Below are 72,089 nucleotides of genomic sequence, written 5' to 3'. Positions count from 1 at the left end.
CGTTGGGCTGCAGGCTGGAGATTGCGGTCACCCTTCCTATCTCTGTATTTTCTGTAAGTGTGTGGGTTTGGCTCATATATGACTGCTTTATTATTTATCTCCTATTACTAGTGTTATGCATGGTATGTTAAGATTAGTGGTGAGATTCTGTATTATATATCGTTGTTATTGTATTGTCAGTGTTTGACTCATGAATTTTTGCTGGGGTATTTATGCAGTGAGGGTCATTCTGTGCTGTATTAATATTCATCAATTACTTATTTATTTACTATAAAAGTGCCATCTAACAATTAATGCCACTATTTGGGATATGTCTGGTGCACAAGGGTTTTTTGTTCTCTGCAATGCTCCATCCCCTCTATGACTTCTTGTTCTGTATTTCATTATTGTTAGAATAAATCATTATTTTGCTAAATTTTTGTTTGGTGATTTCTTATTTTATTGTATTCTTGGGGGAGATTTTTTGATTACTGTATACATATTTTGAGTATTCCCTGATTTATCGGGGTTTGTATTGGAAATGTTTAGGATAAATCATATGCATATAAAAAAAGTTATCCTTTTTGTATCAATTCCTCACAGTTTTCTAGATCTCTGCTCGCTGTGATCCATGGCTTACTTCCAGAGAATGAAAATCAGTCCACGGTCATGTGATATATAGTCCACGGTCATGTGATATACAGCCACGGTCATGTGATATACAGTCCAGTCATGTGATCTACGGTCCACGTCAAGTGATATATAATCCACAGTCATGTGATATACAATCCACAGTCACGTGATATACAATCCACATTCATGTGATATATAGTCCATGGTCATGTGATATACGGTCATTTGATCTATAATCCACAGTCATGTGATATACAATCCAGTCATGTGAAATACGGTCCACGTCATGTGATATACAATCCACAGTCATGTGATGGACACACAGGTGCACGGCTTGTTACCAGGCAGATGCCCGATTACTGAGCTGTGACTGTAACAAGCCGTGCACCTGTGTGTCCACCACATGACCATGGACCACCACTAGCAGTAAAGCAGAATGAATGGCGGCAAGCAAAGATCTAGAAAACTAGAAGCCACTTTTCATCCATCGCCACTTCTGGCATGTTGCTGCTGGGCCACCGGTTACCTATCCATGCAATGGACAGAGACTCGCACCTAGGTGAATACCTTTGCAAAGCAAGATCAATCCCAGTGTGTCCCCCATAAGGTTCGTAATAACAGGGAAAAAAATACAGCCTCTTCAGAAGACGATGTGGTCAATACAATAAGGCTGAGGCCCCACTTTGCAAAAACACTTCTCTTTTTGTTGCAGATTTTGCTGCTGTTTTTTTGAGGAGTGGATTGAGCAGAAGGGAGAAGTATAAGAACATCTTATATATATCCCATTCCTTCTGTGGCCACTACGACTAGGATTGACTAAAAAAAAAACGCAGCAAAATTGCAACAACAATAAAAAAAAGCAGTGTTACTACAACGCAGGGTCTTAACTTAAAGGGGTACTCTATGGTGAAACCGCTTTGAGTACTGTGGTACTAGGCTAACCATTGTTGTATTGAGGTACATTCACATTGGCACACAATATTCGATAGGTATGGACGTGACCTGGACATCTTAGACCACTACAATAAACAGACACAATGCTGTCCTACGGCAGATGATTGGCGCCATACTGACACGGTGAGTGAACATCAACCTTTAGGCCAATGCAACACTACGATTGCACGTCAATCTCAACTAATGATAGTAAATGTGGCGACGTGAATATCCAGCAGGTACAGATTTTCACTGACTGTCCTGTCGCCATTGCGTTCATTTACATGGGACTCAATTCACTCTATCAGTAATTGTCGCTGCGGCACGTGGTGAAAGTTACAGAGTAGTCCTTGGCATACTGTGATCGGTCGGGGTCCCAGGTCAAGGACCTCTAGCAAAGAAAACTTATCTGGGGTCACCGCTGGTTTGGGCGCAATTTGCCCAAAAGCATTATATTACGTAAAATATGTGACATGTTGCAAAACCGTCTGTGGTGAAAAAAATGGCGTCTCATCTAGATAAACAAATGGCAGAACATATGACTAACGTATAAGTGAAATATCCATAAAGAATATGGCGAAAATCCTTCATAAATGGGTATAAGCCATGTACAGCACAGTATACAGCTGGCTCCAGGTATATAATAGAGCACCATGTCCTGTCACTATGGAGGACCTGCTGGGACTTGTAGTTCCCCACAGCTCGCAGTCTAGTGATGTCATCTCCTCACCTTTCTGCCGGACTGGTCAGGTTCCCTCCACCTTGATGCATGTGCGCGGTGCCCGGCTCCTGAGGTAGCGGCAGCCTCGGAGGGGCCAGACACGGGGGTACCCGCTGGTCACTGCCCATGGAGAGGAGCCCTGAGGGGGAGAGAAAGCTCCGAATACAGCCGGCGGTAGATGGAGCGGCGCCCAGGAACGGACCGAGCTCTCCTGTAACTCTGCCCACAGTTTGAACAGCAAACCCCGCCTGCTCCCTCCTACTGTCCGGTCCTGTCACTGGAGCTCCCGCCCAGAGTGAACGTATAAGAGTAGACGGGAGATAGGATAGATTAGATTAGATTAGATTAGATTAGATTAGATTAGATTAGATTAGATAGATAGATAGATAGATAGATAGATAGATAGATAGATAGATAGATAGATAGATAGATAGATAGATAGATAGATAGATAGATAGATAGATGATAGATAGATAGAAGAGACAGATAGGAGATTAGATAGATAGATAGATAGATAGATAGATAGATAGATAGATAGATAGATAGATAGATAGATAGATAGATAGATAGAAGATAGATGATAGATAGATAGAAGAGACAGATAGGAGATTAGATAGATAGATAGATAGATAGATAGATAGATAGAAGAGACAGATAGGAGATTAGATAGATAGATAGATAGATAGATAGATAGATAGATAGATAGATAGATAGATAGATAGATAGATAGATAGATAGATAGATAGAAGAGATAGATAGATAGATAGATAGATAGATAGATAGATAGATAGAAGAGATAGATAGATAGATAGATGAGATAGATAGAAGAGATAGATAGATAGATAGATAGATAGATAGATAGATAGATAGATAGATAGATAGGAGATAGATAGATAGATAGATAGATAGATAGATAGATAGATAGATAGAAGAGATAGATAGATAGATAGATAGATAGATAGATAGATGAGATAGATAGAAGAGATAGATAGATAGATAGATAGATAGATAGATAGATAGATAGATAGATAGATAGATAGATAGATAGAAGAGATAGATAGATAGATAGATAGATAGATAGATAGATAGATAGATAGATAGGAGATAGATAGAAGAGATAGATAGGAGATAGATAGAAGAGATAGATAGGAGATAGATAGATAGATAGATAGATAGATAGATAGATAGATAGATAGATAGGAGATAGATGATAGATAGATAGATAGATAGATAGATAGATAGATAGAAGAGATAGATAGGAGATAGATAGATAGATAGATAGATAGATAGATAGATAGATAGATAGATAGATAGGAGATAGATAGGAGATAGATAGAAGAGATAGATAGGAGATAGATAGAAGAGATAGATAGGAGATAGATAGAAGAGATAGATAGATAGGATAGGAGATAGATAGATAGATAGATAGATAGATAGATAGATAGATAGATAGATAGATAGAAATAAGATTAGTTTAGATTGATAGATTAGATTAATAGGATAGATTAGATTAATAGGATAGATAGATAGATTAATAGATAGATTAGATTAGATTAATAGGATAGATAGATAGATAGATAGATAGATAGATAGATAGATAGATAGATAGATACAGTCCTATGAAAAAGTTTGGGCACCCCTATTAATCTTAATCATTTTTAGTTCTAAATATTTTGGTGTTTGCAACAGCCATTTCAGTTTGATATATCTAATAACTGATGGACACAGTAATATTTCAGGATTGAAATGAGGTTTATTGTACTAACAGAAAATGTGCAATATGCATTAAACCAAAATTTGACCGGTGCAAAAGTATGGGCACCCTTATCATTTTATTGATTTGAATACTCCTAACTACTTTTTACTGACTTACTGAAGCACAAAATTGGTTTTGTAACCTCAGTGAGCTTTGAACTTCATAGCCAGGTGTATCCAATCATAAGAAAAGGTATTTAAGGTGGCCAATTGCAAGTTGTTCTACTATTTGAATCTCCTCTGAAGAGTGGCATCATGGGCTACTCAAAACAACTCTCAAATGATCTGAAAACAAAGATTGTTCAACATAGTTGTTCAGGGGAAGGATACAAAAAGTTGTCTCAGAGATTTAACCTGTCAGTTTCCACTGTGAGGAACATAGTAAGGAAATGGAAGACCACAGGGACAGTTCTTGTTAAGCCCAGAAGTGGCAGGCCAAGAAAAATATCAGAAAGGCAGAGAAGAAGAATGGTGAGAACAGTCAAGGACAATCCACAGACCACCTCCAAAGAGCTGCAGCATCATCTTGCTGCAGATGGTGTCACTGTGCATCGGTCAACTATACAGCGCACTTTGCACAAATAGAAGCTGTATGGGAGAGTGATGAGAAAGAAGCCGTTTCTGCACGTACGCCACAAATAGAGTTGCCTGAGGTATGAAAAAGCACATTTGGACAAGGCAGCTTCATTTTGGAAACAAAAATTGAGTTGTTTGGTTATAAAAAAAGACGTTATGCATGGCGTCCAAAAAGAAACAGCATTCCAAGAAAAACACATGCTACCCACTGTAAAATTTGGTGGAGGTTCCATCATGCTTTGGGGCTGTGTGGCCAATGCCGGCATCGGGAATCTTGTTAAAGTTGAGGGTCGCATGGATTCCACTCAGTATCAGCAGATTCTTGAGAATAATGTTCAAGAATCAGTGACGAAGTTGAAGTTACGCCGGGGATGGATATTTCAGCAAGACAATGATCCAAAACACCGCTCCAAATCCTCAGGCATTCATGCAGAGGAACAATTACAATGTTCTGGAATGGCCATCCCAGTCCCCAGACCTGAATATCATTGAACATCTGTGGGATGATTGGAAGCGGGCTGTCCATGCTCGGCGACCATCTAACTTAACTGAACTTGAATTGTTTGTCCAAAATACCTTTATCCAGGATCCAGGAACTGATTAAAAGCTCCAGGAAGTGACTAGAGGCTGTTATCTTTGCAAAAGGAGGATGTACTAAATATTAATGTCACTTTTCTGTTGAGGTGCCCATACTTTTGCACCGATCAAATTTTGGTTTAATGCATATTGCGCATTTTCTGTTAGTACAATAAACCTCATTTCAATCCTGAAATATTACTGTGTCCATCAGTTATTAGATATATCAAACTGAAATGGCTGTTGCAAATACCAAAATATTTAGAACTAAAAATGATTAAGATTAATAGGGGTGCCCAAACTTTTTCATAGGACTGTAGATAGATAGATTAGATTAATAGGATAGATAGATTAGATTAATAGGATAGATAGATAGATAGATAGATAGATAGATAGATAGATAGATAGATAGATATAGATTCCATTACCCAGAGCAAAGAATCACTTCACTTCTCTTACTCTGTATCTAGATACATAAAAGTGGGTTGTTGCCCCACCAGCACCCAGGGGACATAATATTCACACATTAGGGAATGCAAAACCCAGTCGACAGACTTTACAAAAAAAAAAATAGTTGAGTAATCCTGAGATATAAGATAGATGAAAGCTGGGACCCCCAGCAATTCACTTCAATGGGTGCATTGGAGATAGCCACAGTACAGCACTCTACTACCATCAGCACCTCCATTGAAGTGAATTGGAGTGAGGAGATACATCATGTCCAGTTGGAGAACGGTCCAACCAAAGATTTCCCATTCAGCTAACTCACAGCCAAAGTGCCCCCCACAACAGCATCCCCAGATACCAGTGTCCCCATAGTATCCCAAGAGCCAGCTAATGTGTCCCCATATGTGCTTTGCAATACATGTACCAAACACAGGACCCAGAGAGGCGCCAATATTTATGTCTACTATGAGATAACGGACCATCTTAGAAAAAGATGATCATCATAGAAAGGGGTTCCCATTAGAGTGAAGAGACAGTAACAAGTAGTGGATCCTGCTTTGTTGGGTTCTGGCCAGCGCCGCACCTCCCATGAGGCGACCTGAAGCGACCGCTTCAGGCGGCGCTATGCCAGGGCCCCAGGGAGGGCGACATTTTTGCTTACCTAAGCCAGTCCAGGACAAGCTGTCCTGGACTGGCTTAGCACCGAGCGGTGGATTGGGGAGGCCGCTGGAGCAGCACTGCTCCAGCGGCCTCCCCTCACGCTCAGGCAGAGAGCAGGTCCTCTCCCTGCCTGCCCTCTGCCTGTGAACGCCGCTAAGCCCCACCCCATTCGCTTCACTCCACCCCTTTCGCTCCATCACGCCCCCTCCGCTCTGCCCCCTCCTCGGGGGGGGGGGGGAGGGGGCTTTCTGTCATCTGCCTCAGGCGGCGGAAAGGGCAGGTTCACCCCTGGTTCTGGCCATCCATGTACATCATGGACAACCATTTATCTGAAAGGCCCCCATATAACATCATATTTCCATGACTTTCCCCTGGATTCAGGAGACAGCCTAGCTGAGACACCCATTTATAGCTTCATGCAGTCTGAATCTGAGCCCTACACCAGGCTGATGTATAAGGAAGAGCCCTTGGCTGGAGGAAGTATACTGTACTTTTTGTTTTGTTTTTTACCTGTATCTGAATGTGCAGGAGACTGTTTCCCTATAGCACAAGCCACTGCAAGAATAATAATAAAAAAAATACCATGCAGCACTTTTTATTTAATTTATTAAAAAAAATAAAACCCTTGTGCACAATGTATACTTTTGTATGTCTATGCAGTGGACTGTACTAGAGCCTGTATAGAGTCTGTATAACTCTGAAGAAAGGCTAAGACACAGTTCACACAAGGACAAAGTCAGCAGTCTTCTACCCAAATAGAGGTTTAACTTAAAGATTTTTTTCTGTTTATATTGGATATTTGAAAACTCAAGGTTGTGTGTTTAAGATTTTTAGTAAAAACAAATTGATCAAGGGTTTATACTGATTGCTGGATTTACTTTTCCCTTGACATGGGGCGATTGGCATCAGTCTCATGGTCTGTTTGGGGGGTTTTTTGCCTTCTTTAAGATGAACACTGTAGGGTTGGACTTCATAGCCCTGTGTCTTTATCCAACCTAATCTACTATGTTACACTAGGCTCACACTTGCATTCGGGTTTCCGTCCTACAAGTCCACATGGAGACCCGAATGATGGAGACCCTGTCTTGCTTAAAAATTGGTTACATGTGGAATCCCCCAGACATCATAGACTATAATGGGTTCCAGCACAGGGCTTTTCTCTCCACCGATTTTAAGCGGAATCTGGGATAGGGTCTCCTAGGGTGTCAACTTAGCGTAACTATGTATTTACTAACAGACATGTCAGGAGAGAGGTCAGTCCTCTGCAAGTCTTTTAAGCATCCTTGTTCCTAGATGACCTTCCATTTTTACCATAGATCTTTTCATATTTATATTAAACCTTCTAATATCTTTGGCAGATATCCCGAATCCTCACACTCCTACGCACTTGTGCGAGGGGCACAGAAGTATCTGGAGCATTGTCGTGAAACGTCCTGCTGACAGCTGCCTGCCTGTCCATCGCCTGCAGGGTCAGGCTATTTCTATCCTCATTACCACAATAAACTTCAGATACTTTGTGGAATATTCAGTGTCACTGCAGGACAGAATAGTAGGAGGACAGGAAACTAGAGGATACAGAAACTGCAGAGCACACACAGCGATTGCCAAGTGTTCCAATAATGCCAGGTTTTAATAGGGAAACCCACCCAAAATCTATGTTTTGACATACCATAAGGATGTGTCAGTACAGGGGCGTAGTTATAAGGAGTACAGAGGTAGCAGCCCATGCCAGGCTTGTACCTCCAACGGTCTTTGAAACCGCAAAGCACGCCAAAATCTCAGATCTTACAATAGTCAGCTTCCCATGCATGCAAATGGAGTTTTCTCAATCCTATTTGTCATGTTAGGTAAAATTTCCATGCAGAAATAAAATGAATTATAAATAGAGGATAAGCTGTACGCTACTTACAGTATTCTGAGATATTCACTTACAGGCGGTTTCAGGCTGGGGGATATTTTTTTTTTTATATCCTATTATATGAGGATAGGTTATTAGAATTAGATCAGTGGGGTCCAATGCCTAAAACCTGCACCGATCAGCAGACTCTGACATAGAACCTACACAGGGGGCAGAGCCGGAAGCAGAAGGTTATGTCCACTGTCTAGCAGCTGTGGCAGAGTGTTGTGGTTCTCATAGGTTATCAGTATCAAAAATGGTCTCCTGCACAGAAATCCCCACTGAGCTGAGCAGTAGTACTCCAGGACATGGCCAATACACAGTGTATGGACCCTTCTGCTTCCGGATCAGTACACTGTATAGCTCCAATGCAAAGGGCACTCACACCAAATATCGATGGGATTTAGATGTCGGCTTCCTCCATTCACTTCATTTCAATCCACATCTGCCTAAAATTTTTACAAAGTACCGTGTATATCAGTTTTATGCCTGAGCTAAACACAACTGATGACATTACTGTGCACTTTGTACAATGCTTCGGCATCCATAGCAGGAAAAATGCTTCATGTTGCTTTTGCTCTGTCTGGTGCAGTGAGACATCTAGTGTCAAAACTAACATGTCGCCTGCCAGAAACCATCCCATAGAATACAATGAAATCAGTTCTGGAATCAGTTTTCCTCTAGTATTTCACTACTGTAGATAGAACACTACAGATTGATAGATATATGGAAACCATGCCTTGCAAAAAAAATATAATTTATTTATAGTGTTTGCACTTTTCAGCATAAAATCTACATGAATACATGGGCTCCAGCCAAGTGAAGAGATCCAATCTCTTGTATCCATGAACAGCACTGTAAGGCTTCAAATGGGTCCATGAAAAACAGATAGCATCCTTGCGTTTTTCATGGATCCCATCAGTAGAATACACTGACTATGCCACAAAAACAGACAGGAATAGGACCTGCTCAATATTTTGTTGCTTGATCCTTTGGCCTGGACACTGAGTAGCAAAAACTAGAAATGTGTGTATGGGACCATAGAAATGAATGGATCCGTATTCTGTCTGTTACTAAGGATTAGTATTGAGGGGATATCGTCACTCCATAGGGAGAGAACCAACATTTAGGTGTGTAGAGTCTTATTAAGCCATGAGCGCTCCACTGTGCAAAGGAACATGGGAAGAATATGCAAATCTGACTTCCATGATGTAATTAGGAAACCAGTGCCTCAAGAATGCACACCAATAGAGGTCGCTCACTGAGAATGTGCAAGTCTATCTTCCATGATGTAATTAGGAAGACAGAGTCTCAGTCAAGCAAACCAATGGAGGGCGCTCCCTTTAACATCATGCCGACCTTCTCAGAAGCCTTTATTTGCAATGATGTTGGGATTTTACCAGGTAGTCTCTCAGCCAAGGACAGCCGTTTCGATATTCTTGCATCTCATCAGCTTGGCACAGAGAGGACTGACCTGGCAGAGGTGAGAGGCTTAGACAGGGTTGAGGGGATATCGTCACTCCATAGGGAGAGAACCACCATTTAAGGATTAGTAATAACAGATAGCACACAGACCACAACTATGGCCGTGAGCAATGGAACTTAGGAAGGAGGAAGTGAATAAAAGACATCCCGAGCATGAACCTCGTCAATATAAAAACACTGCAGAATCCCCTTTAAATATCTACGTCCTACACTCAAAATGGAGAAGAATATGACGACGTTCTTTAATGCTCATGAAAAATCTTTCTAGGGAGTCTGACAATGAATCCTCTTTATAGGACATTATAATCACATGAAACTTCTATGAGACCAATGGAGAGACGGTGGTGGGAGATGAGATTAGATTAATCCATTGGGAAGAGAGGACATTGGAGGAGTTCTTACATTTGTAGATACTACAATGGGAACAAATAAGGGCAAAAAAATGGCTTGGGAGCTATGCTATCTTCCTCTCCTAAAATAATTGGCAAGTTGGTAAGGGCCAAAGGCTTTGGACAGAGGATTGTGACATCAGAAACATGTGAGGGCCAAATAAAATGAATCAGACCTTGGCTTGGACAAGGAATTGTAGTAGGTGGGAATGTGAACGAGCAGGACGGTCTCATTTTGATTTTTGTTATTGGGCCTTTCGAAGTCTATATACACACAAGTAGACCAAGGCTTACAATTGTTTATTTAGGATTCCAAGGTCAGAGTCTTAAGCAGGGAATTGCACGTGATATGTTCTGTACACAGAGACTGAGACTTAAACAGAAAGAATCAAGTGCAAGAAACCCATAAGGATACAATTAATGCTCCATGTCGAGGATCAAAGACTGCTCTGGTTAACACATGGGCTCTTGAGAATGTGCACCAGACTGTGGTACGGCACGGAAACTTGCGATCATCAGGTGCGTTCCTCAAGTTCACGTATGGACATAGAAAAGTAAGAATGAAGGGAAATAAACATAGACTTGGGGTGTTTCACACCCTACAGATATAATGTGATGTAAAACATATGACACACAGTTCAGAACTCATCTATACGAGGCTTTATATTGCTACGATGGGAAATCGTTCAGGCATAGCTAACATATTTCACTCCTATATATCATTGAATATATAGCTGTATGGAATCCTATGTACACATGCAATTGTGCGATAATGCTCTGAAACCTATCACAATTGAAAAAAAATGTGAAAATTGAGCTATTTATATGACTATATAACCACAGTGTAATAGCAGCAAGCACCTGCAATAAAGTGAAAAGGATCACAACGGGATGAAAAAAATGGCGGCCAGACATTACATAAATATTCTCTTGGCAGATTCTACTGTAATTGTAATTCCTACAGATTGTCACAATTTCTGCACATGGTTACAATTACGTCTGCTACAGAATTTCTATATAAATTGAGTGTTCTAGTCCATTAACTTTCTTGAGACTAAATCTTAAGTTTTACATGGGTACCTCCTTAATGTCAAGCCAAATATAGTTCAGAGCATTGCAGCGGGGCATTGCCTTAAACAAAATGGCACGTTGCGGCATTTTTACCAATAGAGGTCTGACACTTTTCTGTATACATTTATGACATAATTCATGGTGGACAACATATTTCTGAACAGCATGCACTAGAAAGAACAGAAAAAATATGACTAATACATTTTGACAATGGTGCACCAGAATGGGTCTGGTTTTAAATGGGCACGTTGGCTCACTGGTTAGCACTGGGGTCCTGGGTTCAAATCCAGCCAAAGACAACATGTTCAAGGAGTATGTATGTTCTCCCCGTGTTTGCATAGATTTCCTCCCACACGCCAAAGCCATACTGATATAGATTGTGAGCCCTATATTGGGACAGTGTTGACAATGTCTGTAAAGCACTACAGAATATGAGGGCGCTGTCAAACTTTGCTCTTAAACTATGAACCTCATTTGTAGCTTTAGATATATTTATGAATCTGATGTACGGACCTTCATATAAATAGGGAGTTCCAAAATTCTTACTAAACTACCATGTTATGCTAGGTTCACACTAGCGTTGGGATACTCCATTCCACTTACAATAGGCAGAGAGAAAAGTCCTGGACTGGGGGGACAGAGTCCCCTAACACTAGTGTGAGCCTAGAGTGCTGATGGTATTTTAAACTAGGGGAAAACCTGGCAGACCCCCATTATAGTAGCGGGTAACCACTTTTTAAGCAAACTTGAAAAAAACGGAAACCCAAGTGCTAGTGTGAACCTAACGTAAGGCTAAGGCCCTACATGTTGAAGCACAACAACAACAAAAAAGGCTGCAAAAAAAAAAAAAAAAAACGGAGCCAGAAATACTTGCAGCTCCTTTCTATGGACTTTCTGCCCCTATAATACTTATATGGAATATACAACTTTTCCTATGCAGATTTTTTCTGCATTGTGTGGATAGGATTAGCCAGAATTCCATCAACTTTGTAGGTAATGAAAAATGCTGCATTTTTGCAATGTGAGGACCCAACTTAAAAAGTCTCGGGCTTCACCACTAGACAACTATTTGGCACTAAAGCAGTAGACAAAAAAAATCCTCAACTTTCACAAGGTAAAGAACAAATATTTGGAGCACATATCAAACTTTCCAATTTTTGGTGCATAATAATAAATAATAATAATAACAACAACTTCTCGCTTACTGAGGAGACAAATCATGGTGGATAGGAAAAAGAGAGGGGATGTGGCATTGTACCTAAATTTAGGCACCGTAAACAGAAGTGTCACGGAGAATATTCCTGATTTACTTAATGGGTAGTATAGTGAAGACTGTGGCCAGTTGTATCATAATCATAATCAATGTATATAGCCACAGCCCATGGAATGTAAACAGTAAGACCATACATAGATATTAGTGGGAAGCTTACCTCATATTATTGATGTATATAGGCTGCATTAACCCTTCATGGCTGGCTGTAGGAAATTAATATCAGATTAATGAGACACCACTTTGCCGTAAAGGGATCCTATCATTCAGAAGACATTTTTTCTAAGTACCACGTCGGAAAAGGCTATTCCGCTCCTACTTTCGTTGTCTTCTCCGTGCCGCCGTTCGCCTACAATCCCGGTTCTTGTCGGTATGTAAATTAGCTCTATCGCAGAACTGGGGGCAGGCCCGAGAGCTCAGAAATCACTGGGGGCGGCCCCAATGCTGCGAGAGAACTCACTCCAGCGCCACCTCCTCTTCTTCAGCAGCGTTATCTTCAGCCTCTTCTTCCGGCGGTGGCTTGTAACTTCTAAGGCCTCCGACCTTGGGTAGAGAAGACTGCATATGCCCATAGGCCACGAGAAAATGGTCGCTTGCATAGTCTACTCTGCCCGAGGCGTAGAGGTGAGAAGACACCGCCGGAAGAAGAGAATTAAGAGGCCGTTCCTGACGAAGATGGAGACAGCGCTGGAGAGCGTTCTCTCGCAGCATTGGGGCCACCCCCAGTGCTGTCTGAGCGCTGGGGCCCGCCCCCAGTGCTGCGAGAGAGCTAATTTGCAAACCGAGAGAAAGCGGGATTGTAGGCGAACGGCGGCGCGGAGAAGACGACGAAAGGTAGAAGAAGAATAGCCTTTCTTAAGGCTATTCCAACGTGGTAGGCAGGATAAATGTCATCTGAATGATAGGATCCCTTTAACCATAAGAATTAAAGATGAGTGAGTAGTATTCGATCGAATACTACAGTATTCGAAATACTCATACTCTGTCGAATACCACGTGGTAAACGCCTTTTACGTTTACCGCGTGGTATTCGACAGAGTAGGAGTATTTCCAATAACGTAGTATTCTATCAAATACCTACTCGATCAAATACTACTCGCTCCTCTCTAATAAGGATGATTTTGCCTTATGCCACTGTACCAGGAGACCATAAATCGTATCTTATATCCTACACATTCTACTCTATTACATTAGGCTACAACCAATCCATCCTTTGCAGGACACATTTTTGTGGAGGTGTCAGCGAGTTGACTTACCCCTGGGCTACAATATCAAATTTACAATGACTTTATTAAACAGGTAATTTTCTAGATTAGGTTACAAGCCAAAGCTCTTCCTTGGAAAAATTAAAAGCCTCAAACAGGATGGAATTAGAGTAGTAAAATAGAGTTTTTAGAGCCAGAGGCCTCATCGAGTTACCAGTGAAAAACATTGGGACCTTTACAAGCCACATACAGATTAACCACTTCAGCCTCCTGCTACTTACATGAGCATGTGGACCTATAAAATTTAAAGAATTTTGCAAATATAAGAAATTAAAAATTTTGCAGTTTTAAATATTTTCTTATATGTCCAGTTCACATCTGTGTTCAGGTCATTCTGTTCCGCTCTATGCAAGCAGAACTCTTCTCTCCACATTTTTCGTGCGGAAACAGAGCGGAACGGTCACGGGTTTTGTAAGGTAACCCTTTTTACGCAGATTAAGTTTCCGTTTGGGATCGGGGGGGACCCCAAGCAGACACCTTGAATGGAAACCCAAGCACAGATGTGAACCAAGCCTTATGTTAGGGGTGACAGTGACCTGTCTTGATCTGTTTCCAATAGATAAAAACGTACATGCAGGAATCTTCTATTGTCGACAGGTTATCAGACAAGGACACTATATAAGAAGATAACCCGACCACTATGAGGAATTTATGACTTGTTTTCTAAATAGCACAAGGCCATAATCCATCGCCGCCACCCACACCCTGCACACTCGGTCATGCGCATGAGGCCTAAGAAAAAAAATAAAACATTGCTTTGGCATAAATTACTACTAAACATAAGTATGAAAAAAAAGTTTTTATTATACAATATAAAGGTACCGTGACGCATCACACAGCCTCAATATTAACATATCCGATCTAATTTATAACATAAATGTACATTTAACAACTTGCTACAGCTCGTATCCATTTAGCTACGATATTTACAGATTTAAAAAAAAAAAAAACCACACCAAAAGGGGAGAGTTACCGGTACTTTACCGCCATATATAGAGGAGTTACAGTCATCCATTAGGGGGTTTTATTGCTATTGTTGCTGTTTTTGTTTTTTTTGCTACAAACATTGTAGAATTTGGGTATTAAAGCTGAGAAGTCTTTTCTATACATTCAATGGGTCTAAGGCTGCCAATATTAATAAGGCAAGCATAGCCCCCAAAAAACAGTCAGACCTCATCAGGAGCCCCATGTACATGACTGTAGTCTTGTGCAGGTCTTTGGAAAATGAAGCAGACAGCACACGGATGGCTTTCATGTACAATCCGTGTTATCCACAGACCCATTAATAGAATGGATGGATCGAGTCACAAAAATGGACAGAAATGTGGCCTGCACCATATTATCCAGCTCAGCCCCACGGCTTCTCCCATGCATCCATAATATATATGGTAGGGTGCATAGGGGCCATAGAAATAAATGGGTCCATATGCTATCCGTTATTATGAATCTGTAATAACACAGACACCAACTCTACAGTCATGTGTATGGGGCCTAAAGGAGCATTCACACTGCAGTGAACATCAGACAAATTCGTCAAAGGAATATCTTGATGTATACTTCCGCCACTGTATAGGCATACTGGGGGGGCATAGGTCACCCATAGGCTCCCATGTTTTAGAAATGTATACTGTGTGGTATTTGATTTTATTGTATTGCTCAGTATAAAACAGTATTGGGTTTTACATCTGCGTCAGAACTGGCTCTAAAAACTCACGGATGAAATGGCTGCAACTATATCATCATCCGGCAAAACTAAACTGTAATGTTCATGATAAAATCATAAAAATTTGTGGGTTTCTTTTTGCTCCTATATGGGAACAGAAGTCGTAGTCCTAGTGTGAACATGGCCTTAGTAGACCGCATTAATTCATACATTTAAAAAAAATAAAAATAAAGGTATCCCAGAGTGTCGGAGGACTCTTTTAGTCTCTGTCGAGGGTCCTTTGGATATGTCTGATGTATACAAACATGTTTCTGCCTTATAATATGTAAAAATTCATTCAACGTACCACAAAAATACAGCTATATCAAAGATGGCTCCACTAGACAGAAGCTGGTGCTATTTGCTTTACAAGTGCTGGAGCAGTATGGACAAGGTTTCTCAATGCAGTCTCCATGCTGAGGGGCTTCAATATATGAAGCTTCTAACCCCTGGGACTTGACTTGAAGCTGAAGAACCTGGAACGACTGACCACTATGGTAATAAAGGATAATAGGTGTGTAGCTAGGAGTGTGCACAATACACCTTGTACCAGCTAAGCTTAAAACAAAGCATGCCTAATTTAAGATGGCTGTAAAATACAGGCGCTAGCTGCAACTTGTAAAACATTCACTTCAGTGTTCAAAGAGGATTTGTCGCCAACAAACCGTACATATAGGCTGAACCAAAACTTACTGCCATGTGTGACTTACAAGCCTATAAATCATTTCTAGGAACTGGACCTAAACACATAAATGCAAATCATGCATTCCTTATCATGGCCACTAGAGGGCAGGTGTGAACAGAACATTTCTGGAGGAGATTCACACATTGCTATTTTGCACCAGTGATTATAAAGCCAAAACCAGCAGTGGAGACTACACAGTGATAATGTATAGAGGAATGATTTGTATTTGTTCTGTGTTGGTTTATAATCACTGACGCAAAACACCGATGTGTGAATAAGACCTAATACAGGCAATGAAGCGGAATGCAGAACAGGGATTAAAGGGATTCTATCATTAAAATCACATTTTATTCTCGATCACATGTAGGAATAGCCTAAAGAAAGGCTCCTACCTTTAGATGTCTTCTCCGCGCCATCGTTCGGTAGAAATCCCGGTTTTAGTCTGTATGCAAATCAGTTATTTCTCAGCACTGGGGGCGGTTTCCAGCACTCAGACAGCACTGTGGGGGCATCCCCAATGCTGCGAGAGAAATCTCCGGCGCCGCCTCAATCTTCTTCAGGAACAGCCTCTCTGCACGTCTTCTTCCGGAGCTGGGTTCAAACTTCTAGGCCTCAGGCAGAGCAGACTGCGCATGCCCCGGCCACAAGAAAAATGGCCGCTTACACAGGAAGCTGTGTAAGCGGCCATTTTCTTGTGGCCGTTTACTCAGCAAGCTGGTGTAAGCGGCCATTTTTTTGTGGCCTGAGGGCATGCATCAGTTCTGCCCGAGGCCTAGAAGTATAAACCCAGCTCCGGAAGAAGATGTGCAGAGAGGCCGTTTCTGAAGAAGATGGAGGTGGCGCTGGAGAGATCTCTCGCAGCATTGGGGATGTCCCCAATGCTGCAAGAGAAGTCATTTGCATACCGATGAAAACCAGGATTTCTACTGAACGGCAGCGCAGAGAAGACATCTAAAGGCAGGAGAAGAATAGCCTTTCTTAAGGCTATTCGTACATGTGATCAAGAAAAAATGTGATTTTAATGATAGAATCCCTTTAAAAATGGGACTTCAAGTACAGTCAAAGGAAGACTCAGACTGCACAATACACTTGGGTGAGACCTTACAGTGAATCGGACAAGTGTCATGTACAGTAGAACGTCCCTTGGTTTTTTAGGCACAAAAAGTTTGTGCAGAAAATCAGACATGTGAATTGGCCCATTCACTTTAACGTGTCAGTGTCTGGTTTGGGTTCAGTCCAGTACACTGTGAAGTGACAGTGTCTGGTATAGCGGCTCAGACCTACTCACATGAATGGGACTGAGCTGCACAAGGATCCTAAAACATATAGACATAAAATCAATAACCAAGAACAATGCCTGAGTGCCATGTTTTATCCAGGGTTGTCCACTGCAGATACTGCCTTTAAAGAGGCCTTTTCACCAACTACAACACCTACTGAAGGATGTGACGTGTTGAAATTGGTGGAGGTGGTGAAAAGTCCTCCTTAAAAACAGGCCTTCCAAAAGGTCCAATAATTTAACGTTAGAAGCGTGACGCGTTAGTGTGCTCCACGATAATGTATATAAATTATATTTACAAAATTCCAAAAGTTTCCAGAATAGTTGTGCAAGGGTTTGCTAAATTTGTACCATTTTCTGGATAAAAGGAATTTTCAAAGCACGGGCCAAAAAGCAATATAAAGCAGAGAGGGCAACATGGGTCACTTGTGAACATATTAGTGGGCTCAGGTTTAGTGTAATTTATCAGCAAGATCCCATATTGAGGTTTAGAATCTTGTTACTTGCCGTGGATCTTGGAATGAAAAATGTCCAAGTGGTGACAACCCTCCCCCACCTTATGCGAGTTCACATGTACCTGCATTATCTCTACTTATCATGCAAACATATACGTGGAACTGTCCCATAAGGCATGGAGTACGTCCACAATTCTGAGGTCTATAAATCCATTAGTGGTCATAGTAATACATCTGGCCTTTCTCAAGGTGCATGTTTCTCCATCACATAGATCATAGATGTCAATGTCAAGCGTCCAGCTTCAAAACGCAGAGTCAGAGGAGCGTCCCGGCCAGAAAGGCAATTTAAATCTTCGTTAAAGGGAAGCTCCAACATCCACCATTGTTTCCCCCAATACAGACATACGCTGTAGATTCCATAAATGAATCCATTAAACATATCAAGATCTTCGGTGACATTCATCATCTGAGCCCCTCATTTTTCAATAGTTCACTGGCAAAGAGGTCCCGGACTCAGGGGAGGAAATGAGAAGAAACTCTATCAAGTCTTTTAACTAATTCAAGTAGGTTCAGGGTCTGCAGTGATCCGGTGACTATTCACAAAACCTGTTTGTTAAAGTGGCAATGCATATTAACTCCTTCACTGCCAGTGGGGACGAGTCAGTCCATTGGCACAGAACGGGTCAACCAGTAAACTACAAAGGTGCGACGGCCTGGAGCTCTTCAGGATGAATGTGGCAATGGAGATCTGCTTTACAGACGCTGTACACGACAGACTTGGGGATGCTGGGCTCCTCTTCTCCTGCGAGGGAACATAAAATTATAAAATGATATTTGGACATAAAGCAAAACTGTATTTATATAGGTGAGAGTTTTTGCTATAGGGGGTGCAGAGGTAGCAAGATCTGGAGTCTGAGGTGGCCCTAAAGATCCCTCTACTGTAGAAAATATACCACTATTCTGAATGGGACAGGGTAGGTAGGGGCCACATAACAGATTCTGCATTGGGGCCCATGAGCTTCAAGTTACCTTTGGGTTTGACTTAACTTAATGGTTGTGGTTACTAGTCACCAGTTGCAAACTTAGATTGCTCATTCGGTCATCAGGTATCTCTCAACCCCCCCATACACATGCACTCTCGGTTCAGCTAAGTATGCATGTGTTGTGAATGAGGAGAGAGGAGAAAGATGCTGCCAGACCGCTCTAGCAGTGGTTTTCCTCTTGCCAGAACAAATGTTTTAGCGTAAAATAACAATGTCCCCAATCTTTCTCTCCCCGTTAACATTTGGCATCAGAATGAACCCAACCATTTCAGCAGGACTGTCTAACTATCATAGAAGTACACAGGCTTTCCGATTCTTTCTCGACTACAATCCTTGGTACTTGCAATAGATGAGCTGCTGCCAGGAAGTCAATAGAGAGCGCCCCTTTCAAAATAGGGAAATAGCTGATTGCCAGTGGGGGATAGGAACAAGACATGGAGCAAATAACGGATTTCCATTTGAGAAGGCATTGCCAGCCAGGCATTTCCTTTTCCGAGTCCTCTGCGGGATACAAGGACAACTTAAATACACCTGAAGAGGAGTCACGTGAAGATATTGGATCTTCATTCTGACTCCTGGCATGGTCAAGACCCTCCTTCAAGATCTCCTTACTCCTTACAGGGCATATGAAGAGGATTTAAATCCGCTTTAAGGCATACAAAAGTCATAGAAGGGGGTTCCTACTCTGGAAATTCGCTACATTTACACACCTCATTTGTCAACCCATTATATCTACTGACTACGCAAGTGAATGTATGATGATATACTAGCAATAAGAGCTGTGTCTTACCCAGTCCAGAGGAAGAAGAGACGCTCTCCGCAATAGATGAGGTTTCCACTTGATCGGGCAATAATCCATCCATTAAAGGTAATGACAGCTCAGAAGATGGAACAGAAGAGTCATATATCCCCGAATCTCGAGGCATGTCTGTCTGGTTGACCACCTTTACAGAATGAAGTACTGGTTGGAGAATACAACACTCCACCATTGTGCTATGCCCTTCAGTATCATCCCCAATGTCATTGCTCAGGGTTGGTAAGTCACACTCCGCTGATGCCACCACATCTGCTTTCACTGGGAAGTCATGTTCTGTCCCCGCTTTCCCTGTGACATCATTCAAGACTAAGCCGGAATCAAACTTTTCCATCACAGGCTCCTGGTAGTGCAGGGTAGGAGAGTGTGAGGGAATATGTTCCTTCTCAAACCAGTCCGGTTGCTGATCAATATACTGGTGCATGTTACAAATGGCGACATACAGCGCCCGCCCAGCTTTGCTTCGGAAGTAATTGCGTTTGCTGATGTTGGTGGGATAGTGCTCGTGGTCTTGCAGGCTCAACTCTTTGGAGTAGAGGTGGTAATACAGCTGGGGGAGGTGGTCCATGAGCTTGTACTTCTTGGTGACGTCTAGGATGCTAGGAATGTCGTTCTCGCTGGAGTAATCAAAGTAAACGGTGATGAATCTGCTGAGGTCGTCCGAGCTGTTCTGGGCCTTGCTTAGTTTCTCAGCGATCATAGCCATGGCGCTCACAAAGATCTCCCCTTTCCCAGCCTCAATGTTGGCGCCCTTGTTCTTTTTTTTCTTCTTCTCAACAAAATACTTCATTCCCTTCGAACACACGATGATGATGTAATGGGAATCCTTCAGCTTTTGTTTCAGCCACTCTCGCTGACCCTCTTTGCAAATTTTCAGGTTTTCCCACAAATCCAAAGAAATCTAAAGGCACATATAGAATAATACTTCAAATATACAAACTAAATGAAAAAAATACACTTTAACTTGCCACTTGATCATGGAGGGTGTTCTGCTTCCCCTCCGGAATACCCTGTGATAAGCTGTAAACTATGTAAACCTAGTATGTGGCCCTAGAGGTACATCTGCAAACCTCCAGTGGACAGGACAGCGCACTAGATGCTGTATTTTAGAGGTATGCAATGATATAGGGTGAAACATGGAGCACCATGCAGCTACACACTGTGCCCTGCTGACTACATCCTACACAAGGGTCCACGCCATTACAGTCCCAACAGCATTTTTTATACTGAGGACCTATCCAAAGGATAGGATTATCAGTATCTAATTTGTGGGGGTCTGACACCCAACCCCTGCCCTAGTCAACAGATCTGACACATTCTGGATGCCATAAGATACTGCTGTAGACAGGACCGGAAGCAGCTATGCTCCTATTCAAGTAATAAGAACATAGCTGCTATTAAGTACCCCGGCTCCATTGCTACAATATATACAGTGGACGGGGGCTGAAGCACTGCACCTATGACTTGAAGCAGAGCTGCTTCCAGAACCATCCATAGCAGGTAGCTCCCAGCACCTGAAGGCAGATGGATCAGCTCATCAGTGAAAAGTCTGGGTGTCGGAACGACTAAGATACTGTGGCTAGGTCATCAGTATAAAAGCATTGCTGGGGCAAGAAAACCTCTTTAAAGCTAAGGCCCCACGAGCCAGAGACGCAGTGCTAAAGGGCTGCGGGAACAACCGCGGCGGGAACGCATCGTGGTTCTTCCCGCAGCATTTTGAATAGAAAGTTCACTGAGTTTTCCTCCGCGGACTTTGTTTCCATTATATCTACGGGAAAGCCACCGCCGTTTCTGTAAATATAATTGACATTCTGCGATTTCCAAAGCCGCGCCAGTTTTGCTGCGGTTTTTAACGCAAAGTGGGCATGGGATTCGCATGAATCCCATCCACTTTGCAAGTACTGTATAACGCCGCAATTTTTCCCGCAGTGTTTCCAGCCCGTGGGGCCCTGACCTAAGGCTAAGGCCCCATGTTGCGGAAACGCAGCTTCTTTTGTTGCAGATTTTGTTGCGTTTTTTTGAGCCAAAGCCAAGAATGGCTACAAGAGGAATGGGGGATATATATATTATATATAGTACTTATACTTGCAACTTTTGCTCAAGCCACTCCTAGCTTTGGCTCAAAAACCACAGCAATCTGCAACAACAAAAAAAAGCTGCGTTTCCGCAACGTGGGACCTTAGCCTCAGGCTAAGGCCCCACATTGCGGAAACCAAGCTTTTTTTTGTTGCAGATTTTGCCGTGGTTTTTTGAGCCAAAACCAGGAGTGGATTGAGCAGAAGAGAGAAGTGTAAGAGCTTTTTATACATTTTCCATTTCTTTTACAGCCATTTTTGGCTTTGGCTTAAAAAACGCAGCAAAATCTGCAACAAAAAGAAGCTGCGCTTCCACAACGTGGGACTTTAGCCTAAGACTAAGTTTAATGTAATTGTTCTGTTTAATGTCTGATATTGTGACCTCTATTGGGCAATTGCTGGAGTCCTCCTGCACGGGGAACCCTCAGACCACTAGAATGGAGATTCCAAGCACCCTGCCTCTCTATTCAGTGTCTATGGGAAATCGCTGAGGGCTGTATGGACTCAGGGCCCCCATTAAAGCAGGATGCAGAACTGGAATATCAATGTGGCAGGAAATTTCTCTAAAAAAAGACGAAGCTACTCACTTCACATCCGCAAAAATCCTGGAGAAAATAGGCAAAACACTGGATGACATTGATGTGCTTCTGACAGTCCTTACTGGAGTAACATATAAAGACTTTTGGACGGGGTCGAGGTCTTTCTATGTGGAGGCTTCCAGCATAAGTGGAGGACTCGGAGCTCTCCTCATCAAGGTGCGAGTAGATGTTCTCTACAAGGTAAAGAAACAGTCATTGGAGATAGAGCAGCTACCAAAGAACCTAGGAAACCTAGAGAATATTAAGGTCATGTATTACAGACATGTAGAATAAGCATCTGTAAGGGAGCATTCATACGGCGTAACGTCCCGCGAGATTTGGCACGTGTACGCCGCGTGACCCTTTGCGTGCCGTACACGCTCCCATTGAGTTCAATGGGAGCGGGGAGCGTATGCGCCGCGCTAGTTTGCGGCCGTGAATAAATGCATGGCCGCAAACTAGCGCGGCGCATACGCTCCCCGCTCCCATTGAACTCAATGGGAGCGTGTACGGCACGCAAAGAGTCCCGCGGCGTCTACGTGCCAAATCTCGCGGCACGTAACTCCGTGTGAACTCCCCCTAATACATACAAGGGCAGGCCCTTACTGGACAAATCTGATATTTCATTAAATACAAATCCTATATTTTTTACAGTACATACCTTGCTGTTTTTTTCTGCACATAACAGTAAAGAGTGTTGCAAAGGCAGATATAATAACCAAAGGAACAGTGATGGCGATGGCACGAATCGGTCCAGCCCAGGGAGAATGAACTACATGAAGAAGAAAAACATTTACTATTCATTTCTTGCCTTAAACACCATGTACATGTGTTGACCCCCCAAAACTTAGAACAAGCTTCCAATAATGAAATAAGCAGGGACGACTTAAAGGGGCGACGTGAAAATCTCTCAGATTTGTAACATGTACACAACACTATACCAGAATGAGAAACTATTTCTTTCTAGTTCTATTACCCAATCCCAATACACACTTACCGGGTTTTAGAGAGTAGTGCATGGAGCGCCGTGTTGTATTGGTGTCATCAATGAGCTGTAATAGTTGGGAAAAAATGGAAAGTTTAACACTTTGTCCAATATATTCAATTTCTGTAAACATATCTGGATATTGACAATGAATACTGAATCCATGTAAGTGTCTTGCACCATATACTGTAGATGAAAGTTCCTAGATGTCCCTTATTTTGTGCATTTGTCTTCACTATAGATGAAATGAAGTGCAGTAGTGTGGCGCCCTCTAGTGGCCGATTACAGTAACACACTACAAACAAGGCAGTTATTGCTTCCAACGTATATGCCAAATGTTTGTTACAATGGGCTTAATCTATTCCAAAAGAATATATTCTTGTCATAAATCCAGAATTTGAGACACACAGTTACATAAATCAGGGCTATACTCTCAGTGGTGTGAGCAAGGCAAATAAAATGATCCGGATAACAACATGAATAGGCTTCCAAGGGCCGATGTAGTGATACTATAGCTTATGGACAGATCTATATGCTACAACCACATTGATGAAGAGGAACCTGTCACCTCTACTCACATGTCAGATTTATTAGTTGCTTGTATTCTCCATGAAATATCAATTCTGGTCTCTTGTCTAATAACTCTACAATAAAGTGTTCCTCTGTTACTCCTCCTAGAAATGTATGACCAAACGGACAATTTGATGTTACCAATTGCGTTGTCAGAAGGGTGTGTGCCTGCACAGTCCGGTATGGTCTGTGCTGTTTGGATAGAGTCAGACTGTGCAGGGTCACCTCCAAAATAGTGTTATTTTATTCTTAGATTTCTAGGAGGAATTACAGAGGGACGGTGCAATATAGAGTTATAAGAAAAGATGCTCCAGAATTTTTATATTATGGGAAATACAACTAATTTACCGAAACAGAAGCGTGCTATGTCAATCTTATCACCACTTGCTGATACTATCAAAGGAATAACAGATAGAACAGGAAATATTACCTCAATGACATAATCCCCAGGAGACACGTTCTGGAGAAGACAGTTTGTATAGTCGGTATTCAGAACCTAGAACAATCATTGACAATTGTGTTACAATTAACAATCACTAACTAATAAATTGCTTGTGTTCTCTAATTTCACAATATGCCCAATCCATACACCTGCATGCTTGGCTCAATCAAATGTGTCTGGGGCAAAAGCTGCTGCCAGACACCTCACATGATGGTGAATTTCCCCAAGAACTAATGTATCAAGCATAGTAAGATCCACATAAGATATCAGGATGCCCCCATACACATCACAGTTTTGTCCAAATTAATTGGAAAAATGAAGTGTGATTGGATTTTGTTGTTCCGCCATTGGATATCACAGGGATGGGCAATTAATCAAAAAAATTACCGAAACCGATCAACCAGGACAAGTGATGTGGCTTTGCTCACATCGGTTATAATGGGGTTCAGTTGTTACAATATTTGGTTCATATAGAACCAAACACGTCCAAACTGCTCGGGACTGCTATTATATGGTGAGGTCTCTTCAGGGAGCGTGATCAAACATAAAAAACAGTGTTAGTCCCTCTCCTGGGCTCCGATGCAACTCCCTGCTGTCTTACGGTCTTTTGACTGACGTCAAGGATCACCGATGCCTGTGATTGGGCCTCAGTGGGTGGCGTGGTGTTGTGACGCATAGACGCTGCATGACTCGTGACCACTGAGACCCATTCACAGGCCTAAGTGGTCTCTGACGTCAGTCAGAAGACCTAAATACAGCAGGGAAAAGCACGCCATACCCAAGAGAGGCAAATAACACTGTTTGTTCGGTTTGATCACCTCTACTGGGCCTCTGATTATTATACTCTGGAGTCTGAAGAGCCCCTCTAAATAATCGCCATTAATCGTAATCTAGGTAATTAGATTAGATAATAGGATTTAGGTCATAATCACCCAGCCCTAGGATATCACACGGCAGCAGTTTAACAAAGTTACCTCTGCTACATCTGTACAACTGATGCGCACAGCAAACATAATAAGTCCCCCGCTCCCCGAAGCTGTCAACCAAGGATCAGTTACACTTTATACTCTCAGCTATTGGATTGGCAGCAAGTGACAAAGGATCCTCAGAGACGTAAAAGAAGAGCAGAATACTCAGGGTATATTACATAAAATACAAGCAATAAAATACTTCACACTTTGTGCTCACGGACATAAACCTGGAGCGAATGGCGCTTGGTACTTTCAACACCCTGAATCTGCCAAAGTAAGTATGGAATGCTCCTCATTCACAAGACTGCCCCGCGGGCTGCCTGAGAGGCTGCGAGCTTCATACGCTGCTGACGCAGATTGGAAAAGGGCCTAGCAATGCCTTAGAGCATTTCACTGTGCAAATAGCGTCAGGATCCAACACACACAAGACAGTGATGATAACTCCGGCAGTAAAGAATCTCGGCAGCGAGCCCAGAACATCACTACACTTCAACCAACTTCCTTTCTATCCGGTTAACTGTCTCACAGCAGGGTCAGACAACAAGGAGGACACAATAATGAAAACCCAAAAATAAAATGGCTCTAATGTGCAGATATACAAGAAATATACCTGTCTGCAGATCTTCTGTTTAAATGACGCGTCGTGCTTCATCCGATAGTTGACGTAATACGCGTTAAAACCAAAGTTATGGGGCGCGTGGTCAAAAGAGACCTGCATGTTCACACCTTGCTGGGTGACATTCACACTCTTTGGCTTCCAGTCTGTATGAAGAAAGATAATAGAAGTTAAAAGGGTATTCCAGAACTTTTTAATCAAAGACCTACCCTTAGGAGGTCTGGCACTCGGGATCTCGCGGAAGCGGCACTCTCTGCTCACCACTTCTGCTTCACAGGTCATGTTCATAAGTTATCATCAGGCCAGTTCATTGGTCACAAAGCATGATCGCTGCTCAGTCCCATTCAAGTGAATGGACTGAGCTTCAATGCCAAGCACACACACTGTACAAATGTATGGTGCTGTGCTTGGTAAGCACTTGGGTTAATCAATGTAGCCTCTTCAAACAGCTGATGGGTCAGGGGCACGGGTTTCAGATCCATGCCAATCTTAGGATAGGTCATCAATTATTTAGGCTCGAAAACCCCTCTAAGGTCTTCTAGACCAAGAAGGGACATTTTCTGGGTAATGGTAGCAAAATCTGTAAATTACTTACATGGTCTGCAGGTTAAGTTGTCTGGTTGCAGCAACATTTCACATGCTGAGAAGAGAAAGAAACAGTCAGTATAAGAAGAAGAAATACTCTTTACTTTTTGCAATAATGTAATAATAACAAGCCGTAGCCTATACATGCAACAAACTGGAACCTATTTTATATATATCTATCTACATAACTATAAAAGAAACCACAGCTTATAAAATATAACAAACTGCAGCCTAAGGGCTAGTTCACACAGGGCTCTGCGTGTACACATCCCGTCACGGCATACCGCGATGGATTAGGCCCAAATGAATGGACCGGAGCCTCGCGCTGTTGCTGATTCAGCCGCGGAATCCATGATCCATTGATGGGCAGTCAATGGGAGCAGCGGATTTTGAGACGGATTCCGCGTCAAAATCCGATGCTATCTATCTCAAACTGCAGCTTATAAAGTAGTTGCAAGCCATTAAATCTGGTCTGTTGCTGCAAAAGTTTCAAACCCACAAACACCACGGCCAGTCCACGTATTTCTAGAAAGGTTAACAATAGGAATAGAAGGGTTAATAAAGGTGTTTACTTTAAAAGCGGCGCTAGGCCGTCTAAAGTACCAGAATCCTCCTAGAGACCTCAAGTCTACTTCTCATAATCCCTCAAACAGACGCAACATTAAGTTTACCAATGGCAAATAGTGAAACCTCCATACTGGGATTTATCCTTTTGTGTACTGTGCACAGTCGACACTAGAGCTGTAATTTTTTTTCATATATATATATATATATATATATATATATATATATATATATATAGTTCTTGTGTTTGCAGATATGTCTGTTTTATACTATTTTACCTTCAGAATATTTATTTGGATTCTGTCACTTCCTTTCAAGTATTTTACCGCCAAGATTGGAATAACCTCTCTCCGTCTCAACTTCTAGAGCCGGGACTTACGGGAACTGCTGTCCAGTGCTGCTCTATGCCATTCCTCTAATTCCCATAGAGGAGAATGACAGCTATGGAAACAGCATAGTACAGCTGAGCTTAGCTATAAGGCTAAGCTGTTTCTCTAGCTCCCACTGTTTTCTATGGAAATTAGAGAAACAATGTAGAGCAGCACTGCTTGTCTGTTCCCGTAAATCCTGCCCTACTCCCATCTGGGCAGAAATTTTCCGAGATAGAAATAACCCTTGGCGTTACAAATGAGAAAGTCCCATCTGCAAATTTCAATCCATGTATATTGCAAACTGTAAGAATACCAGCTTTAGTCGGGGCATTCTACTGAACGAGTCAAAGAATGGCAATGATAAGGATCTATCCTATATTTGTCTAGCAGCAGAAACTGTAGCCAGGATATATGATGTATATGCCTATAAGACTGTATCAGCTTTATTCCAGTAGTGAAATTCTATAACAAGGCAGATGAGAAGACCCGAGCGGGAAAGCGGCCAAGTCTTTCTCTTCTCTATGTGGAAAGATTGAGCCATCAGATTTGGAAAGCCGCCATGAAGAAGAACTCTGGCAATCTGTTTTCCAGCCTCAAGCTCCAGGCCTGGGATGTGTTTGCAGCCAGACACCTGACCACTTTAGAAAGAAGAAGGAAACCAACAGCAGAATGTTTTCCGGTCTACTGTGCTCTGCCCCCTTGAACTCTTGCATTTTTAACACTGAAGTCAATGATGATGGATACAAAGGGAAAGTCTATCTTTGTAGCCATCAAACCTACGTTTTCAGAGGTTTGCATGACGCACAGTTTTTGTTTGAATTATTACAGTAAAAATAGTCAATCCAAGGAGCTCAATAAAGAAACTTACTGCGTGTTCTGAAGAAAAACGGATGGTAGTTGCTCTCATTTTTGATGGAGGGAAATGGGACAATTTTCACAAAATAATCAGTTTCAAACTTCAGGTTCATAAATGGCTGAGTCTCCATAACCTGCATAGAAATGAAAAGGAATTCTAATGAAGTATAGGAAACCATCAGCAAGCAGTTCAGTTAATTCTTTCTTACATGTCATTAAAAAAAAAATTGTCTTTCAGTAGTTTGGATTAGTCATCAAAATCGGATTGGTGGGGTCTGACTTACATCACCCCAACCTATCACACAAATATGGTCAATGGATAGTTGGCATCTGGTTAAGAAGCTGTGGTGCTCTGCCAAGTGCCGCTTCCCCTTCATTGTCTGACATGCACAGCCTACACAGACTGGTCTTGGAGCTTAGTCCCTTTGACTTGAAAGGGACTGAGCAGTAATGGTCTGCAGTACTAGTCAAAACCGCTACAAAATGTAAAGTGCTGTGCCTGGTAAACAATGATGGGACAAGTGCTGTGGTACCTTCAATCTGCTGCAGGGAGAAGACTCCCATCAATCTGATATAGATGGCCTATCCATTGATAGTCTATCAATACGTCAATGTCTTTGAACACAGCTTTAACACAAACTTATACTACTTGTGTAGTAATATACTATACACACACACAGATCCATCAACAGTTGTCTGTCTTACATATTGACTGTTTTCAAATAAAGCCCCATGCACATGACTGTATTTTTATTTATTTATTTTGGCCATGTGCCATCTTTTATTATGGATCTTAAGTCCTTCCCACCACGGGTATTTTTCAATTTTCGTTTTTGACTCCACTCCTTCCAAACCCATAACTTTTTTATTTTTCCACTCTCAAAGCCATATGAGGTATTAATGTTTGTGGGACACATTTTTCTTCATGATGCCACCATTAATTATTCTGTACAATGTACTGGGAAGCTGGAAAAAAATTCAGAATGGGGTAGAATTGAAGAAAAAGTGCATTTGTGCAACTTTCTTACAGGCTTCATTTTTCCATGTAGGAGGATGCATAGGGAGTCTTTTTTTTTTTGCAGGGCTAGGTGTACTGTTTAGTTCTACCATTTTGGGGAATTGCTATTGCTTTGATCACTTTTTATTAAAAATTTTTATCAGAGGCAAAACAGTGAAAAATGACGGTTTGGCACTTTTGACTTTTTCTCCCGCTACAGCATTTACCGTATGGGAAAAATATTTTTATAGATTTGTAGAGCGGGCATTTTCAGACACAGAGATACCCAATATGTATGTGTTTCACAGTATTTAAGTACTTTTATATGTGTTCTAGGGAAAGGGGGTGATTTGAACTTTTAATATTTTTAATTTATATATACATACATAGAGTAACCTGCACTAGAACAAATAGAATGACAGGCGGGAAAAGCCTTCACAGGGCTCCCAGCTCTCATAGCAACAAGACACCGGCTCGAGATCTTACTCCAGGAGCCAGCAATCACAGGGAAAATGGCGTCTCGGTCAGGTTTGACCAAAGAGGGGTTAATGCCTGCAATCGGTGCCGGCACCAATCGTAGGCATTAGCGATGGGTGTCTATTGTATAAAACAGTAGACACCTGTGGTTATGGCAGCCGCCCACCTCCCAGGCTGGCGCCATAATTAAACACCATCCGCCATAAGAGTACGACAGATGTCGGAAAGGGGTTAAACAATGGAAAGCAGTTGGACCAATTAACTTCCAAGGTCCCATTCACACTCTTGTGTAATTTTATGGATCCATATGGGGGCTGTAGGACCGAACCATAAAATATGCAACAGATACTATTCCTGTTTGCGTATCGGTCCAGTCTATTCAAATAACGATGGCCGCGGAGAACATGTACTGCACACAGAGGCCATCCATTTACCATCGACCCGCCTAGGACTCCGGTCATGTGCATGGATCCTAACTTTCCATTCGCTAGGCCTTCATACAGTTCCATCTTACACCTTCAGGTAAAGAAAAACTTACAACTTTTCTATAACTGGAATTCAGCTGCTTCGGGTCCTTGAGCACCATCTGCTGACACATTCTCCCCTCGGACTTCAGCTCCTCCAGAATAATGCGAAAACCTTTCAGATACTCGATGCCTGGAAAATACACGACACACTTTTTCCCCCTGCTTCAGACAAAAGATTTTTTTCTTTCTTTTAAGAAAAAAAAAAGTCTAATACTGTTGTTAGAGAGGATTTCACTACTTATGACCAAACACAGAGATGTCTGCCAGTGCTGCAACGGTTTAATATCCCTATGCTACAAAAAAGACAAACCATGAACCTGGCAAACATTTGTACGTTTCAGAAAGTTTGCATTAGAGAGATACAGCCCCTCCTTGTGCAATGAATAATGTCAGAGAAGCAGACGGTGTTATGGGTAGGTCTGCGCCGTATTCGGGACTGTGCTCCCAAGGTATAGATTGGGCTGTGTGCCTTGGACAACACTCAACTATTTCAGCTTGGCTCTTCACTGCTGACAGCCAAAAAGAGCTGCTGTTTTATTAGGGAGACGATGCAAAGCGGCCCTGATACTCTGTTACCTGTCAGCGAGGAGCTTGCGTCCTAGCCAAGCCCTTATGCACTCCATAGATGCCCTAAAATGCATCATCTAAGGCAACAGAATATCTATCCATCAAACATGAGAAGTTGCTGCAAGTATATGCATATCCCTATGGCAGCCATAGGGAGTCCGTAGACCCGTCTCTACATTACCACATGCTTGTAAGTACAAAAAAAAAAAAAAAAAAAAAAAGTATGCATACTTCTGCTTCTGCAGTCAGGTAGCCAAAGAAAGCAATTGGATATTTATTTGGGCAAGGGAGACACAGTCTATGTCTTTCCAGCCTGAGCAGCTACATATCACTGCAGGATTGAAATGCACAAAAACCCTATAAAGGAGATGATCTTCCTAACACCCACCACCACCACCACCACCACGCATTTCACCTGGGAAATGTAGTATTATATGGCACCAAGGCAAACACCGGCATGGGAAGTGGATGATTTTTTGAGACAATCCCTTAAAGTACACAAGATGGTAAGTAATGGTGAACGACTAGGATATAATTGGTGGGGGTACAACGGCCATGACTTCGACTGAACCTCAAATGAGGCCGTGATAGATAAGCTCTGCTACTCCCTCGCACAACCAGGCTGTACTATTAATTTCAATAGAACAATGCTTCAATTCCCAGCAGGGTGGGTGGTTGGGTGCCCTGCTGTTCAGGGAATGACCTTAAAGGACCCCAGACCCTTTATTTAAAGGGATTCTACCATTAAACTACCTTTTTTTCTAATGAACACGTCGGAATAGCTTAAGAAAGGCTATTAGTCTCCTACCTTTAGACGTGGTCTCCGCCGCGCTGTTCCGTAGAAATACCGGTTTTAACCGGTATGCAAATGAGCTCTCCGCAGCAATGAGGGCGGGCCCCAGCGCTGAAACGCCGATGAGCGTGTCCCCATTGCTGGCCAAAGCTCTTTCCTGCGCCACCTCCTTCTTCTGCAGCAACTCCACCTCTTCTGGCTTCTCTTGCTCTTGTAGTTCTATACAGGAGCATAGAGAGGCCACCCCAAAATGGCTATTCCGACGTGTTCATTAGAAAAAAAGGTAGTTTAATGGTAGAATCCCTTTAAGTAACTGGGGTTATTATGAAATGGGAATACCTCTTTAACAAGGACTACTATGGTCTATGTGCAGATACATATATAATATAAAATATTATAATATATAACCTAATAATATATTTAACTGAAATATGGAGTCCTGAACAGGTTACTTTTTTTTTTTTGTTAATATGTAAATCTTATCTGATATTTTAGACATTAAATCTAATGAAACACAATATGAAGCAAGTTTCCTTTTCATATCCGGTGAATAACCTTTTTGCACAGCCTCATAGTAGCCACAAGCTTATAATTTCCAGCAGGAGAATGCATATAAGAAATTATGAACTGCTGGTTTTATATCCAACATAACATGTCTATCCGTCAGCTGGAGGCTATGAAACTTTACACATAATGAAATATAAATGAATAAAAAAAAAGTTATATTATCTTTGTACAACAGTTCTATTACAATGTGCAGCTGAGGGTTCCTATATGTGGATACAGCTGGCACAACAATACTATACGATACAGAGTGGACCTACCTGTAGCACTGGGTGTCCACATAACAGATATGGCCACCTGGTCATTGCAAGCGAATTGGCTGATGGTTATATTCTGCATGTCGGCTATCAGGTGCTTCCCTCCGGAATTGATGGTACAGTCTGATGGGAGAAATTGATCAATGAGAATATAATACATACAGCTAAGCAATTCTTTTCTGGTCTGAAATAGGGGGTTCGGATTGCAAAGTGTCTAAAAGTTGGAAAACAGATTTATGATACACCTTCGCTTAATATATATTTCCTCTAATGCAAAGCTTAGTGACTCTATATACTGACAAAGGCACAGTATCAGATAGATAGATAGATAGATAGATAGATAGATAGATAGATAGATAGATATCTGATCTGCATAGCATGGAAAATTTTATAATGATATTACATATGTTTGCGGTGTGGTCTACAGCCTTATCCCTGCATATTTACCACAGCTGCTCAAGATGGTGAGATCTTTAAGGTCACATATGGTCTATAAAACATATCCCATTCTAGTTTTTATCTCTCATTATCATTTTATGAGAACAGGGGAAAGCCATAAAAACTTAAGATTTTGCAGCTTTTTGGAAATCGGCTTGTGCAATGTTGGGATTCTTGATCTCATCATCCACAGAATACACCATAAATACCTGCTGGGTGCAGGTCCCACCTTTGGGAACCTCACCCATCAAGAGAATGTGGTTTTTATGATAGCCATATCCTAATTCTAAGAAGAAGCTTTTACTACGGAGAGGTGGTAGTTTTAGAGAACATCCATTATACAAGGACGCCATTATTCCAAATGTGTACGCAACACAACTTACTGTCGTATCGGAAAGTGACACTGGGCTGTCCATTGTTCCTGTTCAAAGATGAACCCTATGGAAAAAAAAAATAAGATTAGTGCATGCAAACATGTAAAACTAGATCACCATCATGTCACCATGTAAAACTGCAGATTTTCAGAGTAGAGCAAGCCATACACTTTAGTAATAGTTATCTTGCCAGACTCCTCCATACACATGCACTCTTCTCTGCAGATGCCTTTGGCAATGGCAAATCCTTCAGAGCAGAATGATTCACCCAACATCCAACTTCGCAATCCTAATTTCCCCCAAACTGCCATCTGGAGAGCGTCAGGAAGCGCTCATACACCTAGGTTCAGGCACTCTGTTAAGGAACCAATAATGTATGTGAGTGATGGCACCGGTGGCTGTACAATGACTGGTCTCAGTGGTCATTTAAGCCTCTCCACTTCCGACATGGTATGTTCCAGCATGGAAGGTAATGGGGGCCGGGAAAGGGCAATGGAGCACCGGGGATTGGCGAGTATGTCTTTTTTGTGGTCATTATATACCCTCAGTCCTGACCAACCAATTTACGTTAGGCTGTTTACCTCTTGCTCCATGTATATGATCAATGTGTATGAACATTGGGTGTACCAGCAAAGACCTACTGATACAGGCACTATATGGTATACAGTAATAGTATATATCAGAGCTTTATATTGTAACCAAGAGGGTACTCCAACTCATGTGCAGTCTGTAGCTCCGTAACGTCTTGTACACAAAGCATTGGCCCTTTACATACGCTAAAAACTTTTACAAGCCTTACATTCCAGGCATTACATATTAACCAGTTTACCACAAAAAAGTGATACTGCTGCTTGTACAGGATGATGTTACCTAATGTATTATTCCCCCTCCACCCCTTACCCCAGTCTATATTTCAACACCTCGAATTTATGAAGTGTTGCATATCTTCTAAAAATGTATCCCAGATATCGCTATTGTCACTGATATCCCATACAGAGCGCCTGCGCCATAAAGACACCATAAGTCCATGACCCCCGTAACGTTTTAGTGCCTCATTAGTACATATGCCAGCTTCATTTGTCAGTCGCCAACTTCAGAGGGGGCCCAGGCCCATTAAAAACAGCCTAATTAAAAGAGACTGGAACGGATTTAACGAACGTGAGGCCTTCACTTAATACCACCATAAACGTATATGAAACACATTGACACAGTAGAAATCCATGCACTGGAAAAGTTAGCAATTTTTGGTGCAAAATTTTTGATTCACTAGAAAATGGTCCTCGTGAGTTGTCTCGCAGGTAAAATATCAAGGCAAGCTACCATCCAACAAAAAAAAAAAAGCCACAGCAGGATGTAATTGTTCTCTGTGAGTGTTATGTATACAGAGATGTTACAGGCCACCTATTATATGCGGGCTGAACACATAAACCAACAAAGGAGCTCGCTGGCACCTTTATTTAGGGGATCTAAGAGTAAGTGCCCGGGGCAATATTAGTGCAGAGCCATCTGTTTAACCATATAACAGGAAGTTCCTCTGGTGCGCTCTAATTAACACGAAAACTAGACGCCTCAGAGTATCCTCAGGTTTATGGAGCTACTGCACCCGTGAAGCCATGCCGGGATCTGCCGAATAAAGGGGTGTTCTGGTTTAGGAAACACAATTTGTAATCCTATTGTTTATAGAGGCGCCCCTCACTCCAGGACACCCTCACTTGGGGTCTATTCACACATGTTGCAAAAAATATACATCTGCATGGAGTTGCTAGTGCAGCATGTGCAAGAATTTCTACAAACTCCATTCACAAATGGAAATGTGAATATACCCTTAAAGGATACAGGTGTGGAAAAACATCTTGGGGCACAGGCAAAACTTTTTAATGCATATAATTCACTAAACGCCCATAGTAAAATCATATGACATTCATTCTCCTATTTGCCAGGACTAACTAACTACACTAAAATTTATTTTCTTTAGGATTTTAACCCTGATCCTATGAAGAATAACAAGATTCTTATATTATGGGGATAATGTCACTCCTTAGGGAGAGACCACCTTCTCAGGTGTGTGGAGACTTATGCAGCCATAGTTGCTCCACTGCAAGGGAACATGGGAAGAATATGCAAATCTGTCTCCCAAGATGTAAACAGGGAGACAGTGCCTCTGTTATGCTGCCCTCTATTGGGAAGCACCCTGAAGATCATGCCCGACTTTCCCAGAAGTCTTCACTGCATAATGCGGGGTTATAACCAAATCAGTTTCTCAGCTACGGACGGCACCGTTTCTGTCTGGTTGGACTTCATCAGCGCAGCCTAGAGAGGACTTATTTGGTAAAAGTGAGAGGCTGAGAGACCAGATTATGGGGATAACGTCCATCCTAAGGGAGAGACCACCTTTTCAGGTGTGTGGAGACTTATACAGCCATAGTTGCTCCACTGCAAGGGAACATGGGAAGAATATCTAGGCTGCGCTGATGAAGTCCAACCAGACAGAAACGGTGCCGTCCGTAGCTGAGAAACTGATTTGGTTATAACCCCGCATTATGCAGTAAAGACTTCTGGGAAAGTCTGGCATGATGTTCAGGGTGCTTCCCAATAGAGGGCAGCATAACAGAGGCACTGTCTCCCTGTTTACATCTTGGGAGACAGATTTGCATATTCTTCCCAAGATTCTTATATGATTAGTATAAGGAAATAGCAGGGTAGTGGGATATATAGTAGCCCACCATAAATAGTGCTTCAATTTACTGCACTGATGGAACAATTCACCACAAGACTTATACAAACAGTTACGGTAATTTAGTTTTTGCAGTTCCGACACCAAAAATCCTAGGAATGTTATCACTTTGGCACCTGTACAAGGGGCACCATGCCACAAATAAACAGAGCAGGGCTTTAGATTAAAAGAAATCCCATTGAAGATTAAGTTCACTTAAGGTGTTAGAACTTTTCATGGCAAACAATTGGCAAGCAAGGTGAACAAAAAAAAAAAAGTTAGCTGCTTCTTTAAAAATGGGCGCTCTTCCTTTGACTCAGCCTCTGTCAATGTCAGTGAGAAAACACTGGATACCTAAAACACCCCATTATGATAAATGGGCACCAATGGGATCCACTGTTGTCCACCATTATATGGACGATCTTTATTGATGAATCCGTTCTTGCAATGGACAGAAGAATGAATTAAATGACAGAGATGTGAACACACCCTTAGAGTGTTTAAGGCCAAGATGACATCTACGTTCGAGTCTCCGTCCCAAAGTAAGTCTAAAATTGCCATACAAAACAGTCTTACAAGTCCGACTTTTTTGTCTGGCGGATGAAATGGGGTCCATCAAGCTCTGTAAGTAAACACTGCTGTAGAGGTGCATTGATCCGTTGCTCTGGTCCAAAACAGACCAGAACAACGGAAAGGCTGATGATAGTGTGAACCCAGTATAACAGTAGAACACGTCAGATAGTTCACTATGATGTAATGAGTGGTGCTAGATGACAAACTCAACCCTGCTATAAGTACATACCCTATACTAAGATATTAGAAACACGTTACAGCAATTCTAATGTCATGCCGTGCGAGCAAGTAGCATTGTCAGCATTGACTGCGTGACAAGAAGGTTTAGTGGAAAAAAAAATTAGTTTAACCACTTCAGGTCTAGACTGGCCCTTACAACCTGGAATCTGTGATCGCCTCCACATTCCCTTCCAGCATGGAAAGAGTCAGAAATTCCAAGGCAGCCCAAGATGAGAGATGTCTGAACAAACACGCGTGCGTTCATCCCATGTGCGTGCAAAGGAAACTATCGCCACAACATACAGATGTTATCAGGGGTTCTCCGCAGTACAATACAGTACACAGGTGCAGGTAGTAAGGGCCAGTGCACGGGGCGCAACTTCAAAAGGGAAAACAAACGCTGACATCTTCGTGTGCTTGCCAGCAGGGGAAAACACTTGTCTCGCTTTAAGTCACACTTAAAGAGGCTTATTTTGTTTAAAGTGATCGTCTTAAGAAAAGTGGAAAGGAAAAAAAAAAAGTTGGTTGACAGGAGGAGACAGTCAGTCTTTATTCTTCTTCTACTGTAATGTGAAAAAATTTTCAGGAACGCCATTCAGCATATTCTTCATTTAAAAAAAAAAAAAAAAAAGTAAGGTCAGAGAAAACCCATTCATTAGGCTCGTGTATACTACGGGTTCATCTATAGATAAAGGTGCGTACATATAACTATAGGCCTTATGTATCTAAATTGCATTAAAGAAAAATAGCCTTGTTGCCCATTTATTTAGAGACTATAGCAACATACAGGTATATTGTGAGGGTAATACCCCCATTTTAACAAACTACACGTTCTGTATAGCCATGAGTCCAACCCATGCTTTTTTTTTGCTTCACTTTAAGGCTAAGACTCTACTTTAAAGGGATCTTATCATTAGAATCCCTTTTTTAACTAAGTACATGTCGGAAAAGCCTTAAGAAAGGCTATTCTTCTCTTCCCATTCTTTTTCTGATCTGCGCCGCCATTCCATCACAGGGGGCATCCCCTGTGCTGTCTGAAAACTCTCCAGCAACGCCTCTGTCTTCTCTCTGGACCCCTCTTCGCCGAGTCATCAGCTGCATCTTCAACCAAAAGTACCAACTGCGCATGTCTGTCGGCCATTTTCCTGTGGCCTCTTACACGAGTGCCTGCTCAGCCACAGGAAAACGCCCGAAAGACATGCTCAGTCGGCGCTTTTGGCTGAAGATGCAGCCACTGACCCGATGAAGAGGTGGACCGGAGAAGAAGACAGAGGCGTCGCTGGAGAAAAACGCACCACATATACTTGAGTTAAGGTCACCTGAATTATACAGCTTTTGCCCCCTTGTGAATCGGCATCCCCTTTGCCAGGATATTACCGATTAGTCAATATGCAATCAATCTCCTTGGAACAATGAGGGTATTACCACTGACCTCTTTGGCACAGCAAAAATGCCCTCTGTAACAAATAGGTTATTTATATATCAACTAAAAAGATAACATCTTAGCAATAGGGGTGTCGAAATGAGAAACGCTGTTTCATTCAGGGAACCCAAACCTATCAATCTGCAGATTCTGGGGACAGACTCTCTACCCACCATAGAAGTAGATGCAAACTAGAGTATTTTTTTCCTTGTTTTCTTTAAGTACAGTTTATATGGGGAGGGGGGGTTGTTTAACCTATAAAAACTCCAGGAATTAACCGTAAAACCACACGTGATTTTGCCACGTAGCTCAAATTGCTAGGTATATACACAAGGTGCGCTCCAGTCCTAACACCTGATTCTTTTTAATCTTTTATATCCTCTAGAAGAAGAATAATGATCGTCTTCAAGTGGGATTTTATAATCCATCCCTCATGTGGGTCTTTACGTCAGTTATCGTCTGTCTCCTATTGAAAGACTTCTGGTCTTCATTTCCTCTATAAGGATGTATAGAAATGTATACATGCATGGTGATCAGGTGTTCTGTGGTACGCTCACCGGGTCTAAGGGCTCATGCACAGCACACAATGCCACAACCTCTTAAAAGAAGTTAAACAGCCACAAATCAAATTTTCATACTGATGACCTACCCACAGTTCAGGATCTGTTAGGGACTGACACCCGGACCCCCACACGTCTGTATTAGCAACCTCTGGGTGCCAGAAGCCATTAGTGGACTGGTGGGTTGAAGCACTGCTTATATACAAGTAATAGAGTCACAAGTAACACTATACAGTGGACGGGCTTCTACACCTCTCTTATTATGCGAATAGGAATGGCGCTGCACACGCCACCCATCCATCAGTAGTTCCAGTATTCAGAGGCTGCGAGGAAAGATGAGGAGTCTCCCTGGAAATAAAAGGATCGTGGAGTTACAATCTCACAGGGAGAGTGCCAGGTGGCCCCACAAGTACATGTTGAAATTGGCAGGGTTGACCAATAAACATATAATGTATATGGCCAACTTTACTCAGACCAAATGGACTCATGGCTGAACAAAACGTACCGGATATAAGTATTGGGATTATAGAAAAGACAAAACCAGCACCAAGTGGTCCATAGTGTGACATTTTTCATGAAAATAGAACAGGGTATATATAGTGCTTGGGTCATCTAGTGTTGCAAATCGTCACAAAAGCTGGTTTGAGCATCAAGCAATGGGTTAAATCTGAAAGGTCCTCTCCTGCAGGGTGAGGGACACTAGTGTCAACTGATCATCAGAAATGGATGGGTCCATCAGGAAGAACCGCACTTACCCAGGTCATCCATTGTGATAGGCTATTTAAATTCACAAACACAACACGTTTGGGGGTGATAAGGACCTCTATATCAAGTGTATACAGGGAACATACTGATGTACTGGGCTCAGAAGAAACCGGCTGTCGGCAACACAAGAGTACAGTGACAAATATATAAAGTCTACGGCCGTCTACGGGTGGGTTCACATCTGATTTGTTTCACCCGTTCCTCTGTAGTAACAATAAAACGGATTAAACAAAAATGGATCTGTCTAATGATGGTCAACGATCCCAAGGGACCCCCTTTACTATAATGGGATCTGTCAGTAATCCATTACTTTCTCTGTGACTTCACCAGATGAAAAATCACACTTGTATAACCTTTTTAATGCAATTTTAAACAGACTCCGTGCCAGAGTTTCTAGCCTTATGGGATGGTATCTCATCGTCCGCATGGGAGTCGCATCTGCAGTTTAAGACATTTACCAGCAAGAGGAGCGTAGCAATATGGGTCAAGACATCTAGCACTGAAGATGGTCTGCAAATTTACTATCTGATAATACAGTGAGCAGGGCCGAGCCCGCAACAACAATCTGAGCAGATTTTTTTTGTTCCAGTTTCCTTTCATGTACAAAAGGATATGACTGCTATCTCGCCTAACAATGGTCTCAAAGCCCCTCTGGCTTTATTGCCTAATAAATAGCTTTTGGTCTCCACACCAGTGCACACCTGCAACAACACCTCAAGTGTTTCAGAAAGTTTACGCAAAGTTCAAAGGCGGTTTACAAGCCATGGGGAAGTGCCGCTATACTGTACACAGCCTCACACTCTGATGTTACCAGATGGACGGATTCTGTCATACAAAACCTCTAACAACACATCACCTTAGGGCCATGTCCAGACAGAAAATTGTTTTATCTCTTCCTTTCTGCCAGGGGCTTTCCTTGCTCATAACACATATAGCACCCATATCTGATATTCACTGCAGGGAGCTTCCTGGAGCCCATGGACATTCTCTATATACCTATTTTATGTTAGGTACAATAAGCAGATTACTTTACATTTTGTGCAAATTAACTTCTTAATATTGGATGAAACTGAGAATCTGTAAAACAGACCAAGAATCCCCTGAATAGACACAGAATGAAGGTAGTTGGCCGCCACCTTTCTAATATTTAAGGGTTCTTGTTGGTGGTTTATTTTTTCCAAGGTCCTTATGGATCACTGTCCCTGTCCCTATATGTGGCAAGTGAGGCATGGATTATGGCTTGTGGCGTATGTTTGGAGCAAGGACTTTGTGCCAAATGTGGACTTCAATACCATCCCTCTATGCCACAACACTGGCACAGAGGGAGAGTGATAAACTCCCTCCAATATTGCTATTTAAACAAATTTTAGATATTGATGACCAATCCTCAGGACAGTGGAAGCCAGACATTCCCCCTACTACTATGGAGACTCAGACATCCCCTCCCACTAATATGGGGAGTCAGACATCTATCCACATCCATTGATATGGGAGTCTGTTCTCCCCCTCAACACACAAACACTGATATGGGGGCCAGACATTCACCCCCCTTTTTCCCACTAATATGGGGAGCCATGGCCACCAAAGCTGAAAGCAGATAGCCCCATACACTGTGTAATGGCCCTATTGGGTTACTACACCTCAGCTGTCCAGTTTGCAAAGAATAGTTCCTTCCATAACTAAATCTTGAAAACCCTTTCAATTTCATGTCTATATCGCGACTCTCTAAGAGACAAACAAGAACTGCTATAAGGATATCAGATGAATGGTTATAACTTGTATTGCACCATGTTGGCGATTTTTGGTGTGGATTTCACAAATCATTGACAAATAAGTCATGTGTGAACTCGGCCTTAAAGTCCATAGCAGAGTTTCTCTCTTTCTGTGCGGAGGAGACAGCTGATGACATCTGAGCGCAGCGTTTTTGGGCCAACATTTTGATTTCTAATTAGTTTCAGTGTGAAAAAGTTTGGAAGTGTTTCCAAGAAGAGGAAACCCCAGAGAGCATGGCAACCATTCAGCTGCTTGCGCCATAGTTTCCCATGGCTGTCTCTGCGTTTAAGAAAGGAAAATCAGAGCTGAGCCGAAGGCTATCCACGTTAATCTATGTCAGCCGCATGAGGCCTGCTTAATCCATGTCAGACAGTTTAAAGTTCTCAAAGCACTTCAGAGACTGAATCGCCCGTGAAGATCCTCGATTACCCCAATCCAGTTTAACCCTTCATGCTCTGGCAACAGTGGAGGTCTACATGAAAAAAAATTTAAAATTCTAGAAATAAAAATAGTACTTTTGCCTTATCCATGGAGCCTGTATGATGACAAAGAGTCCCTACAGTCTTGCACTATGGAACCATGAAGACTTTGTATGCCCCTGTATGGTGGGGTACAATATTATGTTCTGAACGCAATGGTTAGATACCTTTTTTTTTTTTTTAGCATGAGGTCTAAGGCTATATTCATCTAAGGGTGGGTTCACATCTGCGCCCGATCTCCGTGTTATCCAATCCGGCGGGTTTCCATCTTCTGCCCCGAGAAACAGAACAGGAGATGCTCAGTTCTGGCTCACAGAGTAGTGGAGGCCACTATAACATGTCCATATACCCTAGTCGGGCGGTTGGACAGAAATGTTCTGTATGAGAAAACCTATTTAACAAAATTAGACGAATTTCTAGATAAACATAAGAGAAACTAATTAAGGCCGTGCTACATATCAGTCTGAAATGGCCCTAAAACACTCCCCAGAGGTCAGGCTCATACATTTCTAAATAACCAAAGGCATGACAAATTCCTCTTCCTGTCTGCATCCAGCAGATTCCATGGATCCATGAGCACAAGCCCTGACTTATAGAAGTCAGTGACCCGAGTCGGAAACGCAAGACCACACGCCTTAACTTTCTAACGTAGCAGGGAAGCCTCAGACTCCCTGTGTGTTACTTCCAGAGGCAGGAGAAGATGGATTTAGCATATAGCGATGAATGAAGCTAATCGGTCTGGATAGAAAACACATATAAAATAGATTATTTCCAAATCTTGTAGGTGCCGCGAGAAAATCAAACAGCACACACATGGTGTAAACATAACCAGACTTACACTAGGTCCGAACCTGCGCTTAAGTTTCCGTTCTTTGTGTCCGCTTGGGGATCCGAAAAACGGAAGCCCAAGCCGCATAAAAAGCAGTTACCTGCGGAAACCCTCAGACTCTATAGACTATAACGGGGTCTGTCGGGTTTCTGCAATTTTCAAGCGGAATGGTGGACGGAATCCACGAAAGGAAATTGAGCACTAGTGAGAACCCAGTCTTAAGCTGGCCATACGCATCAGATACCTATCAATTGAACTGATTGATATAGATGGATTTCACCAACCATCCAAGGTCTATGGAGGCCTCTACACTCTTAACAGCAGATGTCTGAGGAGATCAGTATCGGGCAGTTGTATGCCATTCCCAATCCTTTTTTTCTGAAGGGATTTGGCAGCTGCACATTACCCTCTCCCTATTGAGAATACATGCATGCCTAGCCAAGCATGCATGTTTAAGAGGGTGGTCAAGAGGAATAGCAGTCAGCAAAACAAGCGTTTGTCCAATAGCTATCCGTGTCTGGCCAGCCTTAGAGAAGATAATTTGCTTCTACTTACTTTACTTCCATTCACTTGTAAAGAACTTAATATCAGGATTCAATATCACTTTTTTTGCAGATAGATTCCAAATAATATAAGAAATTGTCTCTTCCTGGGAGTTTAAAGGTATTTGCAATGAGCATAAAATCAGGAAGCAACTTTGATACAGAATGTAAACTAATCAGGGATGGAGCGGCAGGGAAGTCAGGCATCCGTAATTGTTGCATAATAATAGGATAGGAAGCAGCTAAGCCCCGCAGCAGTGCTGAGAAGGGAATATTCTGCCGACATGTGGCACCCATTACAGGGCATGTGTTTTCTATCTCCCCGCTCCACCCATTAGGAAGCATCAGACATCATGTTTGTCTGCACTTCCTTCTCCTCTAGTTGAAAGTTCAATAAATTGATTGATCTGTGATTTTAGTAGTCTGGTCCACCTAGAGCGAGGGCACATTCACATGTGCAATTTCCATTCTAGTTTTTGAAGCCAATGCCAGGTGTGATCGTAAATTGAAAGGAAATATACAGTAAAGGTTCTACTTGGAAAAAAAAAAATAAAATCCACTCCATGCCGCTTTCAGATGGGCATCCGGGTCCATCACATTTGAAGTTAGAGAACCACAGGCTTCTATGGTACTGTAACTTCCAATTCCTAAAACTAGCAAGATATCTGGGTGTTGCATCCATAAACAGGTGTAGGTTTACATAAAGATAAGATGTAAAATATAGTATCCAATGTATATACAGCCAGTAACCGCCTCAAGGGCAAACATATGCAACTTCATAAAAAAAAGATGGCACAGTCCTGGTTGGATCTATTTGCTAGGTTATAAGGTAAGGAAAGTAGGTACATAGATAGCAGAGAGGACTCTAGTCCTGGTTGGATCCATTTTCTATTCTATTAGGTAAGGCAGGTAGGTAGCAGAGATGACTCTAGTCCTGGTTGGATCCATTTCCTATGCTATTAGGTAAGGCAGATAGGTAGCAGAAAAACGGTATTATTAGAAGACAAAGGTCACTGAAAGTGGATAAGGAATTAAACAAATAGTGGGTCCAGTTTTATCCTTGCCATGGGACCCTTCTTATGTATGCCACTGCCTGGACGTGCTCTAAATTTCTATTATGCACCGTGTTAAAATTCAGTCTCCGAGCACCATCACGGGACAACTACTGAGAGGGATGATTGTTGTTTCTATAGTCCATGAAAGAGGCAGAAAGGTTACTGGCCACCAGTTCATGGATTTTCTCCAGACCCACTTAGTAAGCAAAGCATTTTATCTCAAGAAAGTAAACAGTATTACAATGCCCATTCATGTTAATACAGAGAGATATGCAGAAAACCCGAGGCGTCCTGCAGAGACGGATTCTTAGTGGGTCTTACTTTCCAATTAATATGATACAGCTTCCCTATTTATAATGGCTCTACATTAAATAACTCCATAGAACTAAAATTTTGCATTTTTAAACCACATTACAAGACAAAGCTAAAAACCAGACACACATACACAGAAGGAAGAGGCTTGGTGGTCTTTACATTGCTTAAAAGAGGTTACTGCAGATAAGCAACCTCATGACTGGTAGGTGTTCTTTAGCGTGGGTTTGTCAGGATTGAAAAAACAGGGCTGTGTTTTCTTATAAATAGCTCCACACCTCTCTGTAGGCCGTGTCTGGTATTGCAGAGGAGTTCCATTGAAGTGAAAGCGTAAACCAAAAAATGTGCTACAGTGTGGAAAAGCCACAATGTTTTTCTAACTTTGGATAACCTTTTTTGAGACAGATCTGAAGGCTCAGAATGAGCTAGAAACTTAAAAGTAAAAGCCCCTTCACACGGAGTTTACGCTCCGTGTATTCTGTACATTTTACACGTGTAAAATGTAGTTAGCCATTGAGTTCATTGGCTTTTTCGTATAAAAAGACGTGCGTTATATAAACATGCCACTGAACTCAATGGCTAATTACATTTTACATGTGTATTTTTACACGTGTAAAATGTACAGAATACACGGAGTGTAAACTCCGTGTGAAGGAGCCCTAACAGTACCAAAATTGATTTCCTGCTCCATCCATTCCAATGCTTTGTGGCTTCGACGCTGGGGATTACTTCCCATTCCATGTCAACAAACAGGAAACGCCTACTCAGCCAATCACTAGCCGAGATGGGTCATTGCCATGATCAGTGATTGGCTGAGGGGTCATTTCCTGTGAGTCAAGAAGGATCAGGAAGTAAAGACTGGAGACTGTCCAGGCAGTATCAGTGCAGAAGCATCATGATATTTATGTTTTTTTTCCCCAGGAATTACATGTTTCCACAAGGAGGCTGAAAATGAAAAATAAAATTAGAAAAAGCTTAATCACCTGTCCCCTGCGTTCCAGTGTCCCCGCTGTTTCCCAGTTCCTGCGTTCCATGAGCTTGTGCTGGAGGAAATACTCACCACATGTGACCACAGAAGACAATCAGTGGCCTAAAGAAAGGGCACGGGATGTCACATATGACGTATGTGAGTGATGTCCCAGTTTCTTTCCTTTGGACACTCACCTCAGCATCACGCGAGGTGAAGACTTCTACTGGAACAATTCCCTGGGCACCGCTAGATGAGACAGTGGTAGGAGACACCAGAGAAACAGGGACAGGCGAGTATGGAGATTTTATTTTTCACCTTCGTCGGACCTCCTTGCAGAAACAGTAATTGCTGGACAACCCCCTTAACCCATTTCGATGCAGTTTTAAAAAAGTTTTCCCTGCTGGTTGATTCTATATATAGTGTAATTCGGTTCCTAAAACACAATGAGAACCTTATATAGTTTAGGTATAGAGTGCTCAAAAAATTTAAGCATGGCTTTAAGCTACGGCTCATACGTAAGCAACTGAACAGTCATATGTAGTCAGTGGAACATGCTGCTGTCATTTTGTTCAATTTCAGTTTTTCAGCTCCCCAAGTACCCCCATAATAAGTATAGTAATAGCAACTTTTTAGATTCATATCCATTTAGACTTCTCCTAGCTTACAATTGGCAAATCTACAGTATGTTGTCCATACCCTGTTACAGATGTACGCGGCTTTCATCCATGCATATGTTTAGCAAGTAGTTTATCTTCAATTCATTGAACCAAAACCAAAAATACAAAAAAAAGGCCAAAAAAAGAAAAAACAACACAAACCAACCAATCAGGCGGCAAGGAATAAAACACAGAGTCCAAATGAAATCCTCATGAGCTCATCCACATTGCAGACCGCACGCGCTAAGTAAGTTAATTGTGTATAGACGGCCTCTTACGGTCTGCTTTATGATGTATACATTTTACAGAATTACATCAACTAAAGCCTCAGATCTCTGTTATGAACATATTAAACAGGCCTTTCTGGGACCAATTTTACTCGGAAATCCAATCCAGCTGAGAAGAGATCTGTATCTCCATCCTACAAAGTGTTTTTCAGGTACCTGCATCTGTTTTAATAGACAACAGGACTCGACTGTTCTGAAGGGAATTATATTCTTGTCAAACTACATTCATTCTTGACCAATCTCCTCCTCCCCCTCCGTTAAATGAACAAAACAGGTATTGTGACAGGAACAGCGAATACTTTGTCCGAATGTGCATTCAGTCATTGCAGAGCCCATATAAAGGGGGCAGTGGTGTTGAGTTGCCATATTACACGATCGCTAATAATCATCTAATCTGCAACACTATGTAATACCATGAGCCAGGACTGACACACTAAAACCCGCCATAAATATTACATGATCCGTGTCACAATAGCTAATAAATCTTCCTAATCCCGGCCTAGTACAGATAGGAGGCCTGCGGCGGAGATGGGTAATGGTTGCGGATGAACTAGATGAATTCATTTGGGCAACATCTGCTTTGGGACGAATCGCCAGGCTCCGTGTACAATACTTGGTTCTCCTAAAAGCTGTCATGATACAGCAGTATAAATGATACTCCAGTGACCAGGCCAGAGCCCTTGTTTCCTGAATATGTTTAGCAGAGTTTTCATTCTTGCGAGAACAAAGGGCTGTCTGTGTGGAGCGACTCCGGCTGATACCCTGTAACGCAGGACACAGATTTGGAGACAAATCCAGGATTTGCAACAAGTGAAAGATTTCCATCCACATGAATAAGTAACTGCTGCTTAAACAACGCAAGACAACAAATACTTTTTCAGATTTCTTCCCAATATCGAACCATAAAAAGAGAAAAATCTCTTAAAAGATGGCTCGCACCACAAAATACAATAGCGAATATCAGCCCATTTTCTGTCTGATACTTTTTATTCCGTTACCTTAGACAAGGGCTCGCACGGTTTCTGGGATGTACACACACTTGCGGCTGAATTTACTTTCCACCGCCAAAGTTACACCCTATGGATCTCTCACATTATAAAATACTTGAAAAAAAAGCAGCCAGTTGAAAATACCCATTTTCCTGAGGATTTGTTATAAGTACGCTTGAAAGCAAGCCAAAACAAAGGATTGCGTGATACATCCCCCGTCAGATGCGAACGGGTAATTACAGTTTTTGTGCAACTACAGTTCCTCAATAGAAGTGTAACTGGCCTGTTAAACGCAGCATCAAACACGGGTGAAGTCAGAACATGCTGAGAAATGAAGGTTATGATGTGGTCGTGCCGGGTTATCATAAACCAAGGTTGTCTTCTTGGCACGCACTGCTTAGTCAAACAGTAAAAGGAATTACATGTATTCCTGCAATCCTTCTAGGAGGGGAACTTGGAAAAAAAAAAAAATCTACCTTGAAACATATGGACACAGATACGTCCCTAGGTAAAAGTAAACCTCTTCTAACTCTTCTTTCCATGTTAGGCTCTGAGAAGTTGTCTATATTGCTTTCTATTAAGACTTGTTGCAAAAATATTCAACACATAAAAACGGCTTTAAAGCCCTGTTCACATTCACACGCCTTGAGTGAAATCAGCTGGAAATCCAGTCAAAAAACCATATGAAATACAATTATCATAGACTTTTTCCACTATATTGTAACATATTGAAGGTGAATGCTCTGATGTGTCTGAGGGTCCCGAAACATGGATGGGTTACACGACTGTCGCTAGAGATGAGCAACGGAGGTCGTAACAACCTAAGACAAACCCATTGATTTTAGCAGACCATCTAACATTAGGTTGTCCTAATTTTTCCCCCCAGTAGGCTGTCCTCACTCTACTCTGACGTGGAATGTCCTGACCTCCTCATTGGATTTAGTCCCAGAAATCCAGCTAGTGCATGGACCAGAGGTTCCGGCCCCGATTCCCTGCACGCTAGAGGGCAGAATTTGATCAGCCTGATTAAAGATGTGAAAATTAAAAAAAAAAAAAAAAAATTATATATATATATATATATATATATATATATATATATATATATATATATATATATGTCTTTATATTTTATATACATATATATATATATATATATATATATATATATATATATATATATATATCTATCTCACTTGTTAGGGCCACATGCGAGATTGTCTAGCAGATTATGACCTCCCTTTGACTTTGCAGAATAGGGCCAAAGGGATTTCAAAGGGACTTCTTGAGCTACCGTGTGGCGCCATATTCTGGAGTTACCTTTTACATAGTATGGCATTTGATGAAGTAGGACTCTATTTCCCCTCTTTTTAAAGGACCCATATGAAGATATACGCGTCAGTTCGATTCAACGCAGGATTTTATTACTGTGCATAATATTTTTCCGAAAGAAAATAATATTTTGTACAATGACCCACACATCATTTTCTATGGGCCGGTAATACGGCAGATTGGGCAGGAATATTGACTCTCTCACCTCTGCTTCCTAAAGTATATAGACAAAAGCAGCAGACAATATGTCTCAAATGCAAAGTCTTTTTCCACCGTCATAATCCCTGTAATCCTCAGTATTTTCTAAATTTTTACATGAAGTTATCATTCATAGAAATAATGGACCAGCCCATAAACCGGTCCTAGACTATGTGATGGTTAGAGTCACTACTGAAATACTCCCATGTTGTCATATACACAGGTACGTACAGTATACAGGAAAGTGGCGTTACCATGTAGCATGTCTATAAACACAGATTATGCCATATGCCAAACCTGTTTGGTAAAATCCAATTTTTGGCAACTACCAGGATTTGTATGAAAGAAATACCTATTAAAGTGGTTATCCAGTTTAAATTAAGCACATTTATCTGATTTATTTTCAGATCATCGACTTGAGAGTGACATTTTGTTTGCAAGCTCACTACCCCTCCCTGTGAGCAGTTCAGGCAGCAAACAAAAAAATCAGAGCAGCATGTGACCTTGGGCATGGGACCTGTGATTTCATTGCAGGGGACAGTGGGGAAGGAAGGGACACACGAAAGTGAGAGCAGGCAGATGAATCATGGGAAATGAAGTTTATCCACAGATTCACTGCATGTAAATAACAGTTAGACAAGGAGCAACATGTAAAATAAAGTCACACAAAGGGTGCACAATGAAAGAGTGAGTAATTAGCACTGCCGTGAATACATTTTTGTAAGCTGGATAACCCCTTTAAAGAACTATTCTAAAGATATTCAAATTGGAGGTTTATCAGTCATGTTTTTCCATAAAAGTCAATGGATCAGTATTTCCATCCATATTTTACTCGTTTGTGTAAGGGGTTGTCTCATGAGGTCAATCCAAGCGGGCTTGTATGATCACCATATATTTAGCTTTTTTTGGACAGACTATTCCCCCACCTGGCGTGAGTAGGGGCAGCTCTTAAGGGAATACACATTAGAAGAAGCATGACTGAATCTATCAATTTTGTCGGAAACTCACTATCTAAGGTGTATGGTGGCGCTCCAACTCTTCTCTGACAGCAGATGTCTCAGGAAAAGAGGGTCAAGTATAATGATGGGGGGGGGGGGTATAAGCGATTATACCCATTCAGCTCACAGCAATTTCTCAATGGTTCTCTGCTCAAATGTAAATAAGGGGATCCGAAGGAGTTCCGTTCTGTGACGTCCATGAGCTAAGAGAGAGAATTCATTTGGTGGAACTTTTGTTTTCTCTTTGGTTTAGACTATGGTAAATTATAATTTCCAGAAATAAAAAAATTAATCCGTAGACTGTTAAGAAACTGAAAATATTGTTGCCTATTTTTTTGGTTTTCTATCACTACATTTCATCAAGGTTGCTTAACATAAATCTGGCTATTAATAGAATTTGCCATTTGTTCCTTAATATGGAAAACATATTACAATATCCTTCTTAAATCCATACTTTGATCACTGGCGTAATGTCTTGCCAAACTAGCTTTGACTGCGCTAAAGCTGTATATTTTTGCAGACTTTAAGTCTGGAGGCATTAACCTGAATCCTGGATTAACTCTTCCTTTGCTGTTACAGTAGCGGAGCACAGATTTAGCTTGTCATTTGCCATTTCTTGGTAACAATAAAGCTCAATGACTGAACGTCATCATACCCTTGTACCTAATAACAGGAGAGAAGAGATTTCAGTCTTGTCAAACCTATGCACAAAAAAACCCCTATTAATTATTTTACTATCTGTAGGGACGTTGCTGAAATCGGACACTTTTGCCCCTGCTCCAGTGATCTGAATTGGAAATATTCCCCCTCCGTGGCTTGCCAGTTTCGGCTCCCAGAGTGATACAGCAGATGTCATCTAGCACAATAAATTCCTTTATTAGACATAAATTTGAGACGCCTTCTGGGGGTTGAAGCGTTTGGTTTCATGCTGAAAAAAATGTAATGGTATCTACAGATTGTCCATGCACCGTCCAGGCTAGGGGTCTTTGATCACAGGTTGACAAAAAAAAAAAAACAACGTACCCTCCACCAGACATGGCATTTTAAAAAAGGAAGCCACTTGAGGACACTGGTGGATCAGTATCTAAGCTATCTGAAGAAGGACACTAATCTTAGGGTACATTTCCATGGTGCAGTTGGAAAAATTCATGCCGTTTTGATGCGTTTTTTGCTGCAGTTTCTTAATATTACAGGTAAAACAAGTTAAATAAATGTAAAATGAACGGGGTTGTCCTGGAATTTGGAAATGATGGACTTGGATTAGGATTTGGCCATTAATAACTGATCAGCTGTTCACATTGGATGCTCAAAATTGGCCACAGTGCAGTTGGCTCTGTGCCCTGTATAGTGGCTGGACGCTGGTAATGCAACTTCGCTCCCATTGAAAAGTCTCTATACAGCTGATCGGTGTGGGGGCCACCTTTTCCCCTCCCCGCAAATCTGACAGTTATGGCCTAACCTAAGGAAAGGCCATAAAAATGAAATGAAGGCATACTGTAAAAACAGTATAAGAATGGCACAATAAGAACGTGCATATACTTGACACATACTAAAATATCACGGTACCTAAACTTTATGAAATATTGGAAAAATGAAAAGTAGTATTAAGACCAAAAAAAAGGTATACCCAAAGTATGTGCCAATTTACGTGAAAATGTCTTTACCATCCTTGGCACAAACGGTGTGGAAACAAATGGAAAAAACATTACAATGCCAAGCAGAACTAAAATCCTCAGACTATGGGTTACTTAGCTGGCAAATTAATTTTTATTTCTACTGGATTTTTTTTGCAGCACATGCCACATGATGGATGTGTATAAGTTCTGAGTGGTACAAAGCAATGATCTGGAAAAAAATACTGTGTGAGTTTATTGGGCCCACTGTACTGTTGTAGCAGACAGACATTTTCTCCGGTTAGGAATCAAAGATAACAAAACATTAAAAAAAATTCCATACGCTTGTGGACCGTATTATGGTAAACTTAGATGGCAGAATGTCTTTGTAAAAACAAGAAGTTCAGAAGATTCATATGGTGGTACATGGCGTGTCTAAAGGCCTAGATATACAGCAAAGCAACGTAAAGGAAGCAAGAAGCAAAGCCCGCTAAACCCAGTGTTTTGGCAGGAACATCCAACTATTCTGAAGATTCTTTTGTTCTGAAGAAAGATGGTGACTGGCACAAACTTACTCCCCTCACCCCACTGAGAACACACACATGTTGGGTGCAGGTCATACCTGCAAATATTCTACTAATAGAGATCCAATGCATGAAGTGCACCATGAACAGGGCATGTCTTGTGCCATTTTCATGATATAAACATGTTAAATTGTGCCAGTCCTGTCCTTTTTCTGAGAGTTGACTGGTACATACAATTTGCACGTCACATATAATATGATTGATAGTCTGGTGGATGCAGAACAATTGGTCCAACCTAGCAAATTTGCCCACTTTTCTGGGACAACAGGAGGTCACCCCGAATTCAACATTTGAAAAAGATGGCAGGTAAGCGTAAAGGGAGTGTATCAACATTTACTTCCTCTGATGTTATGTATGTTACAAATCTGGGTGTTCAGTGATGGTTAAGACCTCAATTCTCCTGGACCACAAGTTGCTCTACCTCCTCTCCCATGTTCACCACTACTTCTTTGTATCATAGGAGGTGATGTATACATTATAACAGTAAAGCCAGTCACAAGATAACAAGCGGCAGACACTGGAGAAGAGGGAGGAGGTGGAACATTATGGAGGCCGGGTGATGGTTTCTATCACTTGACTCAGGGTCAGAGCTCATGGGTTCGTTGCATACAAAACCCTGAGGAAGTAAGTGATGATAAACTCTCTAGAAAATCCCTTTAAGCCTAAAGCTCCACATTGCGGAAACTGGGTTTTTTTTTGTTGCAGATTATGCTGCAGTTTTTTGAGCCAAAACCAGGAGTGGATTGAGCAGATGGTAGAAGTATAAGAGCTTCCTATATAATCTCCATTTCTTTTGTAGCCACTCTTGGCTTTGGTTCAAAAAACCGCAACAAAAAAAGCTGTGTTTCCGCAATGTGGGGCTTCAGCCTAAGGTCCTGCTATGTTCAAGAGGAAAATATTCAAGCAGGTGTTGATATTCGCTGTTTGACAACTGCAAAAACAGTACCGTACTCTGAATGGTAGTCAGTTTTTGGCTCCCGTGGCTAAACGTCTATGCTTCTCGCCAAGTGACAATACATAAAAGCGCACAATCCGATCAGCCATTACACTTCGCAAAAAAGCCTTTACAGTTCAACTATCATTAAAGAGAATTGGCACCTTTCTACTTCCCTTTGGGCAATGCCACACATACGGTATATTAATTTCACCTATAATTATAAGCTACTTAGATCTACCTGGGGCTAAGCGTGATAATACGTCCGTGGAATGTCAAGAATCCCCGGTCCTGAATAATAATATTATAAAACATACAATAAAAGCGCATTCTGCTGCTATGATTCATGCTTCTTAGATAACGGGTTTATTATGTGCACTACAATAACTGAGCATTTAAGGATTAAGAGTCTGAGGGTACAGGATGTATACTGAAAGATGGAGGAGCGAGAATGAAAAGATGAAGAGAAATTATTTTACAGGAAGAATTAAGAGACCCGGGAGAATTTTGGAAGCCGGTTCTGTTCAGAAGGGAACGCGGCACTATTTCTCCGCTTGGCTGAAAGCGGCCGCATCTCCGCATGACACTTCACGCTTTACAGTTTTCACTTAAAAGGGAACAGAAAAAAAGTTGAATGCCGCGATTATGGGGCTATTTGCTGAAATTTAAGCTTCGCCGACTTCGCATTGTTCTGGCCTTATGAATAAAAGATGGCTCCTTTGTGAGAATCTCTTTTTCTGTACGCCAGGGAACAACTTTTCACCTGTTAAGTCGGACGGTTTTACTTGATGTTTCACGCTGACCTTTTATTGGAGTCAAAATAAAATTATATGTGCCCCCCTACATCTCCCCCCCCCAGTAAAAATGGAATACATCAAATCAATAGGAAAAAGTTGCACATTCACACCAGAAAGTCCGGGATATCTGAAAGCAACTGTTACCTCTTTTCTTTCACATGACTGGTTCAATGGAGCTGAGGAATTATATAGTCTAAAACCACTCAGCCTTGGGGCACCGTATGCCCAATAGTATTATTCTTCCCAATGGGTTAACATGCCACAGGGCACTAGGATTTCTTTTGTTACTTTATAATGGAAGGAACGTTTCAAATTGTTGTCATCACCAATACAAAGTGTATATGATACATGCTATAAAATATGGCAAAAATGGTATTTTACCAATCTCTTTAGCACAAGCACTAAAATCTGAGATTGTGATTTCCAACATATAACAGTCGGACGAAACCACAACTGCGGCAAACAAAATACATGGGGTGAAGAAAGATGCATTAAAGTGCCAGTGGCTACTGAAGCTAGACCATGGGCTCCATTCTCACGGAGTAACGCGCCGCTCATTTAGACACGTATACACGTGTCAGAGCGCGGCGCTTCAAAACAGATCCCATTGATTTCAATGGGTGCTGGCTTAAGCGCGTAACACATTGAAATCAGGGGCCATTCACACGGAGTAAACGCGAGGCGATTATGGCAAAATACACGTGTAAGAATCAGACTTCAATGCCATTTTTACGCGTGTAAAAAATGGCATTGAAGTCAATGGCAGCCTGATTTTTACACGTGTATTTTGCCATAATCAGTTTGCGTTTACTCCGTGTGAACGGCCCCTCAATGGGAGGCTACGTGTCTAAATGAGCGGCGCGTTACTCTGTGAGAACGGAGCCTTAAGGTGGTCATATACACAAGAGCATAGTCAGCTGCACAAGACATTTTGCACAGGACCAGCTGACTTTGTGCATATTGGATGTGACAATTCACGGAAAGAAGGATTCAACAGTGCGATCTTAAACATGCCCGATCCTTTATCAAACAGCTGAAGAGTCTGGCCGAAACTTACTATCCTCTCCTCTCTGAAAACACGTGGCCAGGGGCAGTATGTTTGTGTGTGTTGGAAGAACAAGTGGAGAAAAAAAAAATATATATATATATATATATACATATATATATATATATACATATATATATATATGAATACAGTATAGACATCTGATAAAGTACTTGCAGGAGTAGTGTCTGGGCACCAAATACGGACATGCACCTTCACTAGTACATTTTGCGCCTGTCAGATTGGGAGACAGGGTGTAGCTATAGGTGATTCATCTGCTACATATACCACTATTCTAAGGGGCACAACTTTGCTAGGGCCCCATTACCGATTTTGCACTGATGCCAAGGAACTTGAAGTTACACCTGTTTATTATTGTCAGTCAATGGAAATGGTAGACAAGAGGTTCCCGGAGGAAGACACTGCACAGAAATGTTTATAAACCCCTCAGACACATTACCCTTCGGGCTGCTGTAAACGCAGGGACGCGGCGGCACGCTCATTTCACGTCTCTCTTATTTAAACTTTGTGCCATTTCTGAAGAGTTACAGCGCGGCCTGAGACTTCTATGTCTGTAGTTTTATTTCTTTCCACCAGATGTGACCACTGTGCGAGCGTAAAAAATACATTTCTACATAACTTCAAGTAATGTTCATATAACACAAAACATATTTGGGAAAGTATGACCCATGCCTTACAAGCAACAAAGAGCTTTATCTCCAGAATAAAGGAAAGCTTTCCATTTCGTTTTGTAATAATTTAGAAGAAAAGGCATAAAATCATCGTTTGGGTATTATAGGCTTATGCAGAAGGTTACAATCTAAATATATCCTGCTATTAGATGAGAAGACATGCATATGCGGCTATAAGTGTTCTCTTAAGGTGGTTTCACATACAGAATTAATTTAGGACCTTCCATGAAGGCTGCAGAAAGTGGGGGGCAAAATAGATGGAGAGTGTCTTGGACCATGTGCAAAAACAATTCTACAGTGGTTAGCTTTTAGGACCCAAAAGGCGAATATTAATCAGATTATTCACTTTCCATCTCAGTCCTTTGCCTTTTATTGAGATTTTTACCAAAAATAGGCATCTGTCTTGTATGTGTATCTAAACCAAAATCTCATCAGACAAACAGGATAAGTAAAGCGAATAAAGAAGAGAGGGCTTCAGAGTACTCAGTGAGATTGTCCCTTTAAGACATACAATCGTTCCTAAAGATGGAAAGTAAGGGGGGCAGCTGTGGAGTGACAAGTGCTGGCCAGGTCTCTGTGTGACGCCATTGTCAGGACACAGGTACAGATAATTGTCGGCTCAGATTCCCATAGCCTCCAACAAGTTCGCTTTGAAAAAGCAAGAGAATGGAGAGCGCCGGGTGACGGTAATGACTTCACGCAGGGTCACCTCGGAAACGTCGGACACAAGAGGTGTGGAGAGACCCATTGTGTGAAGGCTATTGCTAGGAAAGTCACAGAAATCCCACAAATCCATAGTATGCGAACCCCCCTTAAATGAAGAAAGTTCATACGAGGAATGGCTTCTTTTTAAGCCGCAGGATCCGAGGGTAGGAGAGAATTTGCTTTAATTCAAAGCCAGCCAACCAGGGATTTTCTCACAAGACAAAAGTCAGGAGAACCAGTCACCGCAAGATTGCATTTCAATTCGATCACTGGGGCAACATGCCAGGGAAAGTTGTGAAAGTATTGTGATCGGCTGGCGACAGGTCATGGAAGACACGGACCACTTTTCGCAGTGCAAAAAAAGTACCAAAAATTTCAAGAATAGGCAATGTAGACCCTTTCACTGGGTGATGTGACCCATTTCATACCAGTCTACCAATGTAAAGTCCAACGTAGGTCTTACCAAAGTCACCACCCTCCTCCGTTGTACATTACAAAATTAAATCTCACTATTTGGACACCATTCAATCCGTTTGGGGTTTTGGCGGCGCTTCTGAATAAGAGAAGATAGTTGACATGTTTTATGCATGCGCCTGTCCCAGCTTCTGCCAATTTAAAAACCCACAGAGTTCACTTTCAAGTGGATGCCAAAAGGACACACAGTGCAAAGCCTGGGTACAAAAAAACAAAAAAAACCTCAAAGCAATTATTATTTATCATATACACAGCACACTTTGTGTAAGATCATTTCATTTCTCCATGATCAAGTGCCATACTTCATAGTTGATTGTTACAAAACTCAAGATGGTGAAAGTCATTGTAGATCAAACTGGTATGCCGGAATTTATAAAATAAAGCTTTGATATTTTTATAGTAACATCATGGTCTTATAGTTATGGCTTTTAGTGATATCTGTGGATGGATTTTAAATTTTATGGTTAGGAGTAAGACCTTAGATGGCAGTATGTGACAAGGAGACCCAGGAAAAAATGAAAGAAGTTACCCTTGTCTCACCACTACAATAAGGGTATAATTTATTGGTGGGGGCCCAAATGATGTGACCACCTTCAGTCACAAGAAAAGGTGCCCCTTGTATACTGTATAAATGGAGCAGGTTGTCGATAACGTGCTATCAATCCATTATGTTCTATGGGAAGGTCAGCAATTGCCGAGTATAGTGCCCAGCTATCTCTCGCAGTCCCGTAGAGAGTGAATTGAGTGGCAGTACGAATGCTAGCAAGACCAGGGAATGGGCCTCCAGCATTTCAGCCACACTGATCAGAGTTATCTATACATTCAGAAGAGCCAGGAAATCACCTGAAAACCTCTATGTCTAAGAGATGACACAGCCCATCACACAGTACCAAGCAGTGGCTGCAGGACAGCAGAAGGTTGCCTGATGGGTACAAGAGGTGAGAATGTGGAGTCTTGGTCTATGACTTTGAGCAGGTGGGACTGGACCTCAAACTAGATGTTAAACCATCTGAAACAGGGGCTTCATGTTATGAATCTATCTAGAGAAAGACCATAACAATGGTATAGTATGATATATGGTTTAACAGAAGGATCATACCATGTATTTATGTAGATCCAACCAGGCGGTAATATATGGCGTACACTGAGCAAACTGGAAATCTGATCTGGCGCGCTGGGAGCCTATATCTTTCTTTAGGGGGTCTGGCATGAGGTCTTTAGTTGTTAAGGGGGTCCAATATGAAGTCTGTATTCACTTTAGTGAAAAATTTAAAGAGGAACTTTCCCCGCCTTCACCATTTCAAGTTCTTATCGGTTAATAGGCACTGATTCCAACACAGTAGAAATTTTCTCTTTAACCCCCTCCATTCCCATACAATTGGTTTTGGTACTTGATGTACTATTTAAGCTTTGTAATGTCTGAAGGGCGGTGTCAGGCAGGGGGTCGGATTCAGGGATCCAATCACAGTCAGCCAGTGTCAGAGTTCAGAATCACGCCCTTTATTTGCTGACCGTACAGAGCCTAAAAAGTATACGAGGGACCAAAACTGACATCATTGATTGCTCAGGAATGGTGGGAGCTAGAGAAAAAACTCCAACTGCATTGGAATCAGTACTTATTAATGATGGAAAGAGCTGTACATGCTGGAGGTGGTGAAAGGACCTCTTTAAATGTGAAATTTTGGGGGACTGTGGGTCATTTGGTATGGTTATATTTCGTGTGCCACTTTTTGGTCCCATCCTTTCACAAAAGTTGACAAGCATGAATAAAATTGCTAAGAACTTCTGGAAGTATCAAAAAATAAGAAAGTAACTACCTGGCATATAGGAATTCGTGAACCCCAGTTTAATCCCATGGTTCAGATGAGGTTCTTTCTATTGTACTGTACCGGAGAACTTGATATTAGATATATTACATCACATTTTCAGACACTATGATATTGTAAGTTAACCGCAAACACTTAGATACAATACAGAAAATAGACTGTGGCTGCCCCACTGGAGTCCCGCGAGAGCAATATATGAAAGACAAGAGATGAGGCTAGTTTCTGGAATCAAAGCCTCCGATCTGTATTTGCACTAGATGGGACGTTACCTTGCAAGCACTGGCAGCCGGGAGTATGGAGCCCCAGGGTGTATTCATATTTCACAAACAGCTCACTACAGCTGTGCAGCTGACATCTAAACAGTCTGAAACACTGCAGACACAAAGGCCTGGGGAGGAAGATGACGCCATTTCCACACACAGTTATGTCAGTCGTTTTAACCATAGCATCGTCTGGATTAATGGCATCATGGGACGAGTACACGAGATTCATCTATTATTTATTAAAACAATACATTTTGCATCAGGGATACTGTGCGGGCAGATACTGATATGGAACAAGCCAGGGGGCCTACTACATTGGGTCTCCATCATTCAAAGTGGGAACATAATAGTGGGGGAGACACAATACATCAAAATACTGTACAACTCTGAGAACAAGTTTAAAGGGGAAGGAAATGGTGGCCGAAGCCTCAGCGTGGGTTAAAAAACCAAAACTCACATCATGAATCCCTGACACTCTCGTTACAATGTTGACTGGGATCTAGTTGATCCCTACTTCTTGGTGCTGTATCAGCACATAGGAATGGCCCACTCCATTACTCACTGGCTACAGTGGGACACTGCTGTGACCCGTGATCTTCTGGCCATTTCCTCCGTGTTGAGACAGGACCAGGAAGCAAAGACCAACAAGGACCCAGAATGAGAGGGCTGACACTTTGGTAGTCCACTGCCACCAATTGTTTCCCACTGGAAAATCGTAACAAAAATAACTGCAAAAATCAGTTTTTGAATTAACCTAAACAAATGTTAGTGGGATATATTGCAGCAAGACCATAAGAGATTCTATTTATCACATGTTCACACATGGACAGGGACTAATACAAATCTCAGAGACCTTAAAAGGGTAGGCTCATGAAAACTTCTTTCTATATGACCTATAAGTGCATATGAACGTCACAGAGGGAGCTTTGGCCATCACTCTGGCAAACACAGTCATTACATGTATTACATGGATGGCCATTCAGTCTACATTTGGTCAGTTGGTTGTTCTGGCTCCCAAAGGCTTTGACAAACTAGCCATTTTTGCCAAGGGTCTAAATACATTTTGCATAGCTACCAGTCAGTCTCTTGAATGGAAACCAAACACAGCACATGAAATGAGGCTGAACTACCCATAGGCCACGGGATAGAAGAACCCAACATCACATGGCCTGTGAAGCCGAAGTGAAACTGAGATCATCAGATCAGTGAGAGTGTGACACCCAGGACCCCTGCTGGTCTTTGACTTGTCCCTAAGATAAGTCATCAGTCGATCATAAAAGCCACAGGAAACCACAATTAATCTAATGTATATGGCCATCTTAAAGGATTATCCAATTTCCTAAAGGTAGGCCTTAAATTTTTTAAATACCGTATATACTCGAGTATAAGCCAACCTGAATATAAGCCGAGGCCCCTAATTTTACCACAAAAAACTGGGAAAACTTATTGACTCGAGTATAAGCCTAGGGGGGGAAATGCAGCAGCTACTGGAAAATTTCAAAAATTAAAATGGTCAGAGTTTTTGGGTGCAGTAGACGCTGGGGAAGGGGAGGGGGTGTTTTGGTTGTCTGTCTGCCCCTTCCCTGAGCTTGAGGACTGGTTTTTTTTTCCCCCACTTGTAATTCAGCCTGGCTGAATATAGCGTACCTGCAGTGCTCCTATTAACCCCTTTCCAACGGAACAGGAGCACTGCAGATACTCTATATTCAGTATACCGGGCACTGTCAGACACAGGGATACCTAATGTGTATGTGTTTCACAGTCTTTTTCTACTTTTGAATGTATTCTAGGGAAAGGAGCGATTCACAACTTTAATTTTTTGAAAGCTTCTTTTTTTTCACCACTATTTTATGGGAGACTCTATACACTGATATTGCAGCTGGTCATAGACCCCTCCCCTCCCTAAAATTTTTATTTTTTTTTTTGTTTTGCTGACTCGAGTATAAGCCAAGGGGGGCTTTTTCAGCACAAAAACTGTGCTGAAAAATTCGGCTTATACTCGAGTATATATTGTTGGTCCAGCTATCATAACCCCAGCAGACCAGCTGTTTTCATTTGACCATGGCCTGCTGGGAGCTATAGTGCTCACTCGTTGTCTCATAGTGTTGGATATGGGTTACTACAATGGAGTTCCATACACTTTAATGTCTACACATAATGTAACTATTACTACCTTTCCTGTAACAATTTTTTGAAATTCACTGTTCAAAAAAAAAAATAAAAAAACCTGTTTACCTTGTTCACAAGAAATTGCAGCAAATGAAGCCCATTAGCGCAGCTTGCTACATAGCTGAAATAAAAGTTTACATCTGCTTCTCAGGGGCCACAGAACAGGAGCAGTCATTTAGTAAATTTGTGTATAGTTTTGCGTGCAACAAATGTAACCAATTTGCATCCCCTCCAACGTCCACTAAAGGTTTGCGGTGTAAACCTTTCATCCTAGTCAGCGGTTTCACCTATGCTGTAATCAGAGGCCGAGCATACATTGTGCCACAGGCCTTACTTTGTGGGGTGAAGAGGTTAATTGTAGCCTAGTAAATTACCAGTCCCACAGACAAACACATGCTTGAACTAGGTCGAAATGAGCTTGTTCCTGGTGCAGATCTGCTTCCTGATATTCTAACTGATCTGCTTGAAGGGGCAGCTGTTTCACATTATGCGCCCCTTTAAATGCTCCAGGTTTAATTAAGCCATGTCCGTATCACGCTAACATTAACAAACAAAGAAAAAAACCTGAGGCGCACCCCTCCGAATAACACAGTAAATGTAAGAAATAATGAGGGGAACTCCTAAAACACAAGGCGTTAACATGAGGCGACTGAATGGTGCAAGGGCAAAGGGCAGGTCGGCCTCTAACCTCTTCCATGGAGTTAGGAATAACTACTAATTGTAATCTGTGCTGGGACCAAACTACTGGAGAGGGGAATCTGGCTTCAGGAAAACACACAGAGGAATAATGTTATTCTTCCAACAACTAGGCGGCCAGATTGGAAGCTAAAATACTACGAAATAAGGGGAAAAAAATAACGGGCCATCGAAGACTCTGTCACTACCTCAACACCATGAGACATCGATACCCGAAAACTGGAACCCTCCTGCCAATCAGCTGTCCACAGCAGTAGGGACGCTAGCGTGAGCACTACTTTCACCTGTACATGCCAGTATTCATTTTATCACTTTTGCAGCTTATTCCTATTCAAGTGAATGGGGTTGAGCTGCAACACCAAACACAACCACTACGCAGTATATAGCGCTACACTTGGCATTCAAACAAGGAGCCAAATTGTTGTCTCTTCAAACAGAGTCACTGATTATGAGGGTCCCTGAAATAGGACCCCAGATATTGATGGCCAATTCTACTTCATGTACCTGTCAGAAAACCCCTTTAAGGTTTAGCACACATCTCCATCAGAGTCTCCGTCACAATGTTCACCTGAAATCGGTGGAAGAAAATGACCTGAGTGGAGGATTTTTCTCTCCACCGCCTTCAGTTTTAAAATTTCAGCCATCTGACGGAAACCATTCTAGTCCATGGCGTCCATCAGACTCTGTGTGTAATCGCTATATTATCAGTCTGCCTATCCCTTGTTCTCGTCATCCAAAGGACCAGAACAACGGATAAGCCAACACTAATGAGAACCTAGCATAAGACTTTCTATGTGTTGTGCCTTGTCTAGCAACTCCGCTCCAATCACTTGAATAGGGATAAGTTGCAATACCAGACACAGCCCATGGACAGGAGTGGCGCTGTTTTTTAAGTGCACATTTTTGAACGTCACCCTATTATATGCGCTGAAACAAAAAGACCCAACATCTCCCTAATTACGACACCATCATTTTTTGGAAATGATCTGAATAATACAGCTGGGAAATGTGGCAAAATCTAAAGTTACATACGTATATGAGAATAAATGTGAGGATTTTGAATCAGAGATGGTAGCGAAGCTTTATAGCTTTACCAGTCAACAATAACAATCTTCTCGGGATCCCACAGAGGCGAGCTAAATGCTTAGGAGAAATTTAGGATTTATTAGTTTATGGAAAAGTGGAAACCCCTTAAAACGTACAACATAAATTCTCATTTCTACAAAGCGAGACAATATGGAATATCAATTAGGCCGCCCTAGGAGCCAAAGTGAAGGTAAATTCTGTCTCGCATGGAAAGGAATTCACAAAATTTTACTTCATTTGGTATGTGTCCCATCATTTACAATTGGACACATATGACACGCATGATTCACAGTAAATCGGGAAGATCCGGTAGTTCAATTGTTTCTGCTAGGCCCAGTTCACACTTTCTAAATCCAGGGGTTGGATAGTATTCGAAAAACAGAGAGAAACTTATAGATTCCTTAGAGGGATTTACCAGTGTAAGACTAGGCCTACACAGTGACAAAGTCAACACAAGTCACATGACAAACAGTTGTGCAACGTCTGAGACATCCTGGCTGCACCACTATCTTTATAGTCAAATCACTGTTGTAAAACAGCCAAGACTTGTTGTATGTGAGTATTATATGATGCAACTTGCAACAAGTTTGGATTTTCTGTGACTGTCACAGTGAGGCACATCTGCTTGGGGACCCCCCAAATGGACTACCAGATGCATTAGAAACCGGTCAGCAAAGAAACCACACAGACCTATAGACTATAATGGGGTCGGTGTATTTCCATGCGGTGTCTGCATGTGCTGCTTGAGGTACTTTCCTCTCCGCATGATTCGTGTAGACTCCGTTATAGTCTATGACCTAGTTCACACAGGCTCGTGACCACGTATTTTGGTCCTGATTTTGACGTGGGAAAGGCGTCAGAATCAGGACCAAAATGCACCTGTCACGGCTTCCGACAGTCGCGGTTTCCCGCTCCGGAGTAGGCCCAAAAGAATGGACCTAGTCCAAAAGGATTGTCTTGACGCGGAAGCGCCGCGGCATCCGCCTCAAGAAAGGGCAGCTCACTTTGTTTTTCCGCTAGCAGTCTACATAGAACTCTATTGTGAGGGGTCGGATTTTGAGGTGGATTTCGTGCCAAAATCCGCCCCCTCTTGCCCTGTGTGAACTAGCCCTATGGGGTCCGTGTGTTTTCTCTACTAACCGCTATTTAACGTGTTCAGTATTCCGTTCGTGGGGTCCCCAAGCGGACTCCCAAAACGGAATACCGAGCGCACATGTGAACCAGGCCTTACATCATGTCACTTGTCGGAATGCTGCCAGTTTGTTGCAAACATTTCTGCAGCTTAAAATCCATTCTATTCTTCTGAATGGGCTATTTTGACCTCAAGCTCATGGATGAATGGGACAAAAAATTTTGTAACACAACCTGCTGCAAGTGAAGGCCCCTCTAAAGTAACTTAATCCCCCCTCCCCACTGAAAAAGGTCTTGAGAGGGTGTATTAGGCCAAAAGCTCTCATGTGTGAACATCAGAGATGAGGAGATCTCTGAAAATTTACCTTGTTGTCAAAGCCCTATTTATTATTAAAGGGGTTACCCCCTTTCTAATGTTAATGTCTTATCCAAAGCCATTACCCGGGGAACCTCTGTAGATCTGTTCCGTGACAACTGCAATAACTGGTAATATTTGCATGTTCAGTAGCCACGATGTTCACTCACTGTACAAACTGCAGCAGCGTCTTTAGGTACTCAGCAAGGCCCCACTGAAGTCTGTGGGGCATCTCTGCAATATCTACGGCAAGTCAACAGTGCGGCTCCTGGCATGTAAACAATACCGGGAGGCGCACTGTCCCCAAACAGCTGATCTGCAGGGTCCTATCCACAGGGCCGGATATCAATAAAAGATCAGGGGAGTCTGACACCCAGGCACTATCTGAGAATAGGACCTCAATATGTAAAAAAATAATAATAATAATAAAAAAAATATGGACAGCCCCTTTAAGTAATACTAGTACAAAAAAAAAAATTCAAAAGCAACCTGTCATATTAATAAGTGGAGACAATAATGGACACTAAACACCCTAGATATAAGATGTTAGTTGTCACATTAGTGTAAGACACAAGTAAAGTCATTCATTGGCCGGCCTAGCAGTTGTTCTTAGGATAATGCGAGCGCTTTGATCTTTGGTAGATCTGATAAATATACAGTTTGCTTGTAATTGCCGTGTGAAGTGTTCTTAAGTCTGCCCTTTATTTTATCTGTTGACCTCCTATATACCTAAAACCCTTCAAAGCACCACCTGTTCTTTGTAAGACAAAGTATATGTTATATACTGGGCCAATGCAAAACCAGTAATTCCATATACACTTATTACTGGAATTGCTTCAATTACTAGCAAAAATGATCCAATAACATCACGGGCCTCCAGGGAATTCAATTTCCTTCGTCCTGTTTTGGCGGTAATGTGGGTCGTATAATACAAAATGCATGCCGTATAATTCAGCGCCAAGAACTGGATCGGATTCCGTCATGTGTAATCAGGGAAAAGTTTTCCTGATTGTAGAAGACATGATCTGGTCTCACTCTGGAACAGACGCGAATATCCCTGGAACCTGCACAACAATAATGTAAAAAGTTGCTATAAATACAGTATACTCTATAGCAGTGATGTAAAACCTATGGAACGCTTGCCAGAGAGGGCACGCAGAGCCCCTTCTGCTGGCACGCGTGTCGGTCACCCGGATTGCTGACTGGCCACTGTAGGGCAGACTGTACTGTGTGTGGGGACCACTGGGGGGCAGACTGTACTGTGCGTGGGGGCCACTGCGGGGCAGACTGTACTGTGCGTGGGGGCCACTGCGGGGCAGACTGTACTGTGCGTGGGGGCCACTGCGGGGCAGACTGTACTGTGCGTGGGGGCCACTGCGGGGCAGACTGTACTGTGCGTGGGGGCCACTGCGGGGCAGACTGTACTGTGCGTGGGGGCCACTGCGGGGCAGACTGTACTGTGCGTGGGGGCCACTGCGGGGCAGACTGTACTGTGCGTGGGGGCCACTGCGGGGCAGACTGTACTGTGTGTGGGGGCCACTGGGGGGCAGACTGTACTGTGTGTGGGGGGCCACTGGGGGGCAGACTGTACTGTGTGGGGGGGGGCCACTGGGGGGCAGACTGTACTGTGTGGGGGGGGCCACTGGGGGGCAGACTGTACTGTGTGGGGGGGGCCACTGGGGGGCAGACTGTACTGTGTGGGGGGGGGCACTGGGGGGCAGACTGTACTGTGTGGGGGGGGGGCACTGGGGGGCAGACTGTACTGTGTGTGGGGGCAGATTGTACTGTGTGGGGGAGCCACCGGGGGGCAGATTGTACTGTGTACAGACCTTTACCAGTCAGTACAAGCTCTGTAAAGCCCCATTCACACAATTGTAATTTGTGGGTCCACAATTTTAGATCCACAGAGTTTTAAGGTTAAACTGCTGTGTTGGCACTCCACGATAATTTATTGGGTTTTGTGTTACAGTTTGGGCATTCGGTCTCAAAAAGGTTCGCCATCACTGCTCTATAGACTATCCTGGATATGTCCCCAGGGATGTACACAGCTCATGCATATCGATGGGATACATTTGAGACATGACACTTCTTTAGTCCTCTAGCTGAAAAAAACAGATAGATGAAAAAGATCTGCTGCTGACTCCCATAGAAATGAACGGGAGACCTTTTTTTGTGGCGACTTCCATCATAAACTCCACCTAGAAAAAATCTCTATGTGAACGTACACTTATAGGGCTCTATACAGCCCATCCGCATAGATTGGATCTATATATAAATACACATCGATCTCTATTTGCTACTGTTTGGTTCCCAGTAAGAAATCCTGCACTGGTCGTCATACTGGATCTGTTCCGCCATATGAAATGCACCTAGCTGCATCCTGTTTGTACCATTACACATTTATCCTGGGGTCTTGTTTTCTCATTTTTGCTTTATCTGCAAAATCCTAAAGCGTAACTCTCTTTCCAGATGTCAAGATCCAGGCACAGTATTAAAAAAAAAAAATTCTCCCCTCGCTGACAAAAACCATGCAAGTTCAAGTCAACGCTGAAGGCCAGATCAATCCACATGTGCACAGCTGCCAGCGAAGGGAGAAATTCCGCCTAATCCCACAATATGCCGCCAGCACAGCAGTGCCCAGCTGATACACACAAACAGGAGGAACGTAATTACCCAGATTAGAACCTGGTTTATATTCCATTCTTTGATCAGATTTAGATTTTATTATGATGGGGTTTGGAAAGTTCCCCGCAATCTGAACACTGACCTCAGATGCCTTATAGTCCATTATAATTTTTTTTTTCCCATGATAAAAATAAATGTAAATGCAATATTATTGTGCTATTCGGGAATCTGTACATAATGCAACAGGAAGATTTCCTTTCGGCTGCTTACGGGACCGAGACGCGTTGCATTTCAATCAGTCTGTGTCCCTGCAGTGTGTTGAATGACAGGGGGAAGTGGCCTGTGGTTTAAGGGGAGGAAATGAAAAGGAATTTTAATAGAACAAACAGTGGCTTCGCTTCCTATAGGCAATACTTCAAAGGCGGCCCTACCCCAGAGCAAACAATATGTTACAGCAGCCGTCAGTCATCTAATGGCAATCTTATTCAAGGTTTACACGAAGGCCCCTACATTGCAGAGCTGGACAGGCAGCATAAGGAACAAGTCATGCAAGTCTGTCTGAAGATGCTGGGATGATCCACCGGTGTATCGGAGACGGGGCACTAAATGTCAAATAAACAAAAACTTTTCTATGCACAACAGCAACCTGAGAAGAGCCGTATTATTCCCATAATTATAACACTTCAAAGGGCTTTAGTTTCGCACAGATTGTGTACAAGGGAATTCAAAGTGCATGCGGGGTGCGGAAGTAACTCAAGACACATTATTAACTTCAAAGCACTTTTGGTATGTTTGATAGGCAAGCATGGACATGGCACAACTGTCAAAACTGCAGCTAAGCAAAACTTTAAAAAAAATGCAAAAATTATATGTACCAAAAGTAAATGTCCATGTTAAAGTCATACAGTGCACCGATTTATACAATTTGCATGCATTAGACTGCAACTTTATGACAACTTTTAACAGCTGGATGACAATCGCCCACCAATAGTATGACTGGCAAATTTACATGCAAATTGGGCTTCACAACTGGTATTGTCTGTACAATGATGTTAGGTGAAATTTTGCAAGGCTTTTGCAAGTGTAAAATCAGCACTGGACCTGAAAGGCGGGGTTCTTATAAGACACACTTGAGGCAAATTAGCAGCCACAGACTTCCAGGAGGCTAATGCCATATACAGTACAGTAGCAGCAATGGGGAAGAGATGTCAAAAATGTCATAACATGCTGCAAAAAGTAAGAAAAAAACAGCGCTCAAGTATATGTGGTGCAGGCCTTTAAGCTGAAACATGCCTATTAAGGCCCAGTTCACACCGGCATTTGGGCCATTCCATTCCCCTCTCCGCATTTTTAACAAGTGGAAACCACACAGATCCCATTGTAGTATATGGGGTCCACGGGTTTCCTAAGATAATCGCTTTTTATGCAGATTGGGTTTCCATTTGGGGGTCCCCAAGTGGACCCCTTGAACAGAAACCCATGGATAGATGTGAACCGGGCCTAAGGCTTCATTCACTTGGTACAAGTCAGTGAAACTGGAACGGGTGGCACACATATTGGTATCCATGTGCCATCTATGTTTTCATTGGCCCATACATTTTAAATGAATGGCATGAGCTGCAAAAACAGTTACAGGACCTCTACAGCCCCGACACAAATCTGTAAAGCTAAAGATGTGTATATGAAGCCATAGAAATGAATAGGTCCGTATAGATTTTCTGCAATTACGGACCTATAACTGCAGATGACATAAGACTACAAATTACAATCATGTACGCGTGGCCTTAGGCCGTGGATTTTCACTATAGATTACACCCCTTGCAATGAAACAGGATAACTATAGCAATTAATAAAGGAATTTCACCATACAAAACTTCCATTTTGGACAATTTTTCCATGGTGGAATGCAGACAATCCCACAACCTTCTGTGACACTCCATCTTGTATGTCCTGTACAGCTTATGATTTTTTGTTTTATAGATGTGTGGCCGGTCATAGAGTTGCCCTGACATTAAATGGATGTTGGACCAACTGGGCCCAAATTTTTGTTTCATCCTACAACGCAGAACATCATTGGGAAGATGAGCGATCACCAAGGAAGCTTTAGATCTAATAAAATATGTAACCGAGACAATCCACTTGTCCTTGTTCTAGCAGAATCCTATCCACACGAGTGATCTGCCCTCTGCATTCAGCCCTACACACTCTGGGTGACCCTATTATCTGCTTGTCAGGAATGTCCTACTACTTGAGCAAAGTCTGAGGGCGATGAAAAGGCTTCTTGAAATGACTTCTTCACACTCTCTGGTTACAAGATATGCGTACCACCTCTCTATGACACTCAAGGGAAGAATACAAATGCTTATCTCCTGTAAAAGGCTCTGTTAACTCCAAAAATTCCCAGCCCAAGGTAAAGGAAGGAGACATCTTTAGCCATTGTCTCCAATGTTTCCAGCGACACGTATAGGCACCAATACAAGATGTGTCCCCCAAATACCTTTCATTGCTAAAAATGTGATCACAGCAGGACCCTTTCAACGGTACTAATAAAGTATGACCCCCAAAAATAGAGCTAGCTCCATGTTATAATCCACAATACATTGAGAAATGCCGCACGCAGGCAAACTATAGAAATGTATGGCCTGAAGGCTCATACACTCAGCTGCGTTACAGATCCATATTAAACACACAACAATGTGACATCACCTATAATATCCATCACAGTGAAGCTACATGAAGGATACCTACAACACAGCCTGTTACAACTCTATCAGTACTGCGACCAAACTATAAGATAACCTTCATAAAAATGGTGAAATTCTTGATAAAGTACAACATATCTATTGCTCCCATTCACCAGGTGGAAGCCAAAAAGGTGTCCTTTTGGCCTCCACTAGGCCAATATTCCCTCTTTCTGCTATATGATATGGCGCAGCAGACTGCATTATTCCATCTGGAGGCAAGTAAAAAATGTATACAGTGCAGTATACCTTATTTTTTTACATTGGCAGCCTTTGGATGATAGACAGCCTATATTTAAGGATGATTTCACAGCCTATGTGAAATCATCCTTAAATGTACCCCAGATGGACATTGCAAGTAGCATTAAAACTTACATGCAACCTTTCATTCAGTGCTATGGAGGAAACAAACTCAGGAACTGTCTCAGCAAAACCCTAATAAAGGTCTCTCCCCAGCCATATAGACAGAGCTGTAACTACTTACGGTACCTTACTAGTTATTCTACAATTTAGATCCATACATGATCTTATATTATAGTAACATGACCAAACTAACAAAAGTCACAATCACGGCAGTCAGTATACTATACACTTCTCTCCATCACCCCAGGCCTGTCAAAATATGGAACAGTGAAACTTGGAACGAAACAGATGCAGGGGAGACTTTGCCCCTGTCCATCACTATGTACATTATATGATATACATGTCAGTCATAACTAGTTACTTTACATTAATCATCCTATCTGGCTGTGACTATACAGCTGTTGGATAACAATGTGACTATACGTAAAATGTTACAAAACTAAAACATAACATAGCTAAGGCTACATTCACATCTGTATCAGTGAGTTCTGTGCAGTCAGGCTAAAATTGTGACCTAAAAAGTCCTGTAAGCACACCTTTTTCATCCATCAAAGACTCTGACAACCACAGATACCCAACAGCCCCCATTATAGTCAATGAGGACCCTTGGAATCCGTTATTGTCTGATCCATTCTTCTGTCCCTATGACGAACCAGAAGAGCAGATTAAACAATGCAGAAGTGAACGCACCCTAAGATACAATGTGACTACAGTGACTTCCAAAGGTTACAATGTTGCATGCAAATCATTTTATATTATTATATATTGAAATCCACAAACTTGAGTTAGGACTACACGGCCACTTTTTGACCCCCCCCCCCAAAAAAAAAAAATAAAAAATTAGCATTTTGTCTACGATTTGCCACAACACAATGGCTGTATTCACACGGAGTACCGCTGGTGTTTTTTGTGCTTATTTTTGCACATAGCGCCGCGTTAACGCAGGGCAACGCCACCATAAAATAGCGCGGCGTTAACGCGGCGCTATGTGCAAAAATAAGCACAAAAACCGCCAGCGTTACTCAGTGTGAATACAGCCTTATGGTGCAATTTGGATTTGCAAAAAAATAAAAATTTACAATCGCGAGTTACATGTGAGATAGGTTTGGACGGTCAGCAATGGTTGGAGAGTACTTATGAACCACAACGCAACCAACTGAGCCATATTTGCTGCGATCTTTATGTCATGCAAGCCAAAGTCGCCCACTTTTACATGGTTCACAAATGTAGATGATATAATGGATTAGCATGTACTATATACTACAACCGACTGATAAGATCACACACATATATATATATATATATATATATATATATATATATATATATATAGGTCTATCACCAATCTGACAAGCTCTAGCTACATATACATAGAGGTGCACCTATGGTACAATGCACATCATCTGAACTGGGGTCACATCCAGTCCTATACAGATACACAGAAGAGTTTACAAGTCTGGGCAAAACTTTCTGCAAAGTTTCCTTGCAAGTGTCTCAGCGGTCGGGTAAGACTGACCTTTTGTGCACACGAGTCCGCAGGTGTCCTCCGCAGGCCGCCGGTAGCCGCACTGCCCGGGTCCGGATATATTAATAAATTTACGGATACCGCAAAGATGAGAAAACGTAGACACCGAGCCATGGTGTGCAGCCCAGGGGAAACTTGTCTGAGCTGTGTGCAGTGCGCATGCGATCTAGAGCCGCCGCAAGCTCCGCCCTCTGCTGGAGTAGAGTCCACACTGCAGCTTCACCCCTGTCTGTCTGTCAGCAGTGGTCTGTGTGTGGAGCAGCCCCCTCCTCTGTCCTGGAGAGAAGCTCTGCCTTCCTTTACTCCATCATTATTACCTAGTGTTACTCTTGTCAGACAGGGCAGGTCACAGCAATAAAGTGATAAAGTATAATATGGGCTCAAAACTACCTCAAAGTGTACCTGTAGCCCATAGCAACCAATAAACTAGCGCCATTCAGTGCAGGGTCAATTCATGACTGACAGGAATCTTTCATAATACTTGGCAGTGGTAGCGTTCAATAATAAAGATTTTAATGTTGATGACAAAATCGTCATTTTTATAGGTGATGCGA

At 42.1% G+C, this 72,089-nt stretch overlaps 1 protein-coding gene across 1 annotated transcript; it reads right to left on the bottom strand.

The window, feature by feature from the left end:
- Positions 1-17,641: 17,641 nt before the first annotated feature.
- IL17RD (interleukin 17 receptor D) lies at positions 17,642-71,649 on the bottom strand. Its single transcript, XM_075287906.1, has 13 exons — positions 71,527-71,649; positions 33,251-33,305; positions 32,433-32,552; positions 30,260-30,378; positions 28,261-28,381; positions 26,468-26,512; positions 25,867-26,018; positions 24,274-24,339; positions 23,286-23,340; positions 22,950-23,060; positions 22,298-22,482; positions 19,612-20,536; positions 17,642-18,580 (listed from the first exon to the last, which is right to left on the bottom strand). Exons 1-13 carry the CDS (start codon positions 71,647-71,649, stop codon positions 18,474-18,476), a joined length of 2,184 nt encoding a protein of 727 aa, XP_075144007.1. The 3' UTR covers positions 17,642-18,473.
- Positions 71,650-72,089: the final 440 nt, after the last annotated feature.

The sequence above is a fragment of the Leptodactylus fuscus genome, chromosome 9 (genome assembly GCF_031893055.1).
Source record: "Leptodactylus fuscus isolate aLepFus1 chromosome 9, aLepFus1.hap2, whole genome shotgun sequence".
Taxonomy (NCBI): Eukaryota; Metazoa; Chordata; class Amphibia; order Anura; family Leptodactylidae; genus Leptodactylus; species Leptodactylus fuscus.
This window is presented reverse-complemented; position numbering and strand designations above follow the sequence as displayed.

Coding starts and splice junctions, on each gene's coding strand:
- IL17RD (XM_075287906.1), bottom strand. CDS start 71,649: ATGGCTCGGTGTCTACGTTTTCTCATCTTTGCGGTATCCGTAAATTTA. Junction 23,341..24,273: donor CTGGGGATTATGTCATTGAG/GTAATATTTCCT, acceptor CAACTATTACAG/CTCATTGATGACACCAATAC. Junction 20,537..22,297: donor AGGATTTTTGCGGATGTGAA/GTGAGTAGCTTC, acceptor ATGTGCCTTTAG/ATTTCTTTGGATTTGTGGGA.